The sequence below is a fragment of the Theobroma cacao genome, chromosome 8, assembly GCF_053813885.1.
Source record: "Theobroma cacao isolate CCN51 chromosome 8, ASM5381388v1, whole genome shotgun sequence".
Taxonomy (NCBI): domain Eukaryota; kingdom Viridiplantae; phylum Streptophyta; class Magnoliopsida; order Malvales; family Malvaceae; genus Theobroma; species Theobroma cacao.
The window spans coordinates 26345931-26418019 of record NC_142646.1 but is presented as its reverse complement, the minus strand read 5'-3'; the positions used below and the strand labels follow the sequence as shown (position 1 = coordinate 26418019).

The following is a 72089-nucleotide window of genomic DNA, read 5'->3' as shown; positions in this document are numbered from 1 at the left end:
AAGTTGAAGGTTACATGTCCAACAGAGGTAAAGGCTGGGCTTGGTACTTAAAGTTTTGGCCCTAAGACAAGTCCATAAGGTGCAATTAGATAGAAAAATAAATTAAACTTGATTAAAATAGATAGGATGACATTAAGGCAAAATTAAATAAAGGACAATTTGGAAACAACAAGAACAACATGAGGAATTGGCTAGTTGGCCAAAAATTGAAAACGTGGAACACATCCAACAGTTGAAAAAGTAAGAAATTAGGAAATTTGTAAACATTGGCCCATATAAAGTAGAGCCAAATTTCAAAGAAATCTTAAGAGAGAAAAAACCTTAGAAAATTTTTTAGCAGCAGTAAAAAATCCCATTTTTCAAAGAACCCTAGCTAATCGAAACCTGAGAAACTCCTGTTAGAAATCCAAAAATCCCTAGAAGACAGAAAATCTTAAGCTTCTATCTAGCCATATACCACAATCAAAAGAATTCAAACAACAATAGCAAAAAAATCAACAAAAATACATAGAGAAAATAAAATGGAAGAATGGCAAGGGGGTTTTCTTTTGGGTTTTCAGGAACTTAGGGAATCTTTGGGTTTGACGATTCTTTTTTTTCTTTTTTTGTTTTGATCAAAGGAAAGGAAAGGTCTTTGAGGCTGGGACAATAGTTGGTGTGGAGGATCCACAGTTCCATTATGAGGAAGCGGCGGAGAGAGAAAGAGCAAAAACGGGAAAGGTTTCTGTTTTAGAGAGAAATAAGGAAAGAAGCGGTAGAGAGAAAAATAGAGGGAAGAAAATGAAAGGAGGGGAGAAAAAAAAGTTTTATACCTAGGGTTGGTAGCTACTAAACAACGTCGTTTTGGGTGTGAAAAGGTGAGAGCTTTTTTTAGCCAAAAACAACGTAGTTTTGGAGAGGCAGAAGAGCTTGTGCGTAAGCACTAAATGTTGCATTTCATAAGAGGTTCTTGGATCAATTTAGCAGGCTTTCTTTCCTAGTCCTATTTTTTTGGGCTAATCTGGGCTCAGATTTTAGGTGAGCTTCATATCTTTATTCATTGGGCTTGTGTGTTGGATATTTATGTTGGTTGGTTTTGTTTTAGAGAATTTTAATATAGTTTTATGAAAATAATATGCATATGAAAAATATATATATAAAATAAATAATAAAAATAAAATATATTTGAGTTGTAATATGAATATTAGAAGTATAAAAAAGGAGATTATTTGTAAAGCCCGACCTTATAAAATACTTGTCATGACATACATGTGATGGATAACATGTTTGCATGCTAGGAGAGTCTCGAAAAATTTACAAAAGTCGGTATTGTACCTAAAGGTATAACAAAGTTGATTTAAGCCTCGAACTAGATCAAATAAAGATGTTAGGGTGAAATTGAAAATTTTAAAGTCCTAGAATAACTTAGAATGGTGATTCGGGGTTCGAGGATCAATTTGGAGTCAAACCGAAAATTTCACTATCCAAGGGTAAAATGGTAATTTTGCCACTCGAGGACAAAATGGGAAATTTTTTGAAGGATTTTGATCATATATGACTTATTGGAGTATGATTTGAGGTTGAGAAGTGAAAATTTTGTAATCTCGGTATTTTTTGGAGCATAAGGGTAAAATGGTAATTTTGCCACTCCAAGGGCAAAATTGTAATTTTACACACCCAACACTTGTTCAGCACATGGATTTTACCCAATATTATCATGGATAATTGAAGGAATTTATATGGTGGAGAGAGAAAGCTTAATAGTTAAGAAATGACACATGGACCAATGGTAAGGTGACACATGTTAAAATCTCATCCATTAATTATTTGGCTTATAAATTAACACAAATCAGCCCATTTTCTCCTTATTATGGCCGGCCATCGCAAAACCAAAGAGAGGAAAAGAAAAACAAGAACCTTAGGTGGGAAAATTCAAAGGAAAATTGGTGGATTTCAAGGAATCAAGCAATCAAAGGTAAAATTTCTTGATTTTGACTTGTGATCTACCTTTCCCATGCATTTCTCCTTATTTTTCATGGTTAGATTTCATGTTTTCATGGTGAATTCATGGCTGGTCAAAATGGGTATGGAGAGAGAAAGATGTTGGATTGATTTGATTTTAAGTTACGTTAGTGTTTTTAGTTAGTTTAGCATATTTAGAAACAAAACAACAAAAAAAGAATTCATTTTCCCCCATCACCATCAATGGCCGAATTTTCTAGGGAGGATATTGTGGCTGAAATTGATGATATTTCATGCTATTTTGATGATATTTGATGTTTGGTGAGACTATAAATTAAATGGAAAATTTTGGTGTGAAAATCTGAATTTTTACCTAATGTAAAGACATGTGTGATTATTGACCCGGGACTGATAAATTGAATCTCATTCGTAGTCACTGAGGTAATTTAGGTATAATTGGAGTGTAGAAAGTGAAAGAAATTGATTTGGAGTTAAATTGGAGGTTTTAGCCAATTACACCGAGAATAGTGCGAATTAGGTCGAATACCGTATTTAAATGACTATTCGGACATTTTGCATCACATTTCGTGCATTCATATAGATTTATAGAGCCTGATATAGTTTATGATAAATTGACACAATTTATTGAAATTCGTGTCACGTATGTTGTATAGGTGGTGAGCCCTCTAACAAGGGTAAATAGATTGTGCCCGAAGACTAGGAATAGGAGTATATCGAACTCCTAGTACTGTGAGTAACCTTACCATCATTTTAATTATCTAAAGTATGTTTTTATTCGGTTTTGGTGAAATTTTAAGAAAATGAGTTAAATGGATAATTTTAGGTTTTGCAAACAAAAATGTGTTTAAATGAAAAGATTTTATAAATTGTCTTGAAACGAAATAACGATTTTGAAAATAGAGTAATTGGAGACCACCGGTATATTGTAAATTTATGATTGAAAATTGATGGCTTATGTTATATTGTTATTGTGTTAGCATGACTAGTTGGGCTGTATTTTATGAATTGTATGAATTGTTTTATTTTACCCTTGCAGGCTGGGTAGTAAAATATTAGCCCTGTCATGCTGTTAAAATTTTATTGTATGGTGGGTTTAGCTTGCTGTAGTAGGCGGATTCTGTGGACCAGCCTATTAGAGGGGCACGAAATCCGGATATATATATATATATATATGTACCTTGGTCGGAGAGGCGCGTAGGGTGTCTCCTGAGGTATGGACCGAGTTCACGTCACGCCGAACCACCTCGTAATGATGAACTCTGCTAACGTCAAGGAATGGCTATGTTTTTTTTTTTAACTAAAAATATGTTTACGTTTATACGAACTTTTAAAAGCCTTGGCGGACTCAGTTATATGCCTCGGCCAAGGTATCCCCGAGAATGATTTTTGGCATGAGCCAAGCTTTTAAGAAATTCATAAGCCATATTGATTACTTGATTTAAATAAATTGATTTCATTTGGTTGAAATAAGTTGAAAGATGATAAATTACAGTTTGATGAAATGTTTTAATAGTCTCCTTTTACTCGCCTTTAGATATTTTAAATGATATTTGCTTACTCACTGGGATTTTATAATCTCACCACCCTCATTTCCACCCCTTTTAGGCATTAGGATAGTTTGTAAATAGCTCATTTCATCGAGGACTACAAATGGATTGGCATCCTCAAAATATGTAGGTTTGATTCTTTTGATACTTCTAGTCATTCGTGGGCCCACGTGTCACTGTAAATTAAATTTTATACTCTAGTTATCTGTACTACTGTATGTAGGAATTTATTTTGCTTTTATATTGTAAAAATTATTTACGTAGTGTTCTAAAAATATTGTTTTATATGAAAATAGAATATTTTACCTAATATTTTTTTTATTTTACTATTATATCCGGATAATCATAATTTCGTTTTAAATGAAGATTTTAGACTTTTAACCTTATTTTTGATTATGAATTATGTGTTTTGTACTCGTAAATTACATTTTTACCGGTTTCGAAATTATTGAGAAAAATGAGCAAAATACTCCTATGAGACGAAAATTATTATTTTATTTGTTTTAAATCGAAAATAGCTTAAACTCTTTTAGAACGTGATATTTGGAAATGGTTACTCACAGGGGAAATGAGAAGCTGATATTAAAGCCTTGCGGGGTTCCGGTTGACATTCCGAGTAATGAGTGTCGATCGGGATATCGCGGCGGTTGTCACGAGCTCAAGGGGAGTTCCGGGTCGTGACATTATTGAAATGGGAAAATCTATGTAAAATAAAATAATATATAAATGAGAACAAAATAGGTATTGATATAAATAATAAAATATATTTTTAGCTATAAAATAGGTCGAGGCAGATAAAGAAAATAGAAAAACAAATAGATATTTAAGTAAAATATAATTGTTTTTGAGTAGAATAATAATTATGACAGGCATTTATATATTAATAAATAAATGCTGAGTCATGGAAAAAGTAGCAATGAAGTCTAAAATAGGGAAAATATGAACAATTAATAGTAAAAGATATATTTGTGATCAATATTAATAATTAGGAAAGTATATAGGTTTGGTTTAAAAGATATTATAATATTAGTAATTACAGGAATATTAAATTACTATTTAAAGTATACCGATGATGGAATGTTCATTTGGAACGCTAGAAGTTGTAATTCCGAGTGAAGCTTTCTAGGTTAGGGATTTCAATTAGGACCTGACCAGTACGATGGGAGGGTTTTAATTTTGAATCCCAATGCTTGAATTCTAAGTAAATGAAAAACATATTAAATTAATTACAAATCAAACAAAAATATAAAAACAAAAAGAGAAAATAATAATAGTAATAATAATAATAATAAATGCAAGAGGGAATAGATAAAATATATATGGTTTTAAAATTGGTAGAAATACCCGCCAAGTCCCTGTACTCATGCATTTTGTTCAATTTAGTCCTTGTATTCAAAATTGAAGCAATTTAATCCATTAATTTTGAAAATTGCTTCAATTTAGCTCTTCCCACTAATCGCATCCAATTTAGTTTTTAAAAGGATGACGTTAGCGCTTATGTCAGTACTGATGAGGCCATCACTGTTCATAATAGCTTCTTTAACTTCCTCTTCTGAAAAACTTCTTTATAAAAACTACTTTGACCGATAAGAAAAAAACCTTAAAATTGTACCCCAACGTCCAAAATTTTTCAACTTTCTTGTAGTTGTAAAGAAAATCAAATTGCTTGGTAACTTCATCTTTGATAAGATTTAGATCCTCCACCACATTGTTGCCAATAGTTAAACAATGAATAGCATTGACTTTTCTTCTTGCAGATGCATAAGCATGAAAGAACTTTGTATTCTTGTCCATGTTAGTTAGTCATTTAACTTTGGACTTCTACTTCCAAGATCTTCTTTAACTTTAAACAAAGCCCATAATCTTAATCTCATCTCACTAATTTCCTTTCTAGAATGTTCAAAGCAAACACCTTCTTGTAAATCCAATAGCTTCTAACAAATTTTAGATTCTAAATCATCAATCTCTGATTTGATTCTGCCAAATTTTGCAAGCTACCATTTTTTGACGTTAGGTTTTAATAACTTGAGTTTCTACCATAAAACAGTGCCATCTTTAGTACTACAAAGATCCCTATCCAAAGCTTCTTTGAAAATCTTCTAAAAGTCCCCATTCTCTAACCAATGATTAAAAATTCGAAAGGGTTTCAGCCTCAAATCAAAACTCTTTTCAAAATCATAACCTAGTTATGATCAAAAGTGAATTAAGAAGACAAATTCGAGAAACGCTCATAACATGATTAAAGAACTCAATAGTCACCAAAAGCGATACAGATGACTGAAAATTCTTCCATTACTCCAAGTGAAATGACTACCAATCATAGGAAAATCTACAAGTTGCACAGAATTAATGAAGTCCACAAAATCATCAATGGTCTTCCAATTATCAGTCAACTTAGTTTTTTCCTCCCTTTTTGAAACAACATTAAAATCTCCCATCAAGCACCAATAAACTTCATAAAAAATCATAAGAAATTTGCACCTGAGCATTTGGCTCATTGGTTGGTGCATGATCCCCCTACTTAAAGAGCAAGGTTTGAATCCCCCCTCCCTTAATTATAAAAAAAAATCATAAGAAATCATATATTTAGCCAATTTTTTGCATAACTTAGCCTTTCAAATCATCAATAAGGGCATAAATATTCCTTAAACCCATTTTACAATTTAACTTTTTAATCACACTAACCATAAGAAAATAATTCTTACTAACGATGTTAACTTCAAAAAAAAAACTTCAAGATGAAAAAATCCTCTTTCCAAGCAGTAATTAAACCATTAGAAGCACCATTGGCTTCAAACATTAAACCCCTAAATCCTTTTCCTCCTAATCTCCTATACAACCCATCATTTTTCTTACATAATTTAGTTTCTTGAATTACTACCAAATCAGCCTTCTTACTAACAACTAATTTTTTAATAGCACTTTTTTTCTTTCCCTAATCAATGAATGTTCCACATTATAAGTTTTGAAATACCCCATACTTTGATATGGTGATAAATAAAGTTGATCGAATGCAAATTGAGGTCAATTAAAATGTTTAAAAGTGATAAGAGACGAAAGGAATAGTTTAAGATAAAATATTTCGCAAGTGAAAAAAATAATAATAATTTTATCGGAGGAGAATCTGTGAGATAAAAGGTGATTTGGAAGTCAAGTGAGGCATAATAAGGTATTTTGGGTACCAAGGAGACAAGATAAAATTTTTAGAATAAAATAATATTTTATAAATAAAATAATATTAAAATATTAATATTTAGCCAGATGTCGAAGTCAATCAAGAAGAAGGATCATATGGTTGATCCAAGTGGGGGAGAAGATGACAAGCTCGACTCTATAAAAATATTTATCATGACATACATGTGATGGATAGCATGTTTGCATGCTAGGAAAGTCTCGAAAAATTTACAAAAGTCGGTATTGTACCTAGAGGTACAATAAAGTTGATTTAAGCCTCGAACTAGATCAAATAGAGAATTCACGATGAAATTAAGAATTTTAAAGTCTCAGAATGGTTTAATATGGTGATTCGGAGTTCGAGGATCAATTTGGAGTCAAACCGAAATTTTCGCTATTTAGGGGTAAAATGGTCATTTACCACTTGGGGACAAAATGGGAATTTTAGAAAAGATTTTTTTGGCCCCATTTGACTTATTGGAGTATAATTTGACTCATTGGAGTAAGATTCGAGGTTTAGAAGTGAAAAATTTTAATTTCGATATAATTTGGAGTAAAAGGGTAAAATGGTAATTTTGCCACCCTAGGGGCAAAATTGTAATTTTCCACCACCAGGACATTTTTCCAGCACATGGTCTTCCTTTATCCTCATTTTGACCATTGACTAATTGTGTGGTGGAGATAAAAAGGATTAAAATTTTTAAAGTTTTAAAAACGGGCCAATGACATGATGCCACGTGTCATGCCTTTATTAATTTATTATTTTCCTTTTTAAAAGGCACAAAATAAGCCCATCTTCCACCCCATGGCCGGCCAAACCAGCAAGAAGAGAGAGAAAACAAAAACAAAACCCTAGAGAGAGAAAATCAAAGAAAAGGTGTGAATTTTCAAGGAAATTAAGTGAAAAATGTGAGATTTTTTCTATTAAGCTTGAGTTTTCTTATTCCCAAGCATTTCTCTTTATTTTCCATGATTAAATTACATGTTTTCATGATGAATTCAATTCTGAAAAAATGGGTTAGGAGAGAGAAACTTATTAGATTAATTTGATTTTAGGTTATGTTAGTGTTTTATGTTAGTTTAGCATATTTAGAAACAAAACAACAAGAAAAGAACTTATTTTCTCCCACAATCATTAATGGCCGAATTTACCATGTGTTGAGTGAGGATAAATTTGATTTTCATTCTAGGAGAATTGGTTAAGAAATGATGAATTATGAGCCTAGAAAAATAATGGGAATTTTTGGAGCAAAAATATGATTTTTTACCCACTAAGGGTATTTTCGTAATTTACTACCGATACTGATAAATTGAATCTCATTCACAGTCATTGAGGTAATTTAGTTATAATTGGAGTGTAGAAAGTGAGAAGAATTGATTTGGAGTTAAATTGGAGATAATAGGCCGAATTAGGTCAACACCGCATTTAAGCGGTAATCGGATAAGTTGTATATCCTATCATGCATATATACTGAGCCTGAATTGATTTTATAATGGTCAAGCATTGATGTGATGAATTATGTATTGTACATTGTGGATAGGTGGTGAGCAAAGTACATTGGTAAAAGTACAGAAATTGTGCTTGGAGACTGGGATTAGGAGTACATCGACTCCTAGAACTGTGAGTGAACTTATTATCGTCTTAATTATCTAGAGTAGTTTTACACAATTGTGTGATTTTATGAAAAATGGGTTTAAATGGTAAATTGCTATGTTTTAAAAAAAATTGTGATTTTATAAAATGATTTTATAAATTTTCTGGAAAATCGAATACTGGTTTTGAAAATAGAGTAATTGGAGACTGTCTGCTTGTGTTGCAAATTTATGGTTTTAAATTGAATGGCTTATGACAATATATGAGCATGAATGGCTAAACTGATTTTGGTGTTAGAATTATTTGTACTGAGTATTCAGCCTTGAGAGGCTAGGTTGCGATAAATTGCCATGTCATGCTAGAATGAATTTTATTGATTGGTGGATTATATATTAATTATTTACTGCAGAGCGGGTTTCGTGGACCAGCCTATTAGAGGGGCATGGTAAACTCCATTATATTATTACCTCGAATGGAGAGGCGCGTAGGGTATCTCCTGGGGTAAAGCTTAGGGTTCACTTTACTCCAAACCACCACGTGAAGGGGAACTCAGCCAACGCCAAGGAACGGCTGTATTTTTCTCAAACTAAAAATATATTTTAAGTGTATACAAAATTTTAACAGCCTTGGCGGATTCGGTTGGATGCCCTGCGCAAGATATCACCGAGTATGAGTTTTGGCACGAGCCAAAGTTTTAAGAAATTTATAAGCCAAGTTGATTACTCGATTTATATGGATTGATTTTATTTGGTTGAAATGAACTGAAAGGTAATGAAATTACAGTATGATGACTTATTTTAATTGTCTCCATTTACTCGACTTTAGATAGTCTAGATGGTATTTGTTGACTCACTGGGATTTTATAATCTCACCACCCTCATTTCCTCACATTTCAGGCTCAGGGAATTCCATAGTTAGCTGACTTTGACAAGGACTTTTATTTGGACTCGAATCGGTAAAAGTTGTAGGTTTCCAGCTTTCGATGCATTTTGGATAGATGTGGGCTCACGTGTCACTGTAAAAGAAATTTTATGCTTTGGTTATTTGCTTTATAGTATATATGAATATAATTATCTTTTATGCTATAAGAATTATGTACCGATAGTTTTATGAAAATTATTTTACAAGAAAATAGTTTATTTTATTGAATATTTTTATTATATTCAAATGGTCAAATTTTCACTTCAAATAAACGTTTTAGATACTTAATTTGTTTTTAAATCATTAAATATATATTTTCTACTTACCTACTACATTTTTAACAAGTTTTGAGATTTTCGAAAAAAAAATGACGAAAATGCCCTTGTGAGCAAAAAAAAAAACATTATGTTATGTTATGATTTGGAAATGATTTGTAATCCTTCGTATTTTGATTATTTGATAACTATTGCTCACCGGGGAAGTGCGAAAGTTGATACGAGAGCCTTGCGAGGTTTCGATCGACATTCGGGGCGAAGAATGTTTGTCGAGGCTTCGTGGCGGTTGTCACGGGCTCGATGGGGAGTTTCGGGTCATGACAAGTTTCATTAAAAAAGAATATCAAACTTCAAAAAGAATAAAAAATCATGCAAAAACTTACCTTTGTGCAGCTAACCTATCCTCTTCCTTTAATTTTACAAATGTCTAAACAACAAAATCTCTAGAACTCTTAAAAACAACTCCCAGATTATTAAAAACAACTTAAGCCTCCTTTACAACTTTTAGAGTTACATTATTTCTATGAGAAATATCATCATCTGCTAATGTTCATTCTCAAATATTCAATTGATCAACAATTTGAACATTAAACCCTCAAATAATTTCATTTCTGATTTTTCTCCTTATTTTAACAGTTGAAATAATTCTCTTCTTAACAGTATGTTTTTCACAACCATAAAAGCAAGTATTCCCTTTCTCCAATCTAATCTGAGTTGATCTTGTACTCCCTTCTTGACCTAAATAGATAGAGATTAAATTCTATTCCAATTCCTCCCTACCTCATTGGAAAACATCCAAAGCCCTATTATTAACCACAACATCATTTCTATCTTCATTTGCAACATTAACCCTCTGAATACTCCAAACAACCATTTCTGAACCCATGTATATTATTAATATTTTGAACGTCCTCTTCCAAATTTTGGATAGATAATTAGAGCTAGGTCTTCCACAAAACTCAATCCTAGAGATATTTTCTAACCCTCCAGAATCAATTTTTCTTATAGACCCGTTCAAGAACAATTTCAAAGCTTTCATCAAACATCTGACTTCATCATCAAAGTTTGGCCAACAATTCTCAAACTTAGTGGAGAACCTTTTCTTTTTAAGACCTTCTATCTTGTTTTCACGTTTTTTCTTTTTCTCTTTCTTGTTCGATCTCTCTAATTTTTTGGTCTTGCTTTCTAGAATTTTCTTCTCAAAAATTCTAGAAAGAATTGTTAGGTTAACAAAAAAAACGTCCTAATTGGGCTAGCAACATTCAGAACACCATTACAAGGCCCACTTGCACCTATCACCCTTACGTTTGGATTACTATTACTATTAATGGGCTCAAACTTATTATCAACCCATAGGTTATCAAAAGGTAGGCTTGGTCCAATAGAACAACCATTATGAGAAATAAAACAAAAGCCCATGCACTTATCTTGAATAAACTTTCCTTTAACCCTACATCTAACATTTCCTTCAATCAATAAATGCTCTTCAACTCTTTTCTTTAATTGGAAGATATCAGCCTCAAGACCTATAGTGTAAAACTCGACCCTATAAATACATGTCATAACATACATGCACTGAGTAGCATGTTATTATGTTAGGAAAGTCCCTAAGAATAGACGAAACCCGGTATTGTACCTAACGATACACTTGAATTGATTTAACCTTGAACTAGTTCAAATAGGAATCGTAGGATGAAATTTAACATTTTATAGTCAAGGAATGACTAAAAATGATTGTTCGGAGTTCGAGGGTTCATTTGGGAAAAAATTGAAAATTTTGATGTTCAAGGGTAAAATCGTAATTTTTCCACCCATGGACAAAATTTGAGATTTTGAGAGAATTTAGATCACATTTGACAAATTGGAGAATGGTATGAGTATAAGGGATGAAAAATATGTCTATGGGCAATTTTTCAATTTTTGGGGTAAAAATGTAATTTTTGACTTTTACTGGGGCAAAAGTGTAAATTTCAAAAATTACTCCACCAAGACTTTGGATAAGTCTGAGAATTTTATCTAAGTTATCGATATGTGGGACAAGTGTATGGTGAAAATTTGGAAACAAATGGATGAAATTTTAAAAACGGACCAATGGGAAAGTGACACATGGCATTTTTTTAATGGTTTAATATTATTTTAATGAAAAGTTAGCCCATTTAAACCCTATTTTAAATGATGGCCACCCATAAGGAAGAACAAGAGAGGAAATAGAGAGAAAAGAAAGAAAACAAAGGGAAACAAGAAAATTCAAAGGGAAATTTGCGTTTTTTGCCCGTTTACACGTCTAACGGTAAAATTTTTCGACTTTAGCTTGATTTCTACCTTTCCTATGCCTTTGTTTCCATTTAGCATGCTTGAGGAGAGAGATCTAAAAGTGACATCCAGGGCTGGATGAAATTCTAGGGGAGAGATTTTGAAATTTTTATGTTTTGATTTTTAGTTAAATTGGTAGTTTTAGTTAGTTAAATGTGTTTAGAAATTAAATTGGGCAAGAATGCATTAAATTGTCACAATACCCACCCTTGGCCAAATCTGCAATGAGGTACAATGATGATGATCTGATTTTTATTCTAAGAGAAATGAAGAGAAAATGATGAAAAATGGTTAAAAGTGATAAACAAACAAAGTAGAAAATTTACCGAGTAAATGTCCCATTTTTGGCTGAATTTTCCAAGGAAGAGAGTGAGCTGTTTTTGGTGATTTTAGAGGAATATTGGCTGATAATTAATGGTTAGAAATGTTGGAGAGAGAATGGGACAATTTAGAGCTAAAATGGAGCTCGTTAGCAATTTATTGGGTAAAGTGTCAAAAATAGGTTAATACCGCGTTTAAGTCATTTTTGGCTATTGCATTTCATACCATGCATTAGTATAGGATTTAAGTCAAATATATAGTGATTTAGCATTAATGTGATGAATTGAGTAAATTTTTGCAATGTGTTTAGGAGGAGAGCCTTCCAATAAAGGCAAGGAAATCGTACCCGACAAGTAGTTATCGGGGCACCTAGAAAGCTTTTAGTTTGTACAAACGGTGAGTAAACTTATTATTATTGTAAATTATCTAGAGTTTATTTTTAAATCCTCTTTATATATTTTATGAAATGAAAACGAGATTAAAAAGGGATTTTTGATGTTTTACAAATAAATGTGACAAATAAAGATATATTGGGTTGATTATGAAATTGAGTAATTGGAGGCTGTTAACTGTCTTGAAAATTATATATTTTCCTATGAATGGCTTATGACCTATAAGTATATGTGGCTATATTTTGTAAGTGCATTGGGAAATTTATGTAAGCTGTTTTTACTATGCAGACTGGATAAATAAATAAAAGCCACGTTATACTGTTGAAATTTTATTGAAATTAGTGGGTTAGTCACTGCAGTGACGAGTTTCAGTGGACTACCTATTAGAGGGGCACGGTAAACCCGGTTATATAGTTACTTCGGTTGTAGAGGCGAGGAGGGTAACTCCTGGGGTAGTATTAGAGCTCACTTCACGTCGAACCCCCACGTGAATGTGTAACTCGGCCAACGCCAAGGAACGGCTTGTTTTAAAAATAAAAATGTGTTTCACATGTAAATGTTATAACAACCTTGGCAGACTCGATTAGATGCCTCGATCAAGGTATCCCCGAGGATTAGTTTTGGCTTGAGCTTTGTTTTTAATAAAAGACATAAGCCTTAACAACTGTTTTGGTAAATTACAAATATTTTATGGTTTAAGAAATAAATTGAAAATATTATGAAATGGTTCGTAATTTGTTGTTTAAACTTGCCTCCATTTTACTCGCCTTTAGATATTTATGATAATGTCTGTTTACTCATTAGGATTGCAAAATCTCACCCACCTCCTTTCCAAACATTTCAGGCCTGTGGTAGCTTGTAGATACCCTATTTTGTCGAGGATTCCAGTTGACATCTCTACCACACAAACAGTAGGTTTCTAGCACCAACACTGGGTGTATTTTAGGCCACTTGTCATTGTAATCATTATTGTACATTATAACTTAGTAAATTTTTGTATGTATGAATTTATTTACTTACACATTACAAAAGATTTCTTACACGTGTTTCTATAAATATTATTTTATATAAAAGTGCTATTTTTTAATCAATATTTGAATAGTGATATTTGTCTATAAATCCTTTAAAAAAAAATTTTCTTTGGATTTATTTGAGCCAAAAACGACCGGTAATTGTTTTTAATGGAATGTTTAACAACGATTGCTCACAGGAAAGGAAAGAAACTGATATGTAAGCCTTGCGGGGTTCCGATTGGCATTCCGGGTGATGAGTGTCAATCGGGACGTCGTGGCGGTTGTCATGGGCCCGAGGGAGGTTTCGGGTCGTGACATATAGAAAGCAGGCCAAAATCTTTCTCTTGATTAAATGTTTTATCAAGAAACCTCAAATTCCTTTCCTCTTAACAAATCCTTAAGGAAGCTTTCCCATTTTCTAAAGACTTCTTACGGATTCTTCCTTTAAAATTAAATTCCCCAATAAGCTCATCCACTTTTTCAGGTTCCACATCATCAACTCAACAGGTCAGCAACTCATTCTCTAAATGCAGATCACTTTTTCTCTACTTGAAGAAAATCGATTGGGAACTTCTTTGTCACGACCCAAATTTCGGGCCATGACTGGCGCATGGGCCCAATGGACGTAGCCCACTAAGCCCTAGCAAGCCTACTTATGTCACCTATTTATCATTCCATCAATAGTTATTAAAGTCATATTTCATAATCTCAATTCGAATACTGATAACCATTGCCAATTCGTAGTGGCATTACCCATCAAAATATTCATATATTGTCTACAACATGTATTCTAATAATTTACATCAGGTTTGTCTATACATATAAAAAAGGAGACTCGAATTCCAACGGAGAGACCCGAGTGACGTACAGCTACTGAATGCTAAGATACCTATCAAGGAAACAAATCTACAAGGGCACCTTGACCTAGTTACCGGTTGCCTCTTGATTTGAAAACATGAAGTTGAAAATGGTGAGTATAAACTTAGTGAGTGAACATAAGAAGGAAACAAGCAAACATGGAGGAAATTTTAAAGAAATCATGATGCATTTATTTTCAAAACAATACAATTTAGTTTCATTCTTATTGAAACCCCTCGTTAAACCCTTAAATGGTTAATCACTTGAAAATGATGAATCCATACATAACAAAGAATTTGAAGAATGAAAGCTTCAATGATATACAAGTAAGTCAAGTGAAACGCCAGGTCCTCGCTGCATCGGAAGGCATTCTCGCATTAGCTCAAGTTATTAACTGGACGAGGGTTTCTCAATTGGCCGAAGGTTTCTCTCTAAAATTCCTCATTTCAAAATTACTTAAATAAACCCCTAAATGTTGGGAGTCCATGATCAATTATGGTGTAAACGAAATGGAAAAATATGGCAAGAATCAGCAAGATAGCATACTGGACAGAAAGTTTCTCGCTGCAACGAAATTCAAGTGGCCAAAACAGAATTTTTGTCGCTGCAACGAGAATGATTCTCGCTGCAGCAAGAAGCTGCAGTAACTTTCTCACTGCAGCGAGAATGCATTCTCACAACAGCAAAAACCAGGTCAGGCAAACCTCTCAAACCCGAGAGTTTCTCGCTGCAATGAGGGCACTAAGAAAAAGTTCCCATTCTTTCAAGAAAAGGCCATCCTACTGAAATGAAAAAGTCAACATGAAACACTTAAAAATTCCTAAAGTTCAACATGCCAATCTTTCACATGCATTACAATCATATACCATATTCATGAGCTTTTATTCCATAAACATATATACACATATATATATAGATAAACACCTATACCACCATCGTCTCATCCGACTCATGTGCATCCCCCACATCATGCACATAGCTGGCGTCATCATGTGTGTCACGACCCGGAACTCCCATCAAGTCTGTGACAACCGTCGCGAAGCCTCTACAGACATTCTTCACCCCAAATGCCGATTGAAACCTCGCAAAGCTCTTGTATCAGCTTTCACACTTTCCCGGTGAGCAATAGTTATCAAATATTGTAATTCGAAGGATTACGAGTCATTTCCAAATCAGAACATAACATATTGTTTTCTAGCTCACAGGGGTATTTTTGTCATTTTTCGTCGAAAATCTCAAAACTTGCTAAAAATGTAGTAGGTAAGTAGAAAATATATATTTAGTGATTTAAAAACAAATTAAGTATCTAAAACGTTCATTTGAAGTGAAAATTTGACCATTTGAATATAATAAAAATATTCAATAAAATAAACTATTTTCTTGTAAAATAATTTTTTTATAAAGCTATCGGTAAATAATTCTTATAGCGTAAAAGTTAATTATATTCATATATACTATAAAGCAAATAACCAAAGCATAAAATTACTTTTACAGTGACACGTGGACCCACATCTAACCAAAATACATTGGAAGCTGAAAACCTACAGCTTTTGCCGATTCAAGTCCCCATGAAGGTCTTTGTCAAAGTTAGCTAACTATGGAATTCCCTGAGCCTGAAATGTGAGGAAATAAGGGTGGTGAGATTAGAAAATCCCAGTGAGTAAACAAACACCATCTAAATTATCTAAAGGCGAGTAAATGGAGACGAATTAAAATAAGTCATCATACTGTAATTTCATTACCTTCAACTCATTTCAACCAAATAAACAACTAGGCTTATGATTTCTTGAAAAGCTTGGCTCGTGCCAAAAACCATTCTCATACTCAGTTATCAGGGATACCTTGATCGAGGGTTATCCCAACCAAGTCCGCCAAGGCTGTTAAATGTCTTTACATTTGAAATTTTAGCCATGCCTTGGCGTTGGCTAAGTCTCACTCTCACGCAGTGGTCCACGTGAAGTGCACTCAAATCTTTACCTCAGGAGATACTTCATCCAACATCTCCCCCTGAAGGTAAATATATAATTGGGTTACCGTGCCCCTCTCATAGGCAATCCACGAAACCCCCACTACTGCAGTGACTATGGATTAGTTTATCTACCACCTGATTTATAAAATCTTTTTCTACATGACATGGCAATTTATCGCAACCTAGCCTCTTAAGGCTGAATACACAGTACAAATAATTCTAACACCAAAAATTAGTTTAGCCATTCATGCTTATTTATTGTCATAAGCCATTCAATTTAAAACCATAAATTTACAACACAAGTAGGTAGTCTCCAATTACTCTATTTTCAAAACCAATATTCAATTTTTCAGAAAATTTATAAAATCATTTTATAAATTCACAATTTCTCCTAAAACATAGCAATTTACCATTTAAACCCATTTTCTATAAAATCACATAATTGTATAAAACTACTCTAGATAATTAAGACGATAATAAGTTTACTCACAACTCTAGGAGTCGATGTACTCCTAATCCCAGTCTCCAAGCACAATCTCTATACTTTTACCAGTGTAATTTACTCACCACCTATCCACAATGTACAATACATAATTCACCACATCAATGATTAACCATTATAAAATCAATTCAGGCTCGTTGTATATGCATGATATGATATGCAACTTATCCGACTACCACTTAAATGCGGTACTGACCTAATTCGGCCAATTACCAAATTAAATGACAATTGTGTCCGATTTGGCTCCAAATTGCTCCATTTCATTTCTAATATTTCAATTCACTAAATACAATTCCAATAATCTAAAATTCAGCCTAACAACCCTTACAATTCTTCTTGAAAATTTCGGCCATTATGGTGCACTATCACTAAAAATTTTCCCATTCCATTTTCTCACCATAAATCATCATTTCATCAAATTTTCAACCAATTCACTTGATCACAAAATCAATTCATTACTTCTACACTTCACATAGGGTTCGACCATTGAAGGTTCATGAGGAAAATGGATTCTTTTCTTGTTGTTTTGTTTCTAAACATGCTTAACTAACTAAAAACACTAACATAACTTAGAATCAAATCAATCTAACATCATTCTCTCTCCATACCCATTCCAACCAGCTATGAATTCATCATGAAAGCATGTTTTTCAACCATGAAGATTAAGGGAAAATGCATGGGTAAGTCACTAGCAAAATCAAAGAAATTTTACCTTTGCTTGATCAAATCCTTGAATTCTAACACTTTCTCTTTGATTTTTCTCACTTAGGGTTTGTTCTTTCTTGGTTTCTCTTCTCTTCTAGTTTGGCTGATCACTATGGGAGAAATGGGCTGATTTTTATGCCTTTTTATAAAGAAACAATAAAATAATAAAAGCATGACACATGGCATTTCCTTATTGGTTTAAATTTTAAATATTTGACTTTTAATTCTGTAATTCTCCACCACACATTTCTCATGTTTATCCATTTCCAGATGAATAAAATCCTTTGGTCTTGACAAGTGTCAAGGGTGAAAATTTATCGATTTGCCCTCAGGGTGGCAAAATTACCGTTTTTGCCGCTATACTCCAAATTATACCGAAATTAAAATTTTTCACTTCTAAACTTCAAATCATACTCCAATAAGTCAAATGGGGCCAAAAAAATCTTTTCTAAAATTTTCATTTTCTCCCTGGGTGGCAAATGACCATTTTGCCCCTGGATAGTGAAAATTCTGATTTGACTCCAAATTGATCCTCGAACTCCGAATTACCATTTTGAGTCATTCGTGGACTATGAAACTCTTAATTTCACCTTAAAATTTCTATTTGAACTAGTTCGAGGCTTAATAGACTTAATGGTACCATTAGGAGGAATATCGTCTTTTAACGATTTCTTGAACTTCCTAATATGTAAACATTCTATTGAGCATGTAAATGACGTCCTAATTATTCTATAGAACAGGGTTTGACAGTGTGCATCCCCCCACATCGTGCACAGTTAGTGCCATCGTGTGCATCCCCTCACATCGTGCACACGGGGCACTATCATCATTTAACTCCCTCACCACTGTCATCCCCGGCATGTGTATCCCCCCAGATAGTGCACACACACGGTTCTCATTATCACACAATAACCACCATCAATGTACAACATATATATATATATCAACATAATGTAGTAGTACAAGAATCCATAACAGCCACATGTCACAACATAGAAACAATTTATCAAGAGCTTGTTCCCAAGGCACCCATTTTAAGAAAAAATTGGATAAAATCATTCAAAGATTTTGTGCAAACACATTCACATTCCCAAAACAATTTGAAATGTAAGTTCACTCATCGGTATTTTGATGAACCTTTAGTCGACTTTAACTTCCCTAATGGTCCAAATAGGGCGATGGAGCTTCGTTGGAGCCTACCATCACATTAATATCACCATTATGTCAATTCACATACTTATAAATTCTAAAAGCTTTCTCTTAGCTAGCTTCCCCTTGCCATTTAGGTGGTTATCTATTTTCACTATTCTAATCTGTCACGACCCAAATTTCGAGTCATGATCGGCGCAAGGGTCCAATGGACGTAATCCACTAAACCCAAGCAAGCCTATTATTTATCTTACTTATAATTCCATCTAATATCACTAAGTCATATTTCATAACTTTGAATCAAAATAGTGATATACATTGCCAACTCGTACTGGCATTACTCCTTAAAAATTTACATTAAGTTCGTCTATACAAAACAAAATAACGCTCGACTTCCAACGGAGTGACTCGGATGAATATACAGTTACCGAATGCCGAGACACCTACCAAAAGATGGACACAGGTCTACAAGGACACCTCGTCCTAATTATCGGCTGCCTCGTGATCTGAAAACATGAATTTGAAAATGGTGAGTATAAACCCAATGAGTGAACAAGGAAGGGAACAAACAACAACAACAAAAGAGAATTTAAAATCATGATGCACTTGTTTCAAAACAATGCAAGTTAGTTCCATTCATATTAAAAACCCCTCATTTTAAACTTAACTCATTTAGTCCTAAATGTTGGAAGTCCATGCTCAGATATGGTAGCAAAGAAGTGAAAAATAGGGTAGCAATTGGACAAGATAGGAGACAAAACAAAAAGTTTTTCGCTGTAGCGAGAATGAATTTCGCTGCAGCGAAATTGTTACCCAGAATCAGAAAGTTTTTCGCTGCAGCGAGAATGAATTTCGCTGCAGCAAGTTTTCGACCAGTCTACCCCTCCAAACCTAAGAGTTTCTCGCTGTAGCGAGCATGAATTTCGCTGTAGCAAAAACAGAGCAACAAGAGAAACATTTTCCCTCACTCAACAAAGCCATCCTGCTAAACTAACCAAATCAACATAAAACTCATGAAAATTCTCAAAGTACAATGTGTCAAATTTCACATATATGTCAACCATATATCACGTTCATGAGCTTTCATTTCATAAATCTAGATATGCATAATTACATAGACAAACATCAGTATCATCATAATCACTCCCGGCTCATGTACATCCCCCCACATCGTGCACAATCAGTGCTATCGTGTACATCCCCCCACATCGTGCACACAGGCACTATCATCATCTATCTCTCACGCCACCATCATCACCGGCATGTGCATTCTCCACATCGTGCACACACACGATTACAGTCATTATATACAATATCATTCATCATGCACAACACACACACATATATATATATATATATATATATATATATATATATCATCTAAGACAATAGTGCATGAATCCATAGCAATCACATATTACAACATAAAACCATTTTTTAAAAAACTTGTTCCCAAGGCACTTGTTTTCATGAAAAACTTGATAATTCATTCAAATGGGTGGCAATTACATTATATTTCGCAAAACAAGTTTTGAAGGCAGTCCACTCACTAGTGTCGAAAATCCGAATTCCGGGTGCACTCGGACTAATAGTCCTCAAGCGCAATTCTTTTGCCTTTTTCCGGACGTCTCACTACCTTGACAAATAACAAAGTCGAGGAATTTAATATATTGTCTCTAAATTAATATAAACTAATTTAAATTACTAATGCTTGATATGTAAATGCAAAAATACGTCCGATTATATCTTAATCGCGGTATCGATTAAATTCGATCGATCATTTGATTAATTGGCGATTGTGTCCAAATCCCCTCCAAATTAATCCATTTCTCCTCTAATACCTTAATTTACCACTTACCATTTAAATAAAGCCAAATTCAGCATTAGAACCCTCATAGTTCCTTATAGAAAAATTCGGTCATTTGGTGCACTAGCACCGAAATTTTTTTTCTACATAACCATTTCACCTTAATTCATCATTTTCCAAGCCATTTTCCTTGAAATAAAAACAATCCCCCATTGATATTCAGCCCTCATGGTTCGACCAACAAGGAACCCTAGAGAAATTGAATATTTCTTTTGTGTTTTTGTTGATAACCATGCTTAACTATCCCTAAACACTAACATAGTCTAAAATCAAATAATTCCAACAATAATTCCTCTTCCATACCCATTTTTCAGAATTGAATTCATCATGATAACTCAATATTCAACCATGGAAATCAAGAACAAAAGAATGGGTAAACTAGGTATCAAGGAGAATTAAAGAAATTCTAACTTACCTAGCTTGTTTCCTTGATTTCTTCACTTTTTCTTTGAATTTCCACCTAGGTTTTCTTGTTTTTCCCTTTGTTCTTCCTTTTTTCTTGTTGCTGGTTGCCTAGGCCGAATATGGTGAGAGAATTGGGGATTTAATGGGCTGATTTCTATAGAAAATAATAAAATAATCAAGCATGCCACGTGTCGCATGCTTGTTGGCCCAATTTTTTTAACTTTTTGAAATTTTCTTCTTAATTTTTCACCACAAATATTCTGGTATTTATCCAATCCTACCACAATTAAAATCCCTTAGTCTTGACAAGTGCTGGGGCAAAAAATTTACCGATTTGCCCTCGAGGCAAAAAAATTACGATTTTGCCCCTATACTCCGAAATGTACCGGAATCACATTATTTCTACTTTTCAACCTCAAATAACACTAATATTGATCAATATTAACCAAATGGGGCAAAAATCGTTTTATAAAAATTTTCGTTTAGTCCTCTAGTGGTAAAATTACCATTTTGCCCTTGTGCTCCAAAAATACCGAGAATCATAATTTTTCACTGCTAAACATCATTTTATACTCCAATAATCATAATTATATTTCATATAATTATTCTTGGTCAAATATGATCAAATCTTGGCTAAAAATCTCCATTTTATCATCAAATGGTAAAATGACCGTTTTGTCCCTAATCGGTCAATTTTCCTGATGGACTCCAAATGGACCTTGAACTCCGAATCACTATTCTGAGCCATTCTGTGGGTTTTAAAATTTTCAAATTCCTCTTAGAATTTCTATTTGAACTAGTTCAAGGCTCGATTTAACTTAGTTGTACTACTCGGTACAATATCGTCTTTTAATCGAGCTTGACAGGGTTTCACATAATCATTCTAAAATGAATGAACAACATCAACTACAAGACTCTCACAAGTCTAAGCACTAATCATTCTCAACACTAAAAATCAACTCTAATTTACTACTCACCTTGATAGCTTTGTGAAATTGAAATTCTTTCCAATAATTCTCCAAGTTATTATAAAAGCTTCCTCTTTCTCTCTCTAAACACTTAGCTAGTGAGAGAGAGTATGGAAGTAAGACTTTTCAAGGGTTTCAAAGTGAGAGAGTGAAAAAGCACAAAGGTTCTATGCAAGAGTGCATAAAAGCTTGAAAATTGGAGCTATTTTGAGAGAGGTTATGGAGGTTTCATATCAAGTTTCCATGGAGGATGAAGAAATGTGAAAGTGAAGAAGGAATGAGAAGAAGAAGCTGCTAGAAAATGTGAGAAGAAGCTGCTGAAAGCTGATATTTATAACTCAAGCTTATCCATTCCTTTTAAATTATGAAAGTGCCCTCAACTAGTTAGCTTATTCTCCTTTAACCCTTTATGCAATCTTTCTACTCTTTTAATACTAAAACAAGTCCATAATGGTCTATAAATGCTCGAGTTCACGAAACTTAAAAATTTTGACTCGATGTGAAAAATGACCATTTTGCCCCTATGGCAAAAATCATCATCATTTTTATTTCCTTTGTCATTTTATCCTTATTTTCATCACTCACTTATGCCTTAGGCCTACTTAGGCCTCAATATTGTTTAAAAACTTACCTTTAAAGGCTCACTAAGAAAATGACAAAATTACCCCTGACCAGTGATATCGCATCTACTTCTAGCTATGAGTCTATAAAGGTCAAGGTCTCACATTCTCAATGAACTTGGATCATTAGTGGACTTTATAACCACCTTTTAAGCTTTCTCTGAACTTTTGTTGTATTCGACTGATGAATTGAAGCATAAATGACAAAGGTAAAGTCACCATTATTAACTTTTAAAGATAACGAGAAAATATTAAAACTTTCCACTTTGGCAAACATCTAAGCATGACGAAAATTACTTTTGTTAGATGTATCTCTATCAATAATAATGAAATTACCACTTTTTTTAGCCAAAAATCTAAAAAAGTTCTCATGCCATAAGTGAATCGGAACGTTGTCAATTTGAATCCAGACATTCTTAGGACGATGAATTGGATATGGGGTAAGGGAACAAAACTAATTCTCAAACAAATCTTGCCATCTAGAAAAAATCATTTCCATATCTTTTTTATTTTCAAAAGTCACAAGCAGTTTCAAGTCCTGAATATATCTAACTTGAGCCTAGATATTTTCCATGAATAAAGTAGATTCCACCCCTCTTGGAACAAACTCTTTAATAAGAGTGCGAATAGCATTTCTTTCAACCCATTCCATATAGTCCCATGGAAGTTCACCAACCCATTCAATCTCTACAAAATTTTCCAAATCAGCGACCTTTAAAGGATTTTGAGAACATGTAAGAGCTTCACACTTCTCATGCTCTTCCTTATTGACCAACACATCTTTATATGACTTCAGAGTGGAGATAATGGCTCTAATCTTCTTTTCATCATTTTTTTGAGACAGAACCTCACCTTTCTTGACTTTGTTTTCTTTTCTTCCTTTTGCAGCCTTAACCAAAAATTTCCTCCCATCAGCTAATCTTCCATTTTCCCCTAACGATAGCAAAGTCCACCTCCTTTTTAGTTTAAAATCAAACAAAAGCAAACCTAACTTTTGTTTGTTGAGGAGGAACACATCCAAAACCTTCCCATACTCTTAAAAAATAGCCTTTAAAGCATACCAAGGAACTTGATCACTAACATTATCAATAAAAACAGACACGAAATTTTCCCTCCAATTATCAATAACTCTATTAACTCTATTACTTCATCTCCTTTTTCCTATACTCCTATCACTTGAGATCCTTTGCCGTTGAAATCCCCTAAACTCTCTCATTCTCTCTCTACCTCTTTCTCTCATTTTCTCTCTACACAAATGAGCTAATCTGTTAAAAAAAAGTAGCATAGCAAAAGTTTTGAAAAATTATCAATAAAAATCACACAATATCTTTTTCTTCCTATAGAAGGTGAGTTATATAAATCTTATACAAAATTATGCATCAATTCAAACATCTTGGAACAACTTCCATCATTAGAAAATAATTTTTTATGATCTTAGTTAGAATGCAAGCGTTGTAATTTTCTAAATTTTTATCAAAGTAAAATTAAAAATCTTTATTGAAGAGATTTGTTTTCCATAATGGAAACTTGCACTCTTTTTTTTCTTGAATTTTTGGGTATTAGTAGAAAGTTTTCTTCTTGGTGGGTTTCCTAGACTATCCTTCCTCCATCTCATGAACATTTGACACTTGAGTCTTTTGTTATTTTGTCATGTTTCTTATGTTATTGTTATTCAATTTGAAAATGACACACGAGCTTTTCAAGAGAAAAATTTTCATTTCTATGTATTAATGATCTTTTCAATTTTAACAAATTGATTCAATGTAGGATTATTATTAATCATAACAACATAATTGATCAAAAGACTTAATCCATGCCAAATTTCTAAACCTAAACTACTCCTCCATTGAAATAAGAACTGCAAGATAATTACACAACACTTGCATCAACTTGAGTTCTTATTTGGTTATAAATTTCTAACCAAGATTACATGAAACATGAAAATTCATCAAGACTACAAATTCCTATATTGCTATTCTCTCTCATCATGTTTGCTAAATTTGGTTGGTGTATCAAGATTAAAAACAAAATAAAAAAAAAAACTTAATGTGTACATAGTTGATATAATATAAGAGCATTTTATGATATATATGTATATATATGGAAGAATTCAACTTGCTTCTATCAAGAGGTAACAGGAATTTGCAAACTTAGATAAGTAAAATGCAAAACATCTTTAATGAATTGAACAGCTTCCCAAACCCTAACATTGTAAAACAAGGATTAAATTAATTTATCAAAATTCAAGAACTTTATTTTCTACAACTTGCAAGCAATCTACGAATAAAAAAGGATAAAGATAACTTGAATATGGACCCAAAATATGTATTTCAACAGTCTTAGCCTTGAACCTAGAAGAAAATATGAGTTTTAAAAGAAAGTTTTCTTTGATGGAAGTTATATACACTATATATGGATAACAATGAACAAACTTATTACTTACCATAATAAGCCCTCCTAACATTGTTTAAATACTTTATTTTGATCTTCTTAAGTATGGAAACAACATCCTTCATATCTTTCCATTCTTCAGGTAACTCAACTGAGCAATCCAAAGCTAATTTCATAATAGATGATATACAATTTGCTTTAGCCATCAAATGTTCTTCCTCATTTTGCAATAAATTGGAATCAATAGCACCAATTGTTCCAGTGTATAATGACTCTTTCACCCATTGTTTCATACTTGTTTCTCCAACAAAAATTTCATCCATGGGCTTCTTTCTTATGAAAGTTTCCATTAATAAAATACCATAACTATAGGCATCACTTTTTACTGAAATAATTCCAATTGATCCATATTATGCATTTTCAACATAATTAGATTATTAAAATGATGTCATCCTATTATTGTGGTGTCATTAATTTTAGATAGGATGAATGGTAATGTATCTATAAATGCAAAAATAGAAAAATTGAATAAGAAAATGATATTATTTGGTGCCATATATCCAATAGTTGCTTCATAGATTCTACATCTCCCAACAATTTGGCAATGCCAAAATCTCCCACATGTGCGACCATGTCTCTATCAAGTAAGACATTACTTGGTTTTAGGTCACAATGGATTATTTGATTTAGATGTCCCAAATGGAGGTATTCTAATGCTGATGCAACATCTATCATTATATTGATTCTTTGAAGGATATTTAAGAAACGACGGCTAGAATATAACCATTTCTCAAGGCTCCCATTAGGCATGAATTCGAGCATTAAGGGTTTGAAATCAATACAGGAGCAATAATTAATCACCTTGACAAGATTACGATGAAGTATATTTTGCATTACTTCACATTCAACATCAAAACTCCTAAATGCTCTTTCTAATTGCAAATTAAAAACTTTTATTGCAACATTTCTCCCATTTGAAAGTGTTCCTTTGTATACATATCCAAAACTTCCAAAGCAAGCAAGTTGCCTTCATTGAATTTATCAGTTGCTTGTTGAAGTCGATTATAAAGATTTCTACTTCATATTTCCAAAGTTAAACCTTCATTAACTGAAAGATTTCTATGTCTATTATGGAATTTTTTTTAGATGATAATGAAGGTAAGCATCACTATTATTGAAGCAATTATTGGTAAAACATACTTCAAAACATGCATTGGGGTTGTCTGCAATAGTCGATGAGTGTTATTTTTGCAAAAAGGGACTTGTAGTAAAGGTGAACCACAAAGTGCATAATTCTTCATGAATGATTTAACTGTGAAGTTTCGAAAGCGTCCTTTAGTGGGGATCTCTCTTTCAAATCTATTGAAAGCCACATTAAAGTATTTGAGATAAGAAAGTTTTTCCAAATACTTATGTATAATTGTAGATAAATTGTTATAAGAAAAATCTAAGGTTTCCAAATTTATCATGACACCCAATGATTGAGGAATAGGACCTTGAAGTCTATTGCTAGATAAAGATAAAATTTGTAGATAATTGAGACCTTCAATTGTGATTGGCATATCACTTGATAATAGATTCCAAGACAAATTCAAATATGTTAGTACCTTCACATTGCCAATATTTAGTGGAGGCAAACCATTAAGATAATTTAAACACAATTCTACTTCCAACATATCTTTTAGGCTCCAAAAGATGGACGGTATTGTTAAATGCAATTTGTTGAAATCCAAGTATAACTTTCTCAAAGAAGTCAAATCATCAAAACAAGGGGGTATAGGTCCTTGAAGCATATTTCCACTCAATTTCAATTCAATCAGTCTTTCCAAACAACAAACATTATAAGGAATGGAGCCTTGTAATTTATTATCATCAAGATACAAACCTTGGACATTTTATAGCCTTCCTATTGTTGCTAGAATAGATCCACTAAATTCATTTTGCAAAAGATTTAAAACTATAATGTTACTTAAGCAACTAATTTTCATGGAAATGGCACCTTTAATTTTGTAGTCATTGGCATAGAAATCTTGAAATGATACAGAGAGATTCGAGATAGAAATTAGAAAAATGCCATTCAATGGGTTTGATGATATCCCTAAGGCCTTTAGATTCTTGAAGTTTGCCAAAGAAGAAAGAGAGCTCCATTCATTGTTTCAAGTTTTGGTGGTTAAACTATTCTACCAAAGCGATAGCACCTCAAGGAAACTTACATTTCCAAGTGTATTCGGAATGAGACCAGAGAACGAGTTTTGATTCAAGTATAGTTTTTTGAGTTTTGAAGCATTAGAGAAACAATTAGGAATGTTTCCACTGAGATAATTACCCCATAGGAAAAGCAACTCAAGATTTGAATCTAAGCTCATGCATTGTAGTTTACCTTAAAAGAAAAAAAAAGATTAAATTATTGCACGAAAAAAAATTTGATGCATAAATAAATTTTCAATTATTCTATTTTAGAAAATGATGCGCCCATAAATTTTTAGTTAAATAGTACACAAATAAAGTAAAAATAAAATACTTCGCAGTTAGTTGGAAACCCAATAAAAGTTAAGCGCATTAAAACTTAGATTTTAGAGAGTTTCATGTTACATTTATGGTTATTCATAAGAAAATATATCATTTAAAATGTTGATAAAAATTTTATGAATTCTATCAAATTTGTAATATTTACATAACATATATCATCTCTATTATTAAACTCATTCATTTGAATATAGGAAGTAACCTTATAACCTATCTATTTCGATATAATCCTCATTTTTATTTTTTATTACTTCTGGATTTGTACTCTCTAAATTTTTCATAAATTTTTTTTAATTATAACAGAAGTTACATTATATATACTTAATGCTTGGACTCAATGTTATAGCGAAAACTTATTTAAAATCCTTATAAATCTCTTAATAGTTTTGCTTGAGCAATTTTTTATAAGTGTTAAACTTAGTGGGTGTTTGGTTGAGCTTATAGAAAAGTTTGTCTACTCCAAACCAGAAATAAAGTGTTTGACTATCAAAATTTTAAAATTTTAAAATTATGTGGGATGTCCAGTTGAATTTTTAGATGAAACTACAAATCAAAACTTTCATAAGGAGTGCTAGTGTGTAGTAACAAATATTTAATGAAAGTTCTCTATATTCTAACTTTATCTTACAATAATTCCTAAAAATAAAATATATTTATTAAAAATAAATTAAAATATCATCAAATAGTTTTTTATATCCTATAGTTATTCAACATTTTGTTTGTCAAACGTTATTTTTTTTTTTACAACATTATTAAAAAGCCTCTAATTAAGCCAAATAGGTTCTTAGTGGTATGAAACTATATCAAGCAATCTAAAGTTTTAAAGGGAGTTGCATTTTTTAATACTACAAAAAAAAAATCAAGTAAAAGAAAATTGAGAATTAAGACCACAAAGTAAAAATAAAAAGGTGATGACAATTTAAAAAAAATGTTGCAAAAATAATGTAAGAAAAAAATAAGCCAAACACTTGGCTATCAAGGGAAGAAAACGTAAATCTCCTATCCCAAAATTGAGTCCAAAAGTGCAAGGTTTGTATGATATTGATTTAAGGGTGAGGGAGGTATTAGATACAAAGAATAAAGAATGGGAAAATCATAGACTGGCTAATATGCAAGTTACGACCTATGTGAGAGAAATTGATTATGAAGGTGATGTTGAGTAGGTAGATGATATTGTGTACAATTAAAAAGGAAAGAGGAAGACCATGAGGGAAGAAAAGTCAAGCAAATAAAATAAAAAATTATGTTGAGGGTTGTATTCTATGTTGTAGAAAAAATTTGAGAGGTGTGGTTAAAGAAATAAATTAAGAATATGATCAATTTACACATTCAAATCTAAATCTGATATAGGCTAGGAATGGAATTCATGAACTCTAAAGCTAAACAACTGAACACTATGATGTCCTTGGAAGATAAAGAGACAAAAGTTGAGGGTCACTAATAAGTGCATTTTGGTTTGTGTACAGTTAGATTGTTCTTATGATTATGCTAACACTGAACATAAAAGGATTGTGTAAAAGAGAGAAGTAAAGGGTTGTAAGGCGAACAATAAGAAAGGAAAATCCAGATGTTGTCTTTATTTAGGAAATAAAGCTGAAAAGTAAGTTAAAGTGTGTGTTTGAGTCAATATGGTGTAAGGATAGAGTAAATGGATGTACTGTGGAATCAGAAGGTTAATTTGGAGGTTTGATAATGATATGGCAAGATGACTATTTTAGTTTGTAGCAACAAATTTTGAATAAGCATTTTATTTTAGTAATTGGAAGGGGATGTGGGATATTTAGAAGATATAGGTTATTGAATGTCTATTCAACATATGATGAGACTCAAAGAACAACTTTTTAGGAGAACTTACTACAAGAAGTACAAAGTAGAGATGTCAAGTGGTATGTGGGTAGGGACTTTAATTCGATCATGAAAGAAAAACAAAGGTGGGTGAGTGTAATGTTACAAGGTCAGCAAACGTATTTGTAAATTTTATACAGGATGAAGCCTTAAAAGATTTACCAATTGTTGGCTTCATTAGTTTTTGATGATAATAAAACATTCCCATTCATTTGTGTCTAATATTTCTACTTGAATGTGCAGGATAAAAATTATATGCCAATGATAGATTAATCATTCAAAGGCACATATCAAAAATCATATGAATAAGAAGTCATAATTGATCAACAAAACAGAAGCCCCTTAGTTGAATAATGAAGTATATTAGTTGGTTAAAATTCAAATCAAAAGTTGGTGGGGCTCAAGTGGAATGAAAGAAAGAAACAACTTAGATGACTAAGAGCCTACTGCCAAAAATCTGGATTTCAAGACAGAAATAACTTAGTCTACCAAGAAGTAAGTTAGTCGACTAAGTGCTCACTGCCAAAAACTGAGATCAGAAGATAGAGATGACTTAGTCGACTAAAAACATAGTTAGTCGACTAAGAGCCTTCTGTCTGAAAATTTGAATTAAGCACTAGAAGACAAATTAATAGCCAGAATTGTTATCAAACTATTTCTAACGGTCATAAACTGCCTAACACCCATTAGAGTTGTTTCTCTAAGTATTTAAGGGACTTCTAACTGCCAAAAAACCAATCGAAGGCTTCCAAGAACTAAAAGAACTCTAAAACTAGACAAAACTCTCTGCATTCTTCTGCACTCCACGTTTATCCTTGTAAAAGATTCAAGCACTTCACTTTGTACCACTTAGATTAAGCAGTGATCATAGGTACACCTTTATTTCTCTTCTCCTTGTAAACTTAGAGTGTGTGAGATACTCTAAAGGAATTTATTCAAGTTAGGATTGCTTGATTGAGTGTATAGGTTCTAACTTAGCCTAGAAAAGTTAGTTTGGGTTTTTGTTGATCATATTAAAAACCATTGTGAAAGGTTTTGGCTGAGCCTAGTAAAAGCCATTGTAAAGCTTGGTAGAAGCTTGTGAATTTCACCGTTCATAGTGGATTGGTTTAGAAAATCCTTAGTTGAACAATCAAGGTAGTGGATGTAGGTCTTGGACTGAACCATTCTAAATTCTGGTGCATTGTCTATTCAGTTTTTATTTTTATTCCTACCTATATCTTTCCCTCTTCTTGCTTCAGACTTCTAATTGTTAATTTTCAACTTGCATGAAATTAGGAGCCAATTGGTGCAAGAGCCAAATTATGCTATTCACCCCCCTCTAGAACATTTACTTGGGACCAACAGTTGGTATTAGAGCCTAATCCGCATTCTTAAGATCTAACACCCTTTGGAAAGATCCAAATGGCTTTTTAAAAGTTAGTAGTTGCTGAGGGACAATTAACAAATAAACCACCTCTGTTTGATGGCTCAAATTATCCTTATTGGAGTATTAGGATGTCAATATATATTAGGGCAATTAATTATGAGATGTGGAACGTCATAACTGATGAACCATTCATTCCCTCTACTCTAAATGTAGTGACCAACGAGATGATCCCTAAGACAAGGTCTGAATGGACAAAGGCTGAAACCAAAAGAGTCTAAAAAAATTTTAAGGCAATCAATAAAATACATTGTGCTTTAACTCCCACCGAACTCAACAAAGTATCAAGCTGTACCACAACAAAACAGGTGTGGGATAAACTAAGGATTATCCATAAAGGGACTCCTCAAGTTAAGGAATCCAAAATAGCCATCTTGACCCACAATTATGAAATGTTTAAGATGGAATCTGGTGAAGACATCACCAGCATGCTAGATAAATTCACAAACATCACAGACAAACTTAGTCAGCTAGGCAAACCAGTCCCCGAGCATGAAATTGTTAAAAGATTTCTTAGAAGCCTACCCAAAAATTAGAAGCCTAAGGTGATTGTAATTCGTGAAGCCAACGACTTAAATGTTATAACTCTGGATGAAATTTGTGGTTCTTTCCTTACTCATGAGCTAGAACTCAAGGAAGAGGAAGAAGAAGATAGGAAGAAAGCTAAAGAAAAGAAGAAAAGCATCGCCTTAAAAGCTAGCATTCTTGAAGAAGAACTAGAAAATCTATCCTGTGATGATGAAGAATTAGCATTAATTGTAAGAAGATTCAAAAAGCTTATGGGCCAAAGAAACCGGAGATTGGCTAAAAGAGGGTTTAAAAGAGATCAAGGTTCTTCATGTAGAACTAGAAATAAAAATGACTCATACAAAAAGGAAGAGCTTACATGCTTCAAATGCAAAAAGCCTGGAAATTTCAAGTCAGAATGCCCCTTGCTAAAGGAAGAAACACCAAAGAAAAACAAAAGTCAAAAAAGGTAATTGTGGCAGCTAATTGGTCAAATAGTGATATTTCAAGTTTTGAAGCTAAGGAAGAAATAGCTGAAGAAAGAGCAAACCTGTGTTTGATGGCACGAGATGATAAATCCAAGGTATCCTCATCCCCTTGCAATATTTCTATTGATGTTCAGGATGAATATGAATATTTATATGATGAATTTGAGAAACTTGTTTTGAAATACAAGACTTCAAAGAAAAAGACTGCATCTCTAGAGATAGATTTGGAAAAGATTAAACTTCACTTTGATTTTGTTTTTGAACAAAGAAATTTTCTGCAAATTGAATTGAAACATTCAAAAACAGATTTTGAAACTCTAAAATTGGAATTGAAAAAAAAAACTGAAGCCTTGCAAAAGGTAAGTGAAGAAAATACTGCACTCAAAAGTTTAAAAAATGAAACTTCAAGAAGAAATGCATTCTACAAGAAACTTATGTTAAGGTGGTCATTTATCCTATGATTGCTGTAGAAAAAGAAATGTGCAGAAAATAAGAAAAATATGGGTTCCAAAAGGATCTTTTGTTGCTGCTAACAATCAAGGACTTATCAAGGTATGGGTACCTATTAAGAAAAACTAAAAATTTGTTTTGTGGGTTGAGCTGCACTCAAAAGACACATGTTCAAGAGCTCAACTAAAAGAGAAGCAGCTTTGGTATATGGACAGTGGCTGCTCAAGGCACATGATTGGAAATGAAATGATATTTGCTCAGCTAGACAAGAAAAAAAGAAGGTACCGTATCCTTTGATGATGATTCAAAAGGTAGAATTCATGGCATAAGAACGGTTGGTAAGAACTCCCAAACTCAAATTAGTCATGTATTGTTGGTTAAAGGATTGAAAAATAATTTGTTAAGTATCAGCCAATTGTGTGATAAAGGTTTTAAAGTATGCTTTGACTCAACTAAATGTGAAGTGATAGACATAAGTACTAACAAAGTGTCATTCATAGGAAAAAAAATAAAGAATATGTATGTTATATTTCTTGAGGATCTTGGGATGGATTGTGAAACATTTCTTGTAGCAAATGTTGAAAATGATGGCCGGTTATGGCATAGGAGACTTGGACATGTGAGCATGCATACCATCTTGAAATTAGTTAGAAAAAATCTGGTTATAGGGTTGCCTAAGCTTAAATTTGAGGATGATCAAATTTGTGATGCATGTCAACTAGGTAAGCAAACTAGAACATCTTTTAAAACCAAGAAGGTTGTCTCCACATATAGACCTCTTAAACTACTGCACATTGATTTATTTGGACCAATTAGCACAACTAGTATAGGAGGAAAATCATATGGTTTTGTGATAGTTGATGACTACTCTAGGTATACTTGGGTATATTTCCTTACTCAAAAGAATGATGCACTACCAGCATTTATAAATCATTGTAGAAAGGTTGAAAATGAAAAAGGACTTGTTATAATTAGTATTGAGAGTGATCATGGAGGTGAGTTTGAAAAGTTCTGCAATGAAAAAAGGATAGATCACAACTTCTCAGCACTTAGAACACCCTAGCAAGATGGGGTTGCAGAGAGGAAAAATCGAACCTTGAAAGAAATGGCCCGAACCATGCTTTGTGAGAATAATTTACCAAAATACTTTTAGGTAGAAGCTGTCAACACTGCAGTTTATATCCTTAATAGAGTGTCTATAAAAGCCATGATATCAAAGACTTTATATGAGCTATACAAAGGTAGAAAACCAAATATCTCTCACCTTAGGAGCTTTGGCTGCAAATGCTGTGTTGAACAATGGAAAACATTTTCTAGGAAAGTTTGATGCAAAGAGTGATGAAGCTATATTTCTAGGATATGCATTAAACTCAAAAGCCTATAGAGTCTTCAACAAAAAATCTTTAACAGTAGAAGAATCCATCCATGTAGTTTTTGATGAGTCAAATGCTTTGCAAAAGGAAATTCCTGATGAAGAAAATGATATGGATGTTCTTGAAAAACAAATGGAAGAAATGAGCTTAGATAACAAGAAAAATAGTGAAGAAAATACCCTAGACAGAGAAACAAAACCTTCACCCTTAGAAACCTTGGATAAGATTGAAAATCAACATTTTGATCTTCCAAAGAGCTGGAGATACATTAAGAATCATCCATAAGCACAAATCATAAGTGATATTTCTCAAGGAGTTAAAACTAGGAGAGCAACAAGAGAGACATGTGAGTTTTCAGCTTTCATTTCACAAATTGAGCCTAAAAACTTTAAGGAAGCAGAAAAAGAAAAAAAGTTGGATAATGGCCATGCAAGAGGAACTTGATCAATTCAAAAGAAACCGTGTATGGTCGTTAGTCTCTAAACCTATAAATCACCCTATTATTGGCACAAAATGGGTATTTAGAAATAAGGTAGATGAGCAAGGAAATATCATTAGAAACAAAGCTAGGTTAGTGGCTCAAGGGTATAACTAAGAGGAAGGAATTGACTATAATGAAACCTTTGCCTCTGTTGCTAGGATAGAAGCTATAAGATTGTTGTTGGCATTTGCATGCTTTATGAACTTCAAATTATTCCAAATGGATGTAAATAGTGCATTTTTAAATGGTTTTATTCAAGAGGAAGTTTATGTTGAACAACCACCTAGATTTGAAGACTTTGAAAAACCAGATTATGTTTTCAAACTTCATAAGGCCTTGTATGGATTGAAACAATCTCCTAAAGCTTGGTATGAGAGGCTTTCAAAATTTCTAGTTGACAAAGGATATGTTAGAGGGAGCATTGATACAACATTGTTTATTAAAAAGTGCTTGAATGATTTCATTATTGTTCAAATTTATGTGGATGATATTATGTTTAGTGCAACTAATGAGGCTTTATGCAAGAATTTTGCTGAAGAGATGCAGGGTGAATTTGAAATAAGCATGATGGGCGAGTTGAAGTACTTTCTTGGCCTTCAAATAAAACAATGTAAGGAAGGAATATTCATTAACCAAGAAAGATATATTCAAGACATGCTGAAAAAATTCGACATGTTGAAGCTAAAATCAATTGGGACACCAATGAGTTCATCCACCAAACTTGATGCTGATGAGAAAGGAAAAGTGTTGATCAAAAACTCTATGGAGGTATGATTGGATCATTACTTTATTTAACAACTAGCAAGTCTGATATTCAACTCAGTGTATGCTTGTGTGTAAGATTTCAGTCACAATCGAAAAATTCACACATGACTGCTGTTAAAAGAATTTTTAGATACCTCATAAATACATAAAACTTAGGAATATGGTATTCTAGAGAATCAACCTTTTAATCTTATTAGGTATTCAAATGTAGACTTTACTAAAAGCAAAACTAATAGAAAGAGTACTAGTGGAACGTGTCAGTTTCTAGGAAGTAGGCTTGTGTCCTGGTCAAGCAAGAAACAGAATTCAATTGCACTCTTCACAGTTAAGGCTGAATATATTTCTTTAAGAAGCTGTTGTGCTTAGATTTTGTGGATTAAGCAACAATTAAAAGATTATGGAATAACAATGCATAACGTACCAATATTTTGTGACAACACTAGTGCCATCAACATCTCAAAAAATCCTGTCCAGCACTTTAAAACTAAGCATATTGAAATTAGGCACCACTTTATTAGAGATCATGTGATGAAAGGGGATATCAAGATTGAATTTGTTAACACTTTACAACAATTAGCAGATATATTTACCTAACCCTTGAATGAGGATAGATTTTATGAGATTAGAAGAAATTTAGGCATGGTTAATATGCAAAAGCTATGGGAAAATTTTTAGCTTTTACTCATAAAACAGAAGGCACTTAGTCGATTAAGTGAATTCTTAATCAACTAAGAGTGTTTTGTCTCTTTAAATAATAAGACTCAGTCAAAAAATGTGAGACTTAGTTAGTTAAGGGACCAAGAGAGAATGAAATATTATAATGAAAACAAGGGTAGTCTACCGGGTAAAGAGAAAAAAAAAAGAAAAACTGCCTACCCAAAAATTAAAATTGAGAGGCAAAATTTGAAATTTGAAAGAGGAAGTTACAAATTATATTTAAAGAAGGGGAGACAGATGGTTTTGAGAAAGAGTAACCTCGCTTAACCCATTCTCTCTTCATTTTCTCTCAATCAATCTTTTTGAAATTGAAACTCTTTCTTCTCAAACCCATGAAACCCTAAGCAAGAGACATTTCAAACCCAAATGGAAAAGACCTCTCTGTCAAAAGACATTTTGGAAAAGAATAAGGGGAAAAGGCCAATAAAGGAGAGTCTTCAAGCTGAAATACAGAAGAAGAAGAAGAAGATTGTGTTCACCTCTGTGGTTCAAAAAATTGGGAAAAAGTCAATAAAAAAAGAACACAAATCTAAGAAGAAGAAAGAGAAAGAAAAATCCTCCATGAAAGGAAAAACTTCATCCTCAAAGTTTAGAAATAAATTTCATAAGGATAGGTTCAAGAAGATAGAAAATACCCCAATTACATATGGAAGATTCATTGACTGGGATAGTTTTGATGAAACCCTTTGAGATTCATGTAAGTCTGTCAAATTACTTTAAAGAAATGAAACTAAAGAAATTTAGCTCTTTTAAGAACCGATCCTATAGTCCTAGCCTAGTAAAAGAATTTTATGCTAGTATAGCTTTAGATGAAGATGAATTAGAGGATCTGGAGGACTGCAATAATGATGGTCTGAATGTCTTTGTAAATGGGAAAGAATTTGTTATGATAGCTGCAGATTTAGGAAGTCTGCTTAAAATTGAATATGAAGAGGGAGATTTTGAAATGCTTGAGAATTATGACCCATCATCTCTATGGGAGATCATAACAAGAAAGAAAGAAAAATACTTATCGAAAAGTAATGTTGGTCTCATTACAAGCCCCCAAATTAGAATGTTGCATTACTTTATTGCTGCAAACATTCATGGAAGAAGTGGTAGTTTTAGTTACATTAGTTTTCAGGACTTATGGCTGATGAAGCATGCTTTCAATGGTGCTCCATTCAATTTAGGCTTATTCATGATTGAGAAGATGAGGAAAGCCAATCAAGTTGATAAAGTTAATCTGCCATATGGAAATGTGATCACTTCACTGGTACAAAAGAAGGGGATCTAGAGTTCTAGGTATGAAATGGATCAGGTAAAAAGCAAAGATCAAGTAATTTACCTAGGAAGCCTACCAAAAATAGGGTACAAGCCGGAGGGTGAAAAATTTATTAAAACCTCCAAGGCCACTCCAGGAAAAGAATCTTCTCTCCTTGCTCAACCCGAGGTAGCTCTCTCTTAAGTCTCAAATGAAATGGTTCTGAATCTGCCTATGCGAATAGATGGGAAACTCAAGGACCAATTAGTGGAGATGCAGAAAATTGAGGAAAATTTGGAAAAGATTAAAAATGAGATTAAAGGAAAAGAAAAATTGACTTTTGAACTTGCTGTTGTAGACACCTTTGCTACACCAAGCCCTGTACTAGTGGGACAGGCACCTAAAGGTCCTGCTTTCCAAGCAGAAGGTTCCACTTTTCAAGCTATAAGAGGGGATCTAGAGTTCTAGGTATGAAATGGATCAGGTAAAAAGCAAAGATTAAGCAATTTACCTAGGAAGCCTACCAAAAATAGGGTACAAGCCGGAGGGTGAAAATTTTGTTAAAACCTCCAAGGCCACTCCAGGAAAAGAATCTTCTCTCCTTGCTCAACCCGAGGTAGCTCTTTCCTAAGTCTCAAATGAAATGGTTCTGAATCTGCCTATGCGAATAGATGGGAAACTCAAGGACCAATTAGTGAGGATGTAGAAAATTGAGGAAAATTTGGAAGAGATTAAAAATGAGATTAAAGGAAAAGAAAAATCGACTTCTGAACCTACTGTTGCAGACATCTTTGCTACACCAAGCCCTGTACTAATGGGACAAGCACCTAAAGGTCTTGCTTTCCGAGTAGAAGGTTCCACTTTTCAAGCTGCAAGTTCTGACATTCAAGTCGAGGGTCTTGAACCAGAGATTGATCAACCAAGAAAATCTCTAACTTTTGAGCCTCAACATAAAAATGAATATGATCAAGGCATTGAGGTACTTGGTTCATTCGAGAAGTCTCCATCCCATCATGACCCCCTGCCAGAGCAACTATTTCTTCCCAATTCAGAGGAAGTCTCAATAATGTATGTTTTTGAACAAATGGTCAAAGAAGAATAAGCAGAGAAAAAGGCAGCAAAGGCTAAAGCTCAAAAGCAAGCATCTGTTAGAACATCCCCTAAACCAGCTCATGTTACAGAAGAACAATCTAAGAAGGGAAAAGACAAAGTTGCTACAGCTCCACAAGCCAAACCTAAACCATCAGGCAAAGGCAAGAAGACAATGGCAACCAAGACTAATTTCCTTAAGAGAAGGAAATCTTCCCGAATAGCTAAAAAAGCTAAACCATCAACCATCTCTTCTCCTCAAGACCCCCTTGAATTTTTTGATAAATCATCCCTTGAACCTTCACCACAGAAATCACCACCAAGGACAACCCCTTCAGCCTCTTCAGAAGCTGATTGAACACCCCTTAGTTGATGATGTCAAAAAAGGGGAGAATTATAGAAAGCTTAGGGGGAGAAGTATGAATAGAGGGTAGAAATGATCTAGATGCAATTTAGGAATTTAAGAACTCTGACTACAATTTTTATTTTGCTGAACAGTTGAACAATTGAATTTGACATGTTGTTTATGTTTTGGATTGAAAATGGGATGCTGATGAGTTGTTTATATTATTTTGTTGCTGATGATTAAATATTTAAATTTGTTCTTAATGTTTATGGTATTTTGACTATTGTTGTTTAAAAATTTGGTACTGATATTGGGCTGTTATGCTGATGATTAATTTTTGTTATGATATTGTGAATGAAATTTGGTTGAGAATGAATATAATTGCTGATATTTTGATTGGATGGTTTATGGTGTTTAGTTTTGGAATTGATCAAGTCTGATAACAATACCGATAACAGATAGCTAGCTGAAAAATTAATAATATTTTGTCATCTTGTCACCTACTGCTTATTACTCCATAAGCCTATATAAATACATTTTTTAAAAAATTTGAATTCTTACATGTCATTTTCTGTATGACAAAAATAAAAACCTACTGAAATGAATAATAAAACTATGCACACACTAAGGGGGAGCACACACTTAGGGGGAGGACATTCTTATTTTGTGTAAAACTAAAAAGAATAGATGAACACTGTATTGTTAATCAAGGAATGTTTTGTCATCATCAAAAAAGGGGAGATTGTTGGCTTCATTAGTTTTTGATGATAATAAAACATTTCCATTCATTTGTGTCTAATATTTCTACTTGGTGTACAAGACAAAAATTATATGCCAATGATAGATTAATCATTCAAGGGCACATATAAAAAATCCTATGAATAAGGAGTCACAATTGATCAACAAAACAGAAGCCCCTTAGTTGAATAATAAAGTGTATTAGTTGGTTAAAATTCAAACCAAAAGTTGGCAAGCTCAAGAGGAATGAAAGACAAAAACAACTTAGTCGACAAAGAAGTAAGTTAGTCGACTAAGAGCCTATTGCCAAAAATCTAGACTTCAAGACAGAAAAAACTTAGTCGACCAAGAAGTAAGTTAGTTAACTAAGTGCTCATTGCCAGAAACTTGGATCAGAAGACAGAAATGACTTAGTCGACTAAAAACACAGTTAGTCGACTAAGAGCATTTTGTCAGAAAATTTGAATTGAGCACTAGAAGACAAATTAACGGCCAAAACTATTATCAAACTGTTTCCAATGGTCATAAACTGCCTAACACCTATCAGAGTTGTTTCTCCAAGTATTTAAGGGATTTCCAACAGCTAGAAAACCATTCCAAGGCTTCCAAGAACTGAAAGAGCTCTAAAACCAGCAAAAACTCTCTGTATTCTTCTGTACTTCGTGCCTATCCTTGTAAAAGATTCAAGCACTTCACTTTGTACCACTTAGATCAAGTCAGTGATCATAGGTACACCTTTATTTCTCTTCTCCTTGTAAACTTAGAGTGTGCGAGACACTCTAAGGGAATTTATTCAAGCTAGAATTGCTTGATTGAGTGTATAGGTTCTAACTTAGCGTAGAAACGTTAGTTTGGGTTTTTGTTGATCTCGGTAAAAACCATTGTGAAAGGTTTTGGCTGAGCTTGTTAAAAGCCATTGTAAAGCTTGGTGGAAGCTTCTAATTTCACCATTCATGTTGGATTGGTTTGGAAAATCCTTGGTTGAACAATCAAGGTAGTGGATGTAGGTCTTGGACTGAATCACTCTAAATTCTAGTGCATTGTTTATTTTGTTTTTATTTTTATTCCTACCTATATCATTCCCTCTTCGTGCTTCAAACTTCTAGTTGTTAATTCTCAACTTACTCGAAATTTGGAGCCAATTTGTGTAAGAGCCAAATTATGTTATTCACCCCCCTCTAGCACATTTACTTAGGACCAACACCAATGTCAAGTGGGAAGTTCACATAGTGCAGTAAAAGGGAGGATGCTACATTCTGTAGACTTGATTGTTTCTTGCTTGAGGATGAGTGGTTGGCTTGTTATGCCAACATGGTGCGAAAATGCTTGCCATGCTCTTTATTGAACCATAATCCAATGGTGTTGGGAAGTGTGGACATAAATTAGGGTCCTAAACTGTTCAAACTATTTAATTATTGGTTAGAAGACAAATCATTCTAAGAGACGATCAAAAATAGTTCGGTGAAAGAAAAAGTTGGTAATAAGCAATGTCCACCATTATGGTGGGGTTTAAAGAATTTAAGGCTTATGATTAGGGAATGGTAATCATAGCAATACAGAGAGATACATCGAAAACTTTAGAAAATGAGTTACAAGAGTTGTATATGGAATAGCAATCAACAAGGAAAGATTTTGATAAGAGAAGAAGTGTTATGCAGAAAAGCTTGAAGTTATGGAAAGTTATAGAATTGAGGAGCGAAAATGGAAGCAACAGTCACGAACGAGGTGGGTTAATGAAAAAGATAGACACAAAGGACTTCCATGTGATGGCATTAGCAAGGAGATGATCTAATTGTATGGTAAGCATTAATCTTAATGAAAGATTGATTGAGGAGCTTGTGCAATTGAAAAGGGAAGTGGTGAACCACTTCCATAGACTATATTCTGATAAAAAAACATTGAACCTAGTTAACTTTAAGTCTGGGATTCAAAATTTGAAGAAAACAAGAATCAAATAATTCTCTATGGTGGAAAAAAATATCTCTCATTTCTCTCCCGAAAAAATTCTTTTTTTTTTTGGTTTCCAAAAGAATGTTGTCATGTTGTGGTGGAATTGGAGTCTCCTTTCATAGAATTTGAACCGTGGAAGGCTATTAAAGACTATGATGTGAATATGGCACCATGTCCAAATGGCATTAACCTAAACTTCTTTAAATCCCAGTGGACAGTGGTCAAAGATGAGGTAATGAATTTTATTAGTGATTTTCATAATGCAGGAAAGTTAGGGCATGGTGTGAATTAAAGCTTCATAACCCTGATTCCAAAGACTAAAAATCCAAGTGTTATGGGGAGATATTGTCCAATTAGCTTAGTGGGTGACATTTACAAAATAATTACAAAGTCCTAGCATATCGACTTAGGAAAGTGATGGGTGAGATTATAAGGGAGAACTAATTTGCTTTCATTAAGGGAGGCAACTATTAGATTCAACATTGATAGCAAATGAGATAGTTGATTTAATGCACAAGAATAAATGTGGGGGTTTATTGTTAAAAGTGGACTTTGAGAAGGCTTAGCACAGTGTATATGTGAGACCTTGATCTTTATGGACTCGTAGATAGAAATAGATGCGACATCCCTAATCAGGGGTAATTTCATCATTTCCTTAGTAAGCCCCTAAAAGTAAGTTTTAAATAATACTAAGGCCTAAGTAGGCCTAAGGCATAAATGAATGATGAAAATATGGGTAAAATAACGAAGGAAAAACAATGATGATGATTTCCATAGTAGGGGCAAAATGGTTATTTTTCACCTCGAGTCAAATTTTTAAGTTTTCATGAACTCGATCATTTCTAGACCATTATGGACCTTGTCCTAGTGTCGAAAGAGTAAAAATATTGCATAAAGGATTGGAGGAGAATAAGTTAACTTGTGAGGGCATTTTGGTAATTTAAGTAGAGTGAATAAGCTTGGGCTATAAATATCTCTTTCTTCCAGCAGCTTCTTCTTCTTCTTCTTCCTTCCTTCATTCCATCTCACGTTGCTTCCACCCTCCATGGAAGCTTGATATGAAACTTTCATAACTTTCTCTCTCTAGCTCTAATTTTCATACCTTTGTTCCCTTTTAACTAGAACCCTTGTGCTCTTTCACTTTCCCACTTTAAAACCCTTGAAAAATCCTACTTGTATACTTTCTCTCACTAGTTAGGTGTTTAGAGAGAGAAAGAGATAGCTTTTATATTAGCTTGGAAAACTATTGGAAAGAATTTCAAAATTTCCAAGGCTATCAAGGTGAGTAGTAAATTAAAGTTGATTTTAAATGTTGAGGGTGGCTAATGATTAGGCTTGTGAATGTTTTATAGTAGGATATTTATTCATTTTATAGTGGTTAAGATAGTGAATATAGATAGCCATTTAAATGGCAATTGGAAGCTAGCCAAGAAATAGCTTTTAGAATCTATAAGTTTGTGAATTGACATAATGGTGATGTTAATGTGATGGTAGGTTCCAACGAAGCCCCATCATCCCATTTGGATAATTAGGGAAGTTAGAGTCGACTAAAGGTTCAACAAAATACCGGTGACTGAACTACATTTCAAAATTTGTTTTGGGAATGTAAACTTATTTGCACAATATACTTGAACGATTTATCCAACTTTTTCTTAAAACGAGTGCCTTGGGAACAAGCCTTTGATAATTGACTTTATATTGTGACATGTGGTTGTTATGGATTCATGCACTACTACATTATGTTGGTATATATATATAGACATATATGTTGTGCATGATAATTGATATTGTGTGATGATTATAACCGTGTATGTGCACAATGTGGGGGGATGCACATGCCGATGATGGCATGGTGAGGGAGGTGGATGATGATAGTGCCCGTGTACACGATGTGGGGGGATGTACACAATGGCACTGATTGTGCATGATGTGCGGGAATGCACACGATGACTCCGGCTATGTGCACGATGTGGGGGGATGCACATGAGCTGGGTGTGACGATGGTGATATTGGTGTTTATCTATGTATTCATGTATATATATGTTTATGAAATAAAAGCTCATGAATATGGTATATGGTTGTAATGCATATGAAAATTTGATATGTTGAACTTTGGGAATTTATATGTGTTTCATGTTGCTTTTGTCATTTTAGCAAGATGGCCTTTATTGAGGGAATGGAAATCTTTTTCTTGGTGCTCTGTTTCTCGCTGCAGCGAGAAACTCTAGGCTTTGGAGGGGTAATGCTGGCCGAAATCTCGCTGCAGCAAGAATGCATATTGGCTACAGCGAAAAAGTTACTGTAGCATTTCGTTGCAACGAGAATCATTCTTGTTGCAACAAAAAACTTTCTATTTTGCTCCTTATTTGGTTCGGTTGCTACCCTATTTTCCATTTATTTGGTACCATAGTTAAGCATGGACTTCCAACATTAAGGAATAAATGAATTAAATTTAAAATGAGGAGGTTTAGTGAGAAACCCTTGGCCAGTTGTTACATTAAGTCCAATGTCGCTGTAGCGAGAATGCGCTGCAGCTAGAATGCCTTTCCGCTGCAGCGAGGACCCGTCGCTTATTTGACTTGATTCGCATAAATGCTATTAAAGTTTTCACTCTCCAATTCCTTTGTTGAGCGTGGACCCTTTTCATAAGGTGATTTACTCATATGGGGTTTACATGAGGGGTTTTACTAAGAACTAAAATAAATTGCATTGTTTTGAAAAATGAATGCATCATGATTTCGTTAAACATTCCTTATTGTTTGCTTGTTCCCTTTCTTGTTCACTCACTAAGTTTATACTCACCATTTTCAACTTCATGTTTTCAAATCAGGAGGTAGTCGGTAATTAGGTCGAGGTGACCTCGTAGAGTCGACTATTGGTAGGTGTCTGGGCATTCAGTAGCTGTACATTTGCACCGAGTATCTCCGCTGAAAGTTGAGTACTCTTTTGTTGTGTATAGACAAACTGATGTAAATTATTAAATTATATGTTTAGACCATATATGTACACTTTGATCGGTATGCCACTATGAGTTAGCAATGTTTAGTATTATTTTGATTCAAAATTATGAAATATGACTTCAATAATTTTGATGGAGTATTGAACAGATCATGTAAATAGGCTTGCTTGGGCTTAGTGGGCTATATCCATTGGGCTCATGTGCCGGTCATGGCCTGAAAATTGGGTCGTGACAGTATGTTAGGGGTTTCTGAAATTGACAGTGGATAAGATGGGATTTAGGAGGAGGTGGCGACAATGGATTATGAAGTGTGTGTTGATTGCATCAATTTTAGTACTTGTTAAAGGGCCACCAACCAAAATAGTGAAAATGCAAAAAGGACTACAATCTTTGTCACCATTCCTTTTCAATATGGTACTAAAGGTTTTTAGCTATTTGATGGGAAAAACTATGGTGGAAAATATATGCAGTGGCTTTCTAATTGGTGATTAAGGTTTGCATTTATCCCATTTATAATTTTCTAATGATACATTATTGTTCTGTTAGTTTTAATTGGAAGATTTGATGAATATGAAGAAAGTATTGAGAGGCTTTCAAATTGTGTCAAGATTGAAGATAAACTTTCAAAAAAGTAGTTGTTTTGGTGCTGGGATTGACGATAAGGTGTTCAGAATATGGGCTGATAAAATACATTGTAAAGTAAGGGTCTTGCCATCAGCTTACTTGGTCTTACCACTAAGGGCCAATAAAAAAAAAAAACTAGAAACCTATGGTCGATAGTGTTGAGGCTAAATTGGAAACGTAGAAGGTTAAAATTATTATCTCTTGGAGGTTGGGTAAGTTTGTTGAAATCAGTAATTAGTAGATTGTCAATTTTCTTTATGTCTTTGTAACACCCCGTAACCCCGTATAGTAGTCAATATAATCGTATCGATAAGACCAAAGAGCAAATGACGTAAATTTAAGTGTCAAAGAGCAGTAACGCGTGCAAGGAATAGTGTGGAATAAAATATTTCACACGCGAGAAAATAGTAATTAAATAATAACATTTTTATCAAAGATGAACTAGCAAGTTAAAAGGTTATTCAAAAGTGAACCGAGACAAAGTGAGACATTTTGGGTCTCTAGGAGATAAGTGGAGAGTTTTGGGATAAAATAATATTTTATGAATAAAATAATATTAAAATATTAATATTTTATTTGTTATCGAAATTAGTCATGAAAGAGGATTATATAACTAATCTAAGTGGGGAAGAAGAAACAAGAAAGAATTTCGAAGAAAAACGACGATAATTGTGCCTGTGTGTCCTTATTAAATAGAGCTAGAGTGGGTAAGTAAATATTTAAATATTATGGTGATACCGCATTGAAGTGCAAACTTTATATTTTGTTTGTACACGTGTAAAGGAAGAAAAATAAAAAGGAATTAGAATTTAATAAATGTTGGAAGGACCAAATTATAAAGGATGAAAGTTTAGAGGGCCATTCGATAAATAAAGAAAAGTTTGAGGATTTATGTGCAAATTTTAATATTTGAAGTTAAATGGGAATTTACTATCTAAGGAAGGTTGGATTATATGGAATATGAGATAGACATGTGATTTGAATGGGTCAAAGAATGATTAAATAAAATATAAGTTGTACATGGAGCATGGAATAAAGAAATGAAAAGAAAAGAAATCAAGGAATAAAGAAGCAAAGAAATAAAGAATGAAAGGTGAGGTTTGGTTGGAAGGGTCAAAAAGCCTTTTTACTTGTAATTGTAATCACGTGAAAGAAAAAGGAAAATCGCAAATGATCAAGTCTTGGGCAAATTGCCATGAGAGAAAAAGGAAAGAAATAATAATAACAAAAAAAGAAAACATGATTTGGACAAGCCACCCATGTGTGGATAAAGGAGAAGGGAAAGTAAATTTTTAAGACTTGTCTTCCGGGGGGGGCTGGCCATAACAAAGAAAAAGAAGATTTGACAAGTGCCATACTTGTGATGTCGGTCCCCACACCAAGAAATATCAAAATGATTTTTTTTGCTTGCAATAAAACCCTACCATGGAGACATAAAAGAAAGGGGAGAGTCGGCTTGGAAGAAGGAGAAAGGAAGAAAAAGAAAATAAAGAATGCCTTGGAATGTTTCCACCCGAGAGGAAGAAGAAAAAGAAAGAAAAGAGAAAAATGAAGGGAAAGGCACGGGTGTGCCCAAAACCAAGAGGAACCGTGAGGTTTCCTCCCTCATCTTGAAGAGTTGAGTTGATTTATCACTCAAGGAGTCTCTAATACTCAAGAGAGAAACCGTGAAGTGTGGAAAGAAGTGTAAAGTTTGGTTTTGTGATTTAAGCAAGATAAGGTAAGCACTTTGGTTTTAGCTTGAACATTTCTTGAAAATGGGTTGGTAACTATATGAAATGTGTTGTGGCAGCAAAGATTGGATTGATTGGAGAGGATTTAGAGACATGCAAGCTATCAAAATCATGGGTGCATGATGGATTCAAAGTGGAAAAGAAATGGTAAGTCTAATACCTAAATTTGAGGCCTACAGTTGGTTATATATTGTGAGGAAATGACTGTGTAAAATGTTAGCAGCTTGGTGAAAGGAGTATTGGAAGAACATTGAGGTTGCATGCAAGAGCAAATCTACCACAAAGGTAAGGCAAACAATGTGTAGTGTTTATGTACCTTAGGTACGGTTAGAAAGCAATTATGTTGGTTGAAAAGCTTGAAACATAAATGTATGGACATGCGTTGTTGTGAAAGGCTTAAAGGGTTAAGAATGTGGTGTGCATGAATGAAAATTTATGTTGTGCTTAGTGGTGGCATGTAAATATGAATAGTGTTGCACATAAGCTTAGAAATTGCTTGGCGGAAATAGGTTTATAGCTGCTGTCGTATGCATGATTAATGGTTGTTAAAGGATCTAATATGCATGAGCTAGATGATACATGTAAACTTGCAAATAATTGAGTAAAATGAGAATAATTGTTGCTAGCATGTATATGGCTAAAATTATAAAAATATAAGATGGATTTGAATAAGGATTGCTTAGAAAGATTGAAATGGGCACTTAATGATATAAATAAGTTGCCGGTACATATAACGTAAAGTATTACGCAAGTAAGAGATATGAATTCCTTTAGTGAACAGTGCATCAAGATGTATATGAATATGCAAGGTTAAGTGAGAAAGAGTGGTGATCCTAGCATAGTATGAGTTATTAAGATGATGGTAATGTTTTAATAAGGAGGAAAATGGAAATGATAAACACTAAGATTATTAGCTTTGATTTATTGCTGGGAAGTGTGCAACTGGAAAAGGGACACTGTGGTGATAACTAAAGGAGAAAACATAATCAGATAAGTGGTGAAGTGATATCCCGCCATTGAAAGGTGAGTAAGGGGTGTTAATTTCAAAACTTCTATCCTATATCTATATAATTGTGATACGATTGTTAAACGTGTTGATTTATTTTAAATGCAACTTGTGGAAAGCATGAGCTGGTAGAACCTTAGGTGTTTTGTGGATGCGTAAACCTTTGAAAATGCTTTGATCATGTATATATGTATAAGCTATATATGTAAAGTGTTTTAAATCGGAAAACAAGCTTTTCGATATGATTTATAGCCAAAAAGTGCCTTATTGTTTATGTGATTTGCATTCATGGATTTAATCACATATTCACCACGCCATTTCGATATTAAAATCTCATGCAAAGGTTTATAGTATAAAGTTTAATAAAAAGGGAGTTTATCATGATACTATGATCGGCATTTTGAAAACGATTAGAAATGATCCTTTGAAAACCCGCTCTGGATTTTTAAACTGGTTTTATTAAATCGGGAGATTCAAGAGTAGGCCGGTTGTCACTCAGTTAAGTGTGATCCTCGTGCACGAGTGAGCTTTAGCTAGAGAACCTTTGGGTCGCCAATGGGCGGTTAAGTGTGGCGGGGGCCACGGCCTGTGATATATATACATGGCTAGACCATCAGTGATATTCACGGTTTCAATCGCTTGATTTCTTCGATGTTGGCCAACATCATCGAGACTGCCATGGCATGTGGGAATCTGGTGGAAGCAATGCCCCCGAATGTTATTACTTGGTAGCGGGACCATTAGTTTTATTTCTATTTCTTACTCAAGAGTGGTATCTCTTTAGGTTTGCAAACTCATATTTCTTTGCATGGTGAAAACTATAAGATATGCTGCAGCTTCCCTATTTATACGATGGTATGAATTTAACTCTTCTTGTACGAGGCAAATTGTGATTTGTGTATAAGCATGAATAAATTTGATTTCGTGGAAGCTTATTCGATTTTATTGATTTGATTTGAGTAAAACATGAAATGATTTCGACGGCAGAAATCTTTTACGTACACTAGTTTTAATGTGATACTTGAGATGTTTTGATTTGAATAAAGTTATTCCCTATTTCGATGTGAAAACTTTTACCTCCCTTGATTTAGTATACTACTTTAAATGATTACAACGCATAAGAAATTCTTGATTTTTGACATAAGACACAAACTTCCTTTGAATTAAATTATTTACGTAATCTTACATCTTAATGTTCAAACTTATCTGCTTTATGCTTGTTTCCCATCTACACTTTACTCACGGAGTCTATGATCACTGAGTTTGTAAGACTCACCCCTTTATTTCCTTTTGCAGATAAGTAAAAAGCTCACGTGCACTGCATAGCACACCGATACTTATTGTAGTGTAGGTAATTGCACCTCTTAGCCTTCTATTTCGAGTCGTTCCGCTGTTAGAGGTCGAGTCGTACCACTTTGTTATCGATATGTAAATGGAGATTGGTTTTTTATATAAATGACAATTTGGAGACTTTGGATTTCAATGTATATACTTATTGTTATATGAGTTAAGGATATATTGATCCATTATGCCCATGGTTCAAACCATGACACAGCTGTATATGATTCAACTATTAATACGGTTTGGTAAATGTGTGCAATGATTAAAGGGTATTTCTATTAAGGCTTGCTCGGGACTTGGCGGGTCTGTCTCTCGAAGATCCCGAACACTAGTAACGATCGAGGTGCGATCATTACAGTCTTTGTTTAAAATGCCTCAAGGTGTTAGGGATGAATTAAAGAGGATCCAATGATAATTCTTGTGGGCTGGAAACAATTAGACCGGTGGTGTGCATCATATTAAATGGGATAGGGTTTGTAACTACAAAGATGAAGGAGGTTAGGGCTTAATTGATCTTGAAATCAAAATAAGGCATTGTTAACCAAATGGTTGAGGAGATTTGGGAATGAACCAGATAGTTTATAGAGAGAAATAGTGGCAATAAGGAATGACTATGATCTGTGTGCCTTGTTACCTAAAGTTGTGGCTACTCGTAAATGCTCAAACACTTTGAAAAACACAATATGGGAGTTATTGTAGGTTTCAACTACTATGGGAGTTATTTTAGGCAATGGCAAGGTTGTCTCATTCTGGCATGATGCATGGATAGAAGATGTGATCCTTCAATATGAATTTCCAAGATTGTTCGCCTTGGTAGTAAATAAGGAAGGTAGACTTTGTGATCATGGGGTATGAACTAATAGTGGCTCGCAATGAAAGATCGAGCTAAGGCATCAATTATTCTATTGGGAATTTCAACAGTGGACTAGACTAAGGAGCTATTGTGGAAATCACATTTTGAGTGACAGCCTAAAAGATGGGGTAGTCTGGAAGGCTACATCTAGTTGTATGTACTATTTAAAATCCTTTTGCAAACTTGTGCAATAAACTATCACTATGAAAATCATGAACTATGGAAAAAGATTTGGTTAGGATATGCTCCTTATAGAGTTAAGGTGTTTTTCTGGCAATTAATGTGGGAAAGGATAGTTATTAATTTCAGCTTGTAAAAAGAAGTTTAATTGTTGAGGAACAATCCATCTGCATTTTGTGTAAAATAGTACAAAAATTGTTAGACATTTGTTCTTTTCATGTTGTGAGTCATAAAAGGTATGGTGCAAGTGGTGTTCAGATTGAAATATAAAGTGGGTGTCTCATACCAACCCACAAACATTCTTTTTGTCATGGAGAATAATGTGTGAAAGCGGAGATAAACAAAAGGTCTGGATGCTAGCTTTTAATGTAATTACATGGTCAGTATGGTTGTTCCGCAATGAGGTGGTCTTCAATGGGAAGGTATACAATTCTCTTCAACTGTATTATCAAATTAAATTACATATTGTAGTATGAGCCAAGGTAAAGTGGCCAGAGTTGATTGAATTGACTGGGGATTTTTTTTATGACCATACAATATAAAATTGGTACAAAAAATCAAAATAGTGAGATAAAATGTGAATTGGCAGGCACAGAAGACGGATGGGTTAAATTTAATATGGATGGGGCGTCATTAGGGAATTCAGGTGAAGCTAGAATTGGTGGTTTGTTAAGAGACCTTAGAAGTTCAATCTAAATTCCAATTCTAAAAGTCAATAGTCATGGGTGATTCAAAACTTGCAGAATTACAGGCCATAAGTGAAGCATTTTCTATTTGCATGAACCATATGCAACACTCTCAATTTAAGTTATGGGTAGAAAGCGATTTCAAGAATGTTGTGGGGTGCGTTAATAACCCACAAGAGGCTCCTTAGAGGTTCAAAAAATGGTTATCACGAATGGAAAGCTAGCAAAAATTGATAGCTATTTGGAAAGTAACTCATTCCTTGAGAAAAACGCAACTAGGGAAGTAGACATACTGGCAAAAGGGAGTACAAAGAAGTGTTGAGTTGTTTGAATTGTTTGACTAAGAGTATAGACGCACGTGGACAGCTACTGGGGTTTTGTTTAAGTCATGCACGGTTTAACAGGTGCTTTAATTAGGCTGGGGGATTGCTTGCACAAACGTGGGAATTAATAGTGATTTGTTTCTTCTGGTAACTCCATTGAGGCTGGCATAAGAGGCTTTTGAGAAATAGTGATGGTGCCACTAAAGCAATATTTTCAAAGTCCATTGGTTGTGGTGATTGAAACTTAACTGAGTTAAGGGAGGTTATCTACATTTTTAGTCATTGTAACACTAATTATAAACCATAGATAGAAAGTGACTTAATGAATATTGTTTTCTGAACCAATAATCCTAAAGAAGTGTCATGGAGATTCAGGAAGTGGATTGTGAGCATGGAGAGCATGAAGAAAAGCATCAAACAGTGGAAAATCACACATGTTCTGCGTGAAGCTAATAGTGAGACAGATAAACTTGCAAATGAGGGTATCCTTAGGCGTGACGAGTTGTTGCAACTGTGTGAATAATTTTGGAAGGTGCTGCTCAAATAATGCTATAAGGGTGCGGTGATATATGGTTAATGTGAAAGCTACGACACCTGATTGATACTAATGGGCAGATGCATGGGGTGACGAGTTCTTTAGTGGGAAAGAATTCTAGTTGGAGTTTAATGATATCCCGCAATCTAGATTCATAGATCTGTGTGGGGTTTGATGTTCCTTACATATTTAGACATTGTACTTCATAAACTCAATGGCTAATTTAGCTATTGGACTCAAGCTTGAACAAAATCATAATTTTTAAATATATATATATTCATTTAATACAATGTCAGAATGCTTGACAAAATGCGACAACATTTCACCCAAAAAGAAAAAGGAAACATACTTTCTCTAAAAGACTATACCAGTCAATAATATATAACTTTTAATGGTAATTTGGTCAAATTAAACCATTTTTTGTCCCATAATTTTGGTAATTTGGTCCAATTAAACCAAAGAATATACTAGTCATGTCTTAAAGAAACATGAAACATAAAACTTTTGAAAATTTTGAAATTATTAACATTAATATTTCAGTGATTTATAATATTTTCAATGAGATTGGTTATTCACTTTTAAAGAGCATTCATAGAGTATTTTTTAAATAGAAAGTGTTGAATATGCTAAGTAGTTAAAACCTACTCAATGTATTAAGTCAATTTTATCTAAAGAATTTAATGTTATTTAAATTTATTAACCTTGTATTATCTTCCTTTATTACAATACGTTCATTCTTTTTAACTTTTGTTAATGTAAAATTTTATATAATCATATATCTCTATTACAAAAAATTTAGTAAGAATACTTATTATGTAGTTTTCAACAATAATATTACAACTGATTACCAAAGCTTTTCTTAAAAATTTCATAACTAAAATTCACTATTAAATTTCTCTTCTAAGTTTGCATTTCGCTTTAATATTTGTTGAACCATGATTAATAGGTGAGTTGGTGTCACTCCAACTTAGTGTATTCTAAACATTTAAGCCTAGTTAGTTACTTATTGAATTTATATTTCTTTTACTCTTATTTGTCTGTAATGTAAATAGTTTTCCAATTTAAATCTAATTAGTTATTTATTCAATCTATACTTCTTTTACTCTACTACTTTTTCTCTTTCAAGACAACACGATACTAAAAGTTATTCTTGTTAGTTTTTATAAAATTTATTTAACAAATATTCTTTACCAATTTAGCCATATAATCTTACTATATTGTTTTCAACTAAGGAGGACTAGCTTATTTTCTACTCCTAAAATAAACTACACTAAGAAATACAATTAAAGTTGTTGAGCAAATTACCAGATAGACTATTGTTATGGAGATAAATTTCTTTCAATGAAGAAATATTTAAGATGGAAGGTGGAACCAACCCACTTAGGTGCATTTCCGATGCAGCAAATATCTCAAACCTATTAAGATTCCCAATCTCGCTTGGAATTTCACTTTGCAAAAAACCTACTTGATTTGTTAACATTGCAATAATAATATTGAAATCTATTTGCAATCAAAATCACCTGCACAAGAAAATTCTATTTGTGCCGACATGATTGGATTAGAAAGAAATAAATGCTTTTTGCAATGCCACAAGTTTGAGTCAAAAATGAAAAGCCAAAAACCAAATCAGTATATATTTATACACATTTAAAAGAGATTAAAAATAAAATATAGAACCATACAATCTAAATTGTTATAACATGGATCAATTTTCTAGAGCTTGGTTAAATTTCTATTATATGATGTAAAATTTTGAGGATTGTTACATTCTCCTAAATTTGAGGGTAACATATATCATATGTAATACTACTTTGTAAAGATAATTTCTTTCAGAGAAAGAAGTGTTGAAGATGAAATTTGAAATTGGACTAATAAGTGGGCCTCTATTTTGTACAACAAATGTCTCCAACAAAGAAAGATCGTCTACCCACTTTCCAAGAGGTCCGATCACTTGCAAACATAATAAAACCGAGTTGAACGATTTGATAGCTATTTTCTTAATATTAATACAATTCTTTTAATAAAAAAGCATTATCTCAAACAAACTACTTTGTTCTTATTCAAAAACGATGAAACTATTTGATTTGCATAAATAGAAGTTTAGACTCATATTGGTTATTAATATTTTTATATATTTACATTTTGATCCTCTTATTTATTTTTATTTCTCAAACAGTTGCTAAAAGAGAAAAGCAAATACCCCTTGGACTTAGTTTAAGTGGTACAGGTGGCATAGGTTTTGAGTAGATATATGAAGTTTGAGCTGCATAAGAAGAAAATAAAAACAAAAGCAAATTGTAAAGAGTAAAATCATAATTGAGCTTAATTGATAAAAAAATTATTAATGTAGATATGCTCTAGTGTATAAAAAATTATTTGATATTAATGTAGATATGCTCTAGTGTATAAAAAATTATTTGATATTATTTAACTTTGTTAAACCAAATTATAAGTTTTAAGATATGTCAATTGAAAATAAATAAAGCCAAGTGAAAAAATTGAACAAAGAAAAAAATGAATATGAAATAATATAATTTTTTGAACAATTTCATGAATTATTAAAAGGTAAAGTGTGAAGGAGAAAAAAACCTATTAGATATTTGTTGCTATTTCGTCATCCTTTAATTTTTAACACTAAGAAACTATAACCAATTTACGATATCTAAAATTAATTGATTTAAAATTTGACTAATTTTAATTTATTTGTGACTGTGATGGAAATAAGACATTTGGTGCAGATGGTTATAATTTTAATTTCCTTAAATCACAATGGGGGATTGTTAAGTATAATGCAATGGGTTTTCTTGCTGATTTTTATGATTAAGGGAAGCTTCATCATGGAGTTAATGAGACTTTCATTACTTTACAACCAAAAGTCAAGAATCCAACTGTAGTAGGCGAGTATCGTCCAATTTGTTTCATGAGAATTGTATATAAGATTCTTACTAAAATCTTGGCTAGTATATTGAAAAAGGTTATGGGTGAAATAATTGGAGTCCACAACTCGCTTTTGTTAAGGAGAGACAACAGGTAAAAAGTGCTTTGCCTGTATTATATTTATTTTATTTCCTTTTGTATGTAAATAAATCAATAAGATTAATAGCTTATTGCCTTTAATATCAATAAAAGAATACCTTTCGAAAAAAAAAGAAAATACTGAAAGCCAAAATATAATCTTAAAAATTAAAATGTAAAATCTTACCTTGCAAACTATTATCACTCTAATATACTTCTATAAGACTAGTTAAATTTTCGATGCTTCTTGGAATAAGGCCAGAGAACAAGTTTTCTTCTAAGCTTAAAATTTTGAGCTTCCAAGCATTAGAGATACAGTCAAAGAATATTTCTACTGAAATAATTATCCCAGAGTTGAAGCACCTCAAGATTTGAATTTAAGCTCATGCATGGTAATTTGCCTTAAAAGAAGAACAACACAATTTTGAATTATTTCACCAAAACAAATTTGATACACAGACAAATTTTTATTTAAATAGTGCACAAATAAAGAAAAATTGAAATACTTTGTTATTAGTTTGAGATCCAATAAAATGTTATATGGAGTTTGCTGTTGCATGTGTGGATCAGAACATATATCATTAAAAAATGTTGATAAAATTTTATAAAATTCTATAAAATTTTTAATATTTACATACCATATATCATCTATATTATCAAATGCAGTAAAGTGAAACAATTGAACAATAAAAAAAGCTGAATGTGAAATAATATAATTTTTTAAATAATTTCACAAATTACTGAAACGTAAACAGTGAATGACAAGAATCTAATAATCTTTGTCGCTATATTTTTATCCTTTAATTTTTAACACTAAGAAACTAAAAAAATATTATGATATTTAAAAATAATTCAATTAATATTCAACTAATTTTAACATTTAAGTATTTAAGGAAATGTATCTTTAACATTTAATTTTCAACACCAACTTAGTGTATTTTAAAAATTTAAACATAGTTAATTATTTATTCAATTTATATCTTTAACACTTATTTTTCTGTCTTGTAAATAGTTTAACAGTTTAAACCTATTTAGTTATTTATTTAATTTATAGTTCTTTTAGTCATGTTTTTCTAGAATTTATATTGTTTAAAATTATATATATAATATTCTTCATGATGATAGAAATTGTAATTTTTTTATTTTTTAAAAACTTCATTTAATAACTAGTCTTCACCAGTTTCACCATATAATGTTATTGTATATTAATTTTCACTCATGTAGTGGGTGTGTGCATATCATTTTCTACTCCTAATACAAACTAGGTTAAAAAATGCAGTTCAATGTTATTGAGAAGATTACCAGATAGACTATTGTTTTGGACACCAATATGTTTCAGTGAAGAAATGTTGAAGATGGAAGATGGAATTCATCCATTTAGGTGCATTTTAGTTGCATATAATATCTCCAATGTAATAAGATTCCCAATCTCATTTGGAATTTCACCTACAAAAATGGTAAGAGAATTGTAATAAAAATATAAAAACTTATTTGTTAACAAAATAGTTTTTGGATTATAAAGGAAAAAATACTTTTTGCAGTGCCAAAAGTTTGAGAAAAAATACTATATATATATATATATATATATATAATGAGGTTTGGGCTTAAAAATGTGATGAAGAATCTTACCTTCCAAACTATTATAATCCAATATAATCCTTGAAGTCTAGCTAAATTTCCAATACTTCTTGGAATGATGTCGTTGAATTAATTATTGTTCAAAGCAAAAACTTGAAGCTTGTTGCATTCTCCTTTACTTGATGGAATATAGTCAGAAAATTCATTCTCAGTGTAAATGAGGTTCTTGTGATAAGAAGATGAAGCGTTGCAAATAAGTAAGGGATGTACCGGAGGTGGTAGAGAGGAAGATTGGAGCAGTTCCTGAAATACTGAATGTCATGTCATGAAGAAGAGAATAGGGGTTCTGAGTGAGAATGGGCTGGAGATAGAAGCTTTTTGTGAGAGTCAGGTCCTTTTGAAAAATCCCCCTTTTGAATTGGGAAGGCTCTATATATAGTATCAAAAGTAACAGTTACAAGAAAAGGTTTTAATACACCTAATAAATGATATCATTAAGGAAAGTTTTAATGTTAAGTAACCATTACTGAGAGTTAATGTTGAGTAACGATTAGAAACTTATTGTGTGACTATTGAAGTAATTATATTTAATAAGACTTGTTCTCGAGTATGAGTTAATAAAGAAAGCTGTACGTGAATAGGTACAAGACAAGAAGCCGTACATGAACAAGTACAAGAGAAGAAGCTATACGTGAACAGATACAAGAGAACAAGATAAAAGCAGGAAACACTTGTACTTCAAGAAAAGGTTAAGAGAGACCTCTTAACTACTTCCATATCTAAGCCACCAAGCCAAACTCTCCAAGACATCCCAATATGAAAGTAACCCATGAGCTGTGCCACCTATTCCGGATTACTTTCACTGTCATCTGTGTGAAATTGTTATTCTGTGTTGAATAGTTGTTTTACTAGTATTAATTGTTCCACACATGAAGTAATGCTCCACTTATTTTAGTTGTTTTGCGTGAAGTAGTGCTTCACTTGTAATGGTTGTTCTCGTTATTCTTTATATAATGTTACGCGATAAAATAATTTTTTAGAGAATAAGTATTAACCAAAATGAACTATCTACACTCACCTATTAAGAAGTTCTCAAGCTTAGGGAAATGGTAACACATATTAGATGGTAAACTTCCTGATAGTTTATTATATGATAAAGAAATCTATTGCGATGAGGACATATTAAAGATGCTTGAAGGTATGGAGCCAAAAAGTGGGTTGAATGGTAAACGAAGCATCTTTGGCTTTTGAAGATCGCCAATCTCATTGGAATTTTTCCTTGAATTAAATTGTCTCTCAAGTCCAAGGTCTCCAAGTTGGACATGTCGGCAAGAGTAGGAGGAATTGTACCTGTGAAATTATTGTTGCTGAGGACCAAGTATTTAACTTTATGTGAAGCTCCAAACCATAAAGGAATCCCCCCATTAAAAATATTGTAACTCAGATCAATGAGTTTCAAGTGACGCAACTTGGCCAATTCTTTGGGTAAATAGCCGTGGAAATTATTGCCGCTCAGGTGAAGTGAGACTAGGAATGAGAGATTTCCTAGGTGTGGAGCAATAGTTCCCTTAAGACCCATGTTTGAAAGATCCACGACAGAGACTCTTCCATGGCTGGCACTGCAAGAAATACCAACCCAATGGCAGACTGAGCTAGTGCTGGACCAATTACTGGCCAAAACATCCTGATGGTTAAGGATCTGGTTTTTGAATTCAAGAAGCGTAAATTGATCTGTGTTGAGATTACTCACAATCATTCTCCTAGTAAAGCCAATTATGAAACACTGGATCAGCAACATCCAAAGAAAATGAAATTTGATATTGCCCATGAGTGTGGGACGTATATCAATCATCAAGCAAAGAGTAAGACAAAAGAAACTTAAATTTGATAGAAGGGAGACAAAAGAAACTTAAATTTGATAGAAGGGTAGGATAATTAGAAAGGAACATAAGCATTGCTTAAATAAGTTTCAACTTTTCCGCATTCAAGGAACTCAACCCATAATAACTCTTAATGAGAAAAGAGTACTCCAGTATTTCATTAGCTCAAAAGAAAAAAAAAAAAAACGGGATTCACTTTTTAAGCCTCTATGTCTTGGGTTTGTTCATTTATTTCTTTATTCAACCACATAAAAATCTTTGAGGAGACATTTTAGTAATTATGTTAATAATCTAAAAAAATTTCATTCTTTCATTTTCATTTTCTTTATTTTTCATTCTTTGGACTTTTAAACCAATCAATTGTTCTTCATATTGTTCTTTTTTTTTTATCTTTTGCTTTCGTTTTCTAATAATTTTAAAAAACTAAAAATTAAATAACAAAAAAATGTAATTAAATAGGGTTGAACTTTATTGTTGTATATATTCGAGGGGCCAACAAATTGAGTCGAGAGTCCAGTCAGGGGCTTCATACGTGCTGTAGGTGGGCAGATTGAATTCACTCCTACTGGTCTTCCATTTGAGCATAACGATTATTAAAAAAAGATCACTGTTTCAGTCTTCCACTATCAAAAAAGATGAATAAATAATGAAAAGATTATCAGTCCACTAGAAAATGGTAACGCCACTGTAGACACTCAACTTTTAACAGACAACAAACCAAAAATTAATTGATCTGATAATTAAAATATATATAATAAAACCATTAATTAAAAAAAAAAAGGGTACTGACAGGGGCAAGCAAACACTACAGTGCCAGACGTGAAAATCGCGTCTGGCAACATAGTGGGAGGACGCCTCTACCAGCACCAAACAACCACTACAGTGTCAGACGCGAAAATCACGTCTGGCAAAGTAGTGGGAGGACACCCTGCAAAAGCCAAAAAGTGTGAGTATAAAGCAGAGCCAAAAATCGACAATCGGGAGAGGGAGAACTTGCAACAAAAAAAATCCTAGCAGCCAAGAAATCACAACAAAAAATTCCTAAGTTCTCTAGCAGCCTGAGGAATCCACAAAAAATACCCAAATATGTGTTTGTAGTGAGAATGGGTATCGCCGGCTAGCGAGTAAATTAGGGAGAGAAATTTGGGTTTTTGGGTTGGTTTAATCGGTGCCGGCGGTAGAGAGGAAAGAGAGAGAGAGCTGTCGACGGCTTGGTAGAGAGGAAGGGCCCAATCGGCGGCAAAGGAAAGCTTTAGGTGAGAGAGGGTTTCGGCGCCGACGGAGAGAGGGCAAAGAGAGAGCAGATCTAGGCGTTGGCAGAGGTAGATCCGTGGGTTAGGTGGCTTGCGGTAGGAAGGGAGAGGGAGAATCCGATTTGTTTAGAGAGAAGGGAAAGAGTTAGGCGGCTGGAGAGAGAGGCAAAAGAGAGAAAATGGGGAGAGGAGAAAAAAAGAAGAATTTATAGTTAAGGTTTGGGAGGTTCAAAACGACGTCGTTTTGAGACTCATCAACAAACTTAGCCAATCCTTTTTTTTAAACGGTGTCGTTTGGGCGCACAACAGGGCAGCTGAAGCAAGGCACTAAACGATGCGTTTTGATTGGAGGAGGAGTGGGCTTCTGGAGCTATTGTGGGCATCCGTGGGTTCAGCTTTGGGCTAGTCCAAGCCCGACCTTCGTATGTTCTGGGCTCTACAATTATTGGGCTTGAATCTTTTATGCTTATTGTGAATGTTTTTTTTCTTTTTTTTAAATTTTGTTTTATATATTTACTTATTTTAGTTATTTTTAGAAAAAAATGAAATTAAAACTTTATATACAAGAAATTGGATAAAGTAAAAATATAAGAATCTATACATTTAATTATGTAATAGATAATAGCAAACTTAGGTAAAAAAAAAAGAAAAAAAAGGGGGTTACTTAGTTATAAAAATAGATCCAAAAAAAAAATGAGTAGGAAAATAAATGAACATTTAAGTAAAGAATAATAATATGGTAAATAGGCTTAGAGGGACATTGTACATGGAAAAGAGTATGAAAAAAATATAAAAAAAAATAAAAATAGAAAATATAGTAGAATAAAATATGTAATTGTCAAAGTATTTAAAAAGATAGTTTCATAAATGAAAAAGAATGAGAATGGGACAAAGTGATGAATTATTCAATAAGTCAACAATACCGATGATGGGATGATCGGTCGGGGACGCGAGGAGTCGCAATCCCGGGCCGATATTCCCTAGGTTCGGAATCCGAATCAAGACTCCACCAGTACGATGGGAGGGCCTCGATTTCAAGATTCCGAAATTCTTAACAAATAAAGAGTTTGACTATACCAAAAAAATTACTTGATAAAAATAATAAAAAATGATAAAAAAAATAATAACAAATAATAATAATAATTCAAATATATAATGAATAATTAATTTGTGAAAATACAATATACATGACATTAAATAAATAAAAAATAAAATAAATAATAAAAAAAACAACTAATTTAAAATTAAGCATTGAATATTAAGTGGCATAAACTATAAAAAATGTGAAGATAAAGATAAAAAAAGAATAAAAAATAATAATAAATGTATATATAAAATAAGATCTTAGGCATTAGGTTTGAATAAAAGATTGCTTATGAAAAATATAATAATAATAAAAATATAAAAATATATAAAATAAAAATAGTATAATAAAAAATATACATATAAAATTTTTTTAAAATTATAAACAATTTGTCTAATTATAAATGAAAAACATAAGGACTTAAAACAAAAAAAGTAAAGTATGAAAAAAATAATAATAAGAAATAAGAATAGAAAATATGATAATAAAAAATATAATAAAATAAAAAATAATAATTAATTAATAATAACTAAAAAAATATAGATAATTGCATATATATATTGCATCATACATATCATTGCATATAAATATTTCTGTTTTCGAGTTTAGCCCTGATGATAGGATTTTTCGAGGATCTTGCGAAGGCGGGTATTCCTCGAAAAGTTCCTTAGGTGAAAAGGTGTTCCTGGGTCCCACCAGTATGATGAAAGGACTCGAAAAATATCTTTAATAAAAGGCTTTTGCCCGAATTAGGTTCACTATGCACGAAAACATTATTTTTAAAGAAAAACGTACAATAACTCCGATGATGGGAATTATTCGTTAAATCTGCGAAGGTGAATTTCTCAGATAATTCCCTATGTGAGAGAATACCCTAAGTCCCACTAGTATGATGGGCGGATTCGAAAAAATATCCTCGATAAAAAGTTATTCGTCCTATATTTTTTTTCACGCCATGCATCTTGCCTCGTATTTGCATTCCATTTTAGGTCAAATAAGAGATAAAAGTAAGTGAATAATAATTAAGGAAACATAGTGAAATTAAAAATTAAAGCCTAATAGGATAATCTAAAAATGGTATCGTTCATGGAATGGGAGTCCCGGGGGTGCTAATCCTTCCCCGGGCGTAACCGTACTCCTGAACCTAGATCTAGAAAATCGTAGACCAGTCTAAGGTTCTTTTCGGTGGGCTTAAAATTAATCTAAGTTTTCATCGATTAGAATCGAGTCAATAGGTGGCCAATCGCACCTAGTAAAAAAGATTGGTGGCGACTCCTAGTTTAATTTTTTAGTGAGTTTTCACATCCACGTCTAGCGGTCGGGTTCCCGGACCCGCACGTTGCGACCGCTGGCAACTCCACTGGGGACTGCCGAGAGTCGAACCATTAAATAATAATTGGTTATCCAAGACTTTAAATAATTCAATGTTTCTTTAGTGTTAATGATTTGTTCTGCATATTTTGTTTGGTGCATTAGTTTATTTCGCATTTATTACTTTATTACTTTTAATAATTGTGGGGATTTAGGATAGAGGGATGTGAGATTATTACTCCAAACTCGATGTTTTCCTTCACACACACAGCACATTTTGCATTCATGCATAAACCCTCCACCCGGGTTATGTCCTTTTTAGGAGGGAGTTTAGTAGCTACGCTCTCGTGAGGTGATAACCTCCGCACGGGCTAGTGAAGACTCCCACTCAAATCGAACCTAGTCCGTTTGAAGCTTGTAATGGGTGAGGACCGGGGTGCCTTACTAGTCCGCGTGGACAACAGTGAGGAACGATTTGGGAATCTTAGCTCTGTTTATAAACCCCGCTTAGCATATAGAGTACCGAGAGTAGATTAACCCTCGGTAGGGCCATACCCGTGAGAATATACCTTATAAATAGGTACACATGAAGGAATTTCTTCCACTCCCTCTATCGTAAATTATGCCATGAGATAATAAAGTATCATGGAGTAGACAATAATACCCATGATATTGCTTATTATTCTCTCATTATTTTTAACACTCCATTCTTTCTTTTTACCATACTAACTTAAGTTTATTTTGCTTGTCATGCGCATGTTGCAAGTTCATTTGCATGCATCGTAATTGCATATAGGAGAAATATTGGCTACACAACATTCAACCTAAGAGATCCCGGTTATATGCATGGCATCGTCATCGGCAGGTCTGCTCAACATATACATAAATGACTATGAGATAGAGTTACAGATGGGGCAGATCCAACAAGAAAAAGGAGATTGTTTGACCCAAGGACATGTCCTAACTTTATCCGAGAGAGTTCACTTGGACCTTCAGCAGAATGACTTCACAGAGATGGTAGGAATTTGGGAACAGTGGAGACGTGCTCATCGAGACAATTTTCAAAACAAGTATGGACACATTGCATGGCTTTTATATGTACTTATTGATGACCAGATGCTCCGAGCCATTGTCTAGTTTTGGGATCCCTCATACCGTTGCTTTGTCTTTAACAAGCTGGACATGACCCCTACCATAGAAGAGTACTCCTCTCTGCTCCGGATAGATCACATGCAGCCTGATAAGATTTATTGGAGGGCCCAGAAAATGGGACACCGGCGAAAGTTGGCCAAGTTGTTAGGAATGACTACGGTAGAAGTGGATCAGCATATGAAGAAGAAAGGAGACACAGAATGCCTTTCGTGGAGTTTCTTGAATGGATATATTAAAAAACACATGGAGGATGAACAAGGTCTCTTAGCTTTCGCAATGACGATCTATGGCTTAGTGGTCTTCCCGAAGGTTCTAGGTCATGTGGAGGTGCAGTCATAGACTTCTTTGATCAGGTGACAAGGAGCATCAACCCGGCCTCATCCATCTTAGTTGAAACCTTCAGATCCTTGAATTTCTGTCAACGCAAAGGTGAGGGACGACTCATCGGATGTGCTTAACTCCTAACCATATGGATCAAAAGCCACTTCGAATGCAAAGAGAGCAAATTTTGAAAGCTTTATTTGTCTGCGAGTTGTCCTATCCTTGAGTTCTGCGAAACCGAATGGCCCGACTGCACGAGAAAAAAAGAGTGGGTCGCAAGGCTCCAGAGGTTAATGAGCATTGAAGTGACTTGGAGAGCTCCATGGATGCCATGAATGCAAGTAATGTATAAATGTGGGGACAAGCCGTGGGTACCACTGATGGGACCATGAGGAGCCATCAGCTATGCCCCGATAATGGTACGGAGACAGTTCAGATCTGAACAATTCGTGCCCATGACTCACCAGCTCGACCAATTAGAGTTTACATATGGAGAGCTGGAAACGCTAAAGAAAATTGAGGAAATTGCACAAGATTGGAAGAAAACTTGCCGAGTGGATCAGGGAAGGGTTACTGATGAAGTCACCACAGGGTATCATACTTGGCAAGACCAAAGGGTGAAAGATGTCGTATGCCCCCCGAAAAATCCATCAAAACATCCCATAAACCCAGAACCTCAAGATATCCTGCTGGAGAGTGAGTTGACAAGAAAGAGACTTGAAAATAAGATGATGAATATGAAGCGAAGACATAAGGATGAGCTAGAAGAAGTGAAGAAAGAGACGGCAAGAAAGGTACGGATGGTTTTGGAAAAGCGGGATGAGTGGCAAAGCAAGTTTGAGGAAGTGAGCGTGGTAAATTCTTCTCTGATAGCCAGAATGCAAGAACTCCAAAGTGCCAACAATGCTTTGCAGCACGAGGTACGAAGACAAGAACAAACCATCCAAGAGTTGAAAAATGACTGCGACTTATTGGAAATTGCCATGGAGGGCTACAAGGCACAGTACGAAGCAGTAAGGTAAGAATATTTCCAAATGAGGGAAAGAAATGATTCATGCACACAAAGCCTTCAAAGGAAAGAAGCTGAGATGCGATGGATACTGAGACAAATGAGAGAAGTGGCATTTAGAGCTCGAGTGATGGCAGACAAGACCGAAGAACTCAGGCGAGAGATTTTTCCCAAGGATGAATTGAGTGAGCGGTTGATCGATCACCTCAGGATGGTTAGGGACCAATATGACAAAGTCGATTTTTTCATTTGATAGTTATGTAATGGTTTTAGACAATGATGTAATCGGATATTTAAGTTTTATGGATGCGGATTTTCTTATGGTAAATGTTGGATGGCCAATATTTTTCCTATTTTTTCTTTTCAATACATTTCATTTGCATCATAATGCATGATTTAAATAAAAGTAATAAATAATAATGCACTCAACATAAATTTCTAACTTATTCTTTGAACTAATAGAACAAAATTTCAGAAAAATAAATTCTCCACAGATACAATACAAGAGCCCGTTCTAAGATCATGGGGGATGAGCATCCAGAGAGGATGGATAAGATTGAGAAGAAGCAAGAAGAAATCATGGGTCAGTTATAAAAAATTTTGGAGTTAATATCTACAGATAAAGGAAAGAGAGCGGTAGGGAGTTCTGGTACACCAGAAGACGTTCAACAGACAGAAACCAATACAGACCCTGTGTATCCACCAGGATTTACACCACCACCTGCAAGGAATGCGTCTATTCCCATGCCATCCATGGCTCAATATCCATTTTTTGGGATGCCAATAGGGCCACCACTGACTTATGCTCAACAAAGGCCAATTGGAGGGGCAAGTCCTTCAGATCCCATATCTGTACCTGATTTGGATGATCCAAAGGAACAAGAGAAGCTCAAATGTGGATCCGTTGAATCGAAAGATAATCCCGATACCCATCAAAAATTTGACCTTTTTGAGGAAAGACTGCGCATGATAGAAGGAATGGGAATGTATTGTTCTATGGATGCAATTGAGCTCTGTCTTGTTCCAGATGTGGTTATACCCCCAAAATTCAAAGTTTCAGACTTTGAGAAGTATGATGGAACCAAGTGCCCGGTCACACACATCACCATGTATTGTAGTAGGATGGCCGCATATGCTCATGATGACAAACTCTTAATACATTGCTTCCAAGATAGCCTTACTGGTGCTGCAGCAAAGTGGTATGTCCAGCTGGACCGCAATCGAATCCACACGTGGAAAGACCTTGCTCGAGCGTTTGTAGCTCAGTATAAGCATGTTACAGATATGGCTCCGGATCGCTTTTCTTTACAAAACATGGAGAAGAAACCCACTGAAAGCTTCAAAGAATACGCTCAAAGATGGAAGAATGTGGCCTCTCAAGTTCAGCCACCATTGACTGAGAAAAAGACCACTGTAATGTTTGTTAACACCTTGCGAGGCCCTTACTATGAAAACGATTGGTTGGTAGTGCCACAAAGAACTTTGCTGATATGGTGATTTCAAGAGAAATGATAGAAACTGCCATTAAGCAAGGGAAGATAGAAGGAGGTGATACGGCAAACACGAGGAAAGGGGGAACTTTCAAGAGGAAAAAGGGAGAAGCCCAAGCCATCACTTCAGGACAACACCAAGGAGGAATATACAACCCTTACCAGCCCTACCCACCATACCCCTATTACCTAGCTGTGAACAACACTTCACAAAGCCCATATCTATACCCACCCATGCCAAATGCCTTTCCTAACCTGTACCCATATACTCCCATCCAACGGACACCTTACCCCATAAATATTCACCCACTTACTTCCACACCTGTTACAGCTTCAATCATACAACAAACAACACCTTCAAACAACCATACTACTGGTGAATCAAGAAGATGGTGGAACAAGCAAGAGAAAGTGCAGTTTGACCCAATCCCAATTACATATGCTGAACTCTTCACTCAGTTAGTCGCAAACCATCTGGTGGCACCTTTATACATAGAGCCATTAAAACCTCCATTCCCGAGATGGTACGATACTTTCGCCCACTGTGATTATCATTATGGAATCAAAGGTCATTCGATCGAGAATTGCACGGCATTCAAATATAAGGTGCAAGGGTTGATCAAGGCAGGAATCTTGAACTTTGAAAAAAAGCCAGAACAGAATGTTAACAACAACCCACTGCCAACTCATGCTGGGGCAGGGGTAAATGCAATAGAAAGGGAGGTGTATGTTAAAAGGAACATTCGGGAAGTGGAAACCCCCATGGAGAAAGTATTTGAAACCTTGGTAAAAGCCAACATGCTCGAGATTTGGCCGGAATGTCCTAATGTGAATGACTCGAGAGATATCCAAAGACTATGTTGCTTGTATCACAAAGGATGTATGGGGCATTTAATCCAAGATTATAGTTCTTTCCGGAAGGAAGTGCAAAGAATGATGGACGAATCAAGGATCGAGTTTTATATGGAAGCTTTAGAGTCAGCAGTAAACATGATATCTAAGGAGTCCACTCACCTAATGAAGATAAAACCTTTAACCATTTTCTATGAACCAAGAGGAGAGTTTATGAAGGACAGAACCCATGCCAAGATGACCATCGAAGTCCCTAAACACTTCCCCTACAAAGACGACAAAGCTATCCCATGGAACTACAACTGCAGTGTACAAGTTTCAAAAGCGGAGAAATAGATAGCTGAATCTCAAGATGATGCTGCAAATATAACTGGTGTTGAAGGGATTACCCGCAGTGGACGTTGCTATTCACCAAAAGCATTGGAGAATCTCAAGAATGAGAAGGGAAAGGAAAAAGAGCAAAGTCCGAAAGAAGAAAAGGTGCGACCTCCGGAATCGACAGATGGCTCAAAAAGACCGGTGAAGGAAAAAGAAGCTGCCGAGTTCCTCAAGTTCATCAAACATAGTGAGTACAATGTGGTCGAGCAATTGAACAGGTTGCCCGCTCGTATTTCCCTACTATCTTTGCTCCTTAGCTCGGAACCACATAGGAACTCTTTGATGAGGATTCTGAACCAAGCATATGTGGATCACGATATCTCAGTTGAAAATTTGGACTACATCGTTGGGAACATTTCAGTGGGTAACATAATATCTTTTAGCGATGAAGAAATTCCTTTTGGAGGTAGAGAAAATTATAAAGCCTTGCATATCACTACCAAGTGTAAAGGCTGTATCATCGCAAAGGTACTGTTTGACAACGGATCGTCCTTAAATGTGATGCCCATGAGGACCTTAGCCCGTTTACCCATCAACATGTCCTACATGCGAAAGAGTCAGATGATCGTGAGAGCTTTCGACGGAACAAGGAGAGAAGTAGTAGGGGACATTGAGATACCGATAGAAATTGGCTCGTGTACCTTTACCATTGAATTCCAAGTTATAGATATCGCTCTTTCATACAATTATTTGTTGGCAAGACCTTGGATCCATATGGTTGGGGCCATACCTTCATCTCTTCATCAAAAGGTCAAGTTCATCGTGGAAGGGAAGATTGTTTGTGTTAACGGGGACTTACTCATAAGCAAGCCAATAGATACTCCTTACGTGGAAGCGACGGAAGAAGTGCTTGAATGTTCCTTCCAATTCTTCAAGTTTGTTAACACCACATATGTTGGAGAAAGAACCACACCGCCTATTCCGAGGCTTTCCAAAACCACCAAGATGGCTGTCAGTCAGATAGTAGGAAAAGGATATCGAGCAGGGGCAAGACTGGGAAGAGAACTACAAGGCATTAGAAGGCCTATACGTGCTACCAAAAATGAAGAGAGGTTTAGCTTGGGGTATAAGCCAACTAAGAAGGAAAGAGAAGAAATGATAGCTGAAAGAAGAAAGGAAAGGTTGGCTCACTTTAAGGGGCATGAGTTAGAAATCCAAGGAATGACATATCCTCATCTCTACGAGACATTCCGATCTGGAGGTTGCATCTTTCCTAAATCACTCACCGTTGGGAGTCGAGAATCAGTGTCAGCTTTAAGGGAAGCCTTTTTTTATTTATCAATATGTGCAACGGAGGAAGGTGAAGAATAGTCAGGAAATGTGGATGGGATTCATACTACATACCTCGGGCCACCGAATCTAAAGTTGAGCAGCTGGACCACCATAAGTTTACCAGTCACTTATGATTCAATTTCAAAGTAATGCAAACTAAACATCCGTGCTTATGCCCAAAAGCATTGAAATTTTATGTATCGGGCTTTTTATCATTTATCATTCTAATAAATTGACATGCGTAGTGCATTTCTCATATCTCTTCTCATGATTAACCATTTTCATTCATGTCATTTCATCCCTTTATTTTAACTGTTTATCTATACAATAGCTCTACATATTTCAATCCCCTTTACCTTCCAAGATTCCAAATAATGAATGCGAAGATGATAATGACAGTGGTTTTGAAGTTAATTTCAAAAAAGTACAAGTGTCAGTGAACTTGACGATACAGAAAATGTGGAGGATTATTATTTAACTTCAGACTTGTTAAGACTAGTAGAACAGGAGGGGAGACAAATTGTCCCACATCAAGAGACACTTGAAACGATAAATTTGGGAAATGAAGAAAATAAGAAATAAGTTAGAATTGGTATGACGTTGGTGCCAATGGAAAAAGAAAAACTAATAAAGCTACTCCATGAATATGTAGATGTGTTTGCATGGTCCTATCAAGATATGCCAAGACTCAATACAGACATTGTAGCCCATAAACTACCTTTGAAACCTGAATGCAAACAGATTAAGCAAAAGTTGAGAAGAATGAAACCTAAAATGCTGTTGAAAATTAAAGAAGAGGTGAAAAAGCAGTTCGATGCAAGATTCTTGGAAGTAGCTAAGTACCCTGAATGGGTTGCAAATATTGTCCCAGTACCTAAGAAAGACGAGAATGTGAGAATGTGTGTGGATTATCGAGACTTGAATAGAGCTAGCCTAAAAGATAATTTTCCTCTTCCCCACATTGACACCCTTGTTGACAATACTGCCCGCCATTCCATGTTTTCCTTTATGGCTGGCTTTTCAGGGTATAACGAAATTAAGATGGCACCAGAGGATAGAGAGAAAACTACCTTCATAACTATGTGTGGGACCTTTTGTTATAAGGTAATGCCATTTGGTTTGAAGAATGCCGGGGCAACTTATCAGCGAGCTATGGTGACTCACTTCCATGATATGATGCACAAAGAGGTTGAGGTGTATGTGGATGATATGATTGTAAAAGCTCGCAAAACAGAGGACCATTGCAACCAATCTTGAAAGATTATTTAAGAGGTTACGAAAATTTCAACTCAGATTAAATCTGGTAAAGTGCACTTTTGGAGTCACTTCAGGAAAGCTACTAGGTTTCATCGTGAGTGAAAGAGAAATAAAAGTTGACCCGGATAAGGTTCAAGCAATCTGTGATTTGTCTCCTCCCAAAACGCAAAAAGAAGTTAGAGGATTTTTTGGAAGATTAAATTATATAGCCCGGTTCATATCATAGCTCACACTCAAATGTGACCCGATCTTCAAACTTCTTCGCAAACATAATCCTGGGGCATGGAATGAAGAGTGCCAAGTTGCTTTTGACAAGGTTAAAGAATATCTGTTGAGTCTGCCAGTATTGGTACCACCTGTGGTCGGGAGACCCCTCTTTTTATACCTGACGGTAAATGAAGGATCCATGGGATGTGTGTTAGAACAGCATGATGAAACTGGTAAGAAAGAAAGGGCAGTTTACTACTTGAGTAAAAAGTTCACTGAATACGAGTCCAAGTATTCCTCGTTGGAAAAGATGTGTTGTGCTTTAGCATGGACGGCGCATCGACTCAGGCAGTACATGCTATATCATACCACTTGGCTCATTGCGAAGTTGGATCCTATTAAATACATCTTCGAGAAACCCTCCTTATCAGGTAGAGGGGCAAGATGGCAAGTGTTATTGTCTGAATATGATATTGTGTATGTGTCCCAAAAAGCTATCAAAGGAACTATAATCGCGGATTTTCTTGTAGAAAGGGTGGAAAAGGATTATGAACCAATGGAGTTTGAGTTTTCGGATGAGGACTTGATGTCAATATGCCAAACAAGTGGGGAGAAATCGGAGAAAGGAAATTGAAAGATGTTTTTCGACGGAGCTTCGAATGCCTTGGGGGCATGGCATAGGGGTCGTGTTAGTGTCACCAGAAAGAGATCATTACCTCATCATAGCTAAACTCAACTTCTATTGCACCAATAATGTGGCTGAATATGAAGCTTGTGTCATGGGTCTTCAGGCAGCAATCGAGAGGAAAATTCACATTTTGGAAGTGTATGAGGACTCTGCTTTGGTTATTTATCAGTTGCGGGGAGAATGGGAGACACGTGACTCGAAGTTAGTCCGATATCACAAGTATGTTTCAAAGCTGATTGAAAATTTTGATAAAATTTGCTTCACCCATTTGCCCCGAGAGGAGAACCAAATGGCCGATGCATTAGCCACGCTGGCGGCAATGTTCAAAGTTGGTACCAATGTCAAGATTCAACCCATCATGATTAATCTTCGAGAGTGCCCCGCACACTGCTCTAGTGTAGAAGAAGAAATAGACGGGAAATCGTGGTACCATGATATTGTGCATTATCTCAAGTTTCAACAGTTGCCGGATCAAAGCTCAGAAAATGATAAGAAAACCATTAGAAGGTTGGCAATGAATTTCTTCTTGGATGGGAACATCTTATACAAGAGAAGTAGGGATCAAATGCTTTTGAGATGCGTGGATTCAGCCAAAGCTCGAAGAATAGTTGAGGAAGTTCACGAAGGAATTTGTGGAGCACATGCAAGTGGACATAAGTTGGCAAGACAGGTCATGAGAGCAGGGTATTATTGGCTCACATTGGAAACGAATTGTATAGATTTCGCTCGAAAGTGTCACAAGTGTCAGATATATGCAGACAAAATCCACACCCTTGCTAATTCACTGCATGTATTAACATCACCATAGCCATTCTCAATGTGGGGCATGGATGTGATTGGGTTGATAACCCCGAAGGCATCAAATGGGCATCGGTTTATTCTGGTGGCAATTGACTACTTCACTAAGTGGGTAGAAGTAGCATCTTATGCCAATGTGACCCAAAAAGTGGTATGTAAGTTCATCCAAAAAGAAATAATATGCCGCTATGGTCTCCCGGAAAAGATCATCACGGATAACGCTAGTAACCTCAATGTGAAATACCCCATACTTTGATATGGTGATAAATAAAGTTGATCAAATGCAAATTGAGGTCAATTAAAATGTTTAGAAGTGATAAAAGACGAAATGAGTAATTTAGGATAAAATGTTTCGCAAGTGAGAAAATAATAATAAAATAATAATAATTTTATCGGAGGAGAATTTGTGAGATAAAAGGCGATTTGGAAGTCAAGTGAGGCATAATAAGGTATTTTTGGTACCAAGGAGACAAGATAAAATTTTTAGAATAAAATAATATTTTATTAATAAAATAATATTAAAATATTAATATTTAGCCGGATGTCAAAGTCAATCAAGAAGGAGGATCATATGGTTGATCCAAGTGGGGGAGAAGATGACAAGCCCGACTCTACAGAAATATTTGTGATGACATACATGTGGTGGATAGCATGTTTACATGCTAAGAGAGTCTTGAAAAATTTACAAAAGTCGGTATTGTACCTAGAGGTACAATAAAGTTGATTTAAGCCTCGAACTAGATCAAATAGAGAATTTACAATGAAATTAAGAATTTTAAAGTCCCAGAATGGGTTAATATGGTGATTCGGAGTTCGAGGATCAATTTGTAGTCAAATTGGAATTTTCGCTATCCAGGGGCAAAATGGTCATTTGCCACCTGGGGACAAAATGGAAATTTTTAGAAAATATTTTTGGCCCCATTTGACTTATTGGAGTAAGATTTGAGGTTTAGAAGTGAAAAATTTTAATTTCGGTATAATTTGGAGTAAAAGGGTAAAATGGTAATTTTACCAGTCGAAATCGAAAATTTAATTTTTTGAAAGGATTTTGATCAAATTTAATTATTTGGAGTGTGAAATGAGTATGAGGAGTGAAAATTATGCATTATGGAAAATTTTCAATTTTTGGGGTAAAAATGTAATTTTTGAAAAGTTCGGGGGCAAAAGTGTAATTTTGAAAAATTTGCTCCACCAAAACTTTGGAAAAATCTGGAAATTTCACTTAAGACTTGGATAAGTCAAAGGGAATGCATGGTAAAAAAAAATAGGACAAGTGGATGGCTAGAAAAAAAAATGAATTAATAAAATATTTAAAATATGAATAAAATAATATTATTTCATTAAACAATAAAAAGGCATAAAAAAAAAATCAGCCCACCCATTCTTCTTCTTCAACATTCGGCCAAGCAAGAAA

At 34.1% G+C, this 72089-nt stretch overlaps 2 pseudogenes; both read right to left on the bottom strand.

The window, feature by feature from the left end:
* Positions 1-23114: 23114 nt before the first annotated feature.
* Positions 23115-27312, bottom strand: LOC148761268 (uncharacterized; annotated as a pseudogene).
* A 25088-nt stretch (positions 27313-52400) lies between these two features.
* Positions 52401-57302, bottom strand: LOC148761267 (uncharacterized; annotated as a pseudogene).
* Between the last annotated feature and the right edge of the window lie 14787 nt (positions 57303-72089).